We start from the raw sequence: 72089 nt of genomic DNA on the forward strand, positions 1-72089 counted from the left end.
GAGCCATGGCCGACGACGAACCGGCGACTCCTGCCCATGTCCTGTACCAGCACGCCGCATCCGGAGTCCTGCCACCATTCAGCGAGGTTGAGGATCCCTCAACCGCATCCCCCAGATGGAAGCTCTGGCTGGAGCGCCTAGAGAATTACTTCATGGCATCTAGGGAGACGGATGGAGCGATCAAGAGGTCGCTTTTACTCCACTATGCAGGGGAGGAAATTTTCAAACTCTTCAAGCACTTACCTAATACGGGCACGGTGAACGACTATGATGCGGCTGTCCAGGCCATTAATGGTTACTTTGACCCTCAGCTGAATCTGGATTTTGAAGTATTTAAACTGGGGCAGGCACGGCAGCGGGAAGGTGAATCTATGGACCGATTCTACGCGCGGGTGAGGGAACTCGCAAGCACGTGCACCAATGAAGACCAACCCAGAGCTATACGAAGACAGATTATCCAAGGCTGCAGGGATAAGACGCTAAGGGGTTTAATCCTAAGAAAACCAGGCATCTCGCTTGAGGACATACTCATATTAGCCCGGTCGCACGACCTGTCAGCGGTAAGGGCAACTGCCATGGACCAAGCCCTGAACAAACAATCGGGAAAGTGCGACAACATCAAGATGGAAAAGGTGGATGCAGTAAAGACGACAGCCAGGAACAAGAATCACAGGGGCACCCGGAAGGAAGGTTCACGAGCAAAATGCGGATACTGCGGATACGAGCCACATGCAGCCAAAGAATGCCCCGCACAGGGAAAAACATGCACGAATCGTGGGGTCCCGAACCACTTCGCATCCGTCTGTCGACGGCGAAACCACACAAAAGGACAGTGGAAACCCAAGTCGTTACCGAAAGCGGTGCGACAACTATCTCTAGACAACCCGATGCCCCCGGAAGGAGCCAGGGTTGCCCAAGAAAGATACCTGCCTACGGTGGACGACTACTCCGACTCCGAGGACGAAGAGGTGCACATCATATCTTTCGCACAGGAGCTGAAGCGCAGGAGGAGGCCACAACCGACGTGCACTGTTCAGTTGGGAGGGAATGAGATAAAGGCCATAATCGACACCGGGGCCACAGTGAATGTGATGGGACTGCAGCAGTTCAATCAACTACGACCCAGGCCACAGATAATACCATCCAGGACAAGGATTTTTGCGTATGGGGCCCACACCCCTCTCCCACTGAAAGGGAAGATGATTGTACCCATCAAGGCTGATGAAGTCGAAGTAACAGCAACAGTCCACATCATTGACAGGGAGGCAGAAACACTGCTGAGCAGCCACACGGCGGAGGATCTGAAGCTGATAGCCTTCGCACACCGAGTCCGAACACATCAGGTGGATGAACTACTGGCTCAATTTCCAGAACTCTTCAAGGGCCTGGGATGCATCAAGTGTGACCCGATACGATTGCACATCGACAAGACGATCAAGCCGACGGCGTTGAGGCATCGCCGAATCCCGTTTCATTTGAGGCCCGTGGTGGAAAAGGAACTGGAGAATCTGGAAAACCTGGGAGTCATCGAAAAGGTCTCGGGGCCCACCCCGTGGGTGTCACCCATGGTGATCGTAGAGAAACCGCGCCAGCCTGGAGCCATTAGGCTGTGTATAGACATGAGACTGCCCAATCGTGCCATCAAGAGGGAACGCCACCTGACCCCAACAATGGACGATATCATTGCCGATGTAAACGGATCAAGGTGGTTTTCGAAGATTGACCTGAACGCCGGCTACCACCAGCTGCCCCTGGCTGAGGACAGCAGGTTCATAACCACATTTAGCACTCACATAGGGCTCCGGCGGTATAAAAGACTTAACTTTGGGATATCCTCGGCGGCCGAGGTGTTTCAAAATACCATCCGAGAGCTGCTGTCTGGGTTGCCGGGAGTTATCAATGTCAGAGATGACATCCTCATTCACTCGGCAACGGCGGCCGAACATCACAAACACCTGCGAGACACCCTGGGGAGACTGAGTGCTCATGGCGCGACGTTACACAAAGACAAGTGTCAGTTCTTTCAACCAAAGATCGAATTCTTCGGCTACGTGTTTAGTCAGGAAGGGATTCAGGTGGATCCTCGGAAGTCAAAAGCCATCAAGGACGCCCCAGCCCCAACGTCACCCACGGAAGTCAGGAGTTTTCTTGGCATGGCCACTTATTGCAGACGTTTCATCCCGGGGTTGGCAACGTGGAGCGAACCGCTTCGCGCCTTGACGAGAACAGACACCCCGTGGAGGTGGGGACCGAAGGAGGAGGAAGCTTTCCAGGGGATCAAGACGGCACTACTGGAAAAAGCCACGCTGGCCTACTTCGACCCCAAGAAGCGGACAGAAGTACTGGTTGATGCGAGCCCCGTAGGGCTGGGTGCGGTACTCACCCAAGAACAAGGGCCGGGCCAGTGGACGGCACTGAGTTTTGCCAGCAAAGCCCTCACCCCAACCGAGGCGAGGTACGCCCAAATCGAACGTGAGGCACTCGCCATAAAATGGGCTTGCAACCACTTCCATCTATACCTACAAGGGCATCCGTTTGTAATGGTCACCGACCACCAGCCACTAGTGCCCCTATTCAAAGGAACCTCACCCCATCCGCCCCCGCGGATAGAGAGATGGGCGGTCCAACTGCAGCCGTACGAGATGGAAGTAGTGTATCGCCCGGGGGCCAAAAACCCGGCGGATTTTCTATCCCGTCACCCACCAGCCCCGGACCAGATGGGGACAGATGAAGCATGCGATGAATTTGCCCAGTGGGTTGCTCTCACAGCATGCCCCCAGAACATGACGCTGGATGACATCAAAGAGGGGGCTGAGCTGGATTCAGTATACATGCAGACCTTGAAAGCAGTCCAAGAAGGGTCATGGACGGGATACCTACACCAAGCAAATGCATGGGCGCAAGAAGACAGAGAATCACTCACCCAGATGTGGCGCATCCGGCATGAACTTAGTGCTACAGAAGATGGCATACTGCTACGCGGCCCCCGGCTAATTATACCGTCGACCCTGAGGCAGCGGGCGATCCAACTTGCCCACGGGGGGCATCAAGGGACCACCAAAATGAAGGCCAGAATCCGAGAGAAAATGTGGTTCCCGGGGCTGGAGCAGATGGTCGAGGAACATGTCTGGAGCTGCCTGGCCTGCCAGCTCACGGGCGAGCCGGACCGACCCCAACCAATCATCACGGAGGACGCCAGCCTAGTACCTTGGGAAAAGGTTAGTGTGGACTTTGGGAGCTTCCCCGGTGAGGGGCACACTCTGGTGGTGGTAGATGCATACTCCAAATACCCCGTGGCAGAGAAGGTGAGGTCCACGGCGTTTGGACAGGTGGGGCCCGCCCTTGAAAAGATATTCTCCATGTTTGGTTACCCCAAAGAACTCCGCAGTGACAACGGGCCACCGTTTCAGGGCGCGGAATTTGCCACCTACCTCAGCCAAAGAGGGATCCGGCACAGGCGCATCACACCCCAATGGCCTCAAGCCAACGGAGAGGTGGAACGTTTTATGCGCACCTTAAACAAGACATTTCGCATAGCCATGGTGGAGCAGGCTGACCCAGAGCAACGACTTCATGAATTCCTGAGGGAATATAGGAGCACGCCCCATTGCACCACCCAAAGGAGCCCGTGGAGCCTCATGTTCCAAGGGGCCAGGAGGGACCTCCTCCCCAGTAGCCGGGAGTGGACACCGGCGCACGTCGACCAGGAGGGAACCCAGGAGAGACGCGAACAAAGCAATAGACGAGCCAATCACCGCCGGAGGGCCGCATCCAAGATACCCTCGCTGGGAACACAGGTGATCATTAAAAACAGGCGGCCCGGGGGTAAATTTCAAACCCGTTTCGAACCCGGCCTCTGGACTGTCGAGGCCGTAAAAGGGACCATGGTCACCGCCAGGAAGGGAGGTGAGACAGTGACAAACGCTTCCTGGTTCAGAGCGACGTCACCGGCGGACGGAGGAAGGGGCACTGAAGACGGGTTGCCCCTAGAGAACACTGTGCTGGAAGAGGAAGAGCAGGCCACCGTAGAACGTACGCCAGCCACACCAGGGGGGACTGTGGCAGTTCCCATGCCCGTGGCAGCCACTGGTAGCCCTCGGGCCATGACGCCGAACGAGGGGCCCCGATCGGGGAGGTATGGATTGAGGCCAAACCCCCAGCCCAGCCAAAGACTGAGAGACTTTGCATGCCGGCTGAGACCCAACCTCCGACATCAGGGGAAACCGCAAGTATCACAACCAAAATGTGTAAAGTGACTATCATACATGGTTCAGAGTAATGTTGTGGGGGGGGGGAAAAGAAAGAGGAAAAGACCCCGGAGTTTGGTAGGGATGTAATGACTGCGGTCTAGTTGTTGTAGCGACATCGAACACACACCCCTACATCCGCAGGCCAGGCGTGGCCTGCGGGGAGCCAATAAAGGGAGGCAGCCCGCTCGGGGGCAGGGCTTCCGACCAGAGTACTGAGTGTGGGTGGTTATTGTACTCTCCCCAGTCCCCGAACCCCCTCACCCCGGCCCTCCCATGCCCGCAGCCCGTAGAGATACGGAGAACAGGACACCTCTGCTCCGGGACCGAGCCCGCCTAGGAGGCCGAGCGCCTTACTTCAATGCGCTCCCGGACCGGGTTCCAATGCAGGTGCCATTTTCAGCAGTTGCGCCCTTGGCCAGACGGCAACGCCACCCAATGCAGGGTAGATCCAGACAGCACAGCTTCAGTGTGTTCGTTCAACAGGTACCGGACCTCTTTAGTGGGTGATTGTGTGTATCGAGACTAAGGAAAACGCAGGATTATAGGCCGTATCGGATTTGGGCAGCCAGAGCTCCGGCTTTTGCGGCTAGTCCGCCATGTCGCTGGCCACGCCCCCCGATGATTGAATGGTTGATATCCCTCCAGTAAAAAAAAAGTGTGCTCGTTGATTCGTTAGACCACCACCGATCCATAAGAATGATTTGCAGGCTCTCTAAATTTGATCACATTATGATGTTTCACTTCAACTGTATCTACGACATGTATTAAATCATCAAGGGGCATGACAGAGGGAGGAGGGTGGGCCTCGTGGGGGAGGTATATACACGTTTTCTACTAACTGTTATGTTTCTGGTCGCATGCATAAAAAGGAGACTATTATCTTTACTGCAACACTTAAACACTAACTAATGATGAAAACCAATAAAATGTGTTTAAGAAACAAATTAATGCTGCTCAAAAAGAACTATGTAAGCAGAAGCGAGTGCTATTGAACCATTTAATTTTCTATAGGCTAACCAGGCAGGTATTGCTCTGGTCACCAAGTGTCATGGACTAGTGACTCATCCACTAAACACTGCTTTGTTTTTAGACTTATCCCTATCCTACTCTTTTATGCCATTAAAGATTCACCACTGTCAACATCCAGACAGTCTCCCTCCTTGTAGAGGTTTTGATGTCACTTGTAGAACGGGACATTCAAATGATAAGATCCGATGATGATTCTATCCACAGAATCACACTAAGTGGAGATTATATACACCGCAGTCTGTGCATGTGTGGTCGAGGGTTTCCGAGACTATAGTGGTATGTCACTGAAGGTTAGTAGCTGCCTACATAGGATAGGATTGTGTTTTTAACTGATAGCATTGCATACATGTTAGCTCTTGAGTTTAGATCATTAAATGTTTTATTCATTTACTAAAGAACTAGCGGTCTGGACATTTCTATTTATTGTGTACCTTTCAAATGTGTATAAGATTCACCACTGCAATCAAACTGCAGGAATGAGCCTTAACCATTCAACCTCACTATCCAGTGAAAGTCACAGCTTACTACAGAGATACTTACCAGTTCAGTGAGCTTGCAGTTTTGCCTGTCTCCTGTGGTTCCAAGGACAACAGCCACACTTGTTACAAGAACTACCATTGTTCTATGGGTGCATGGGAGAACTGGCCATAAAGCTTTGTGACCTGATATATGATTGTATTTCCGGGATATCTGATGGTGTCTGTGCATTCGAGGCTGCATCTCAGCGTTTGTTGCATCTTCTAGGAATGTAGCACTACATCTGGATTTCTGACAATTGCAATTGGGTATTTACGGCATTAATTCAATATTCACCCTATCATTACAGCACCCATTGAATCCTAGCAGAACATGAGATAATACATGGTGGTTACTAAAATTAACTTGGTTTAATTGTAGTAACAATTTTTTGCTATTTTATTTATCATGCATTCTGTGTCAAATCAAATCGAAATAATCTTTATTCGGTTTCGGATATTAAAACAATAAAAGCACATGTTAAAATATTCTGTGTCATATTTTTTCTTCATTGATATCACTTTCTGCAAAGTCATTGGGATAAAAGGTTATACAGTATCATTCCAGTAAGGTCACTGCAGTCAAACGGCTAATGGGGTCAGTTTTACTACCTGTGCAAATTGGCGACCTGATGCCGACCATTACTTTGACCATGCCCTTCTTGGTCCAGGTTTACATCATAAGGAAATCAAGAACAGAGGGAGCTCCTGGTCCGAACAGCTTTCCTACTAAGATCTTCAAGATGAACAGGAGGAGCTATTGGTTATCTTGGTTAACCCCACTATTTATTAGAACATTGTAATGTTATCTCCACTGAAGACAGTGGAGTAGCTCTGAGCTTATAATGGCTGTTACAAGCCCGGAGCTCCAACATTCCAATGTTTGTCTTCATGTTTCTCCCTTTTTAATTTAGAACCTTCTACCCGTAGTGGGTGGAATGTTCTAATAGCCTTATAGTACTTCTGCCTCAGGCTATACCGGTTGTTAAAGGCCCTCTCTATCGTTTAAGGTGGCCCCTGCATTTGAGGCCTATAACTCATGATCAGGGACTTTAACAACCAACATAGACCTTAGCAGCAAGCTATAAGGCTGTAATGGATACTTTCGTACAGGCGCCATTCCATCCTCCTGGCACGGTTCTATGTTTAACCCGGTGCATAAGAAGGGTTCAATGGCTGTTGCAGCTAATTCCAGAAAAATAACCTTTCTAGACGTGGAAGCCGAGTTTTATGCATTTTTTGCTGCTAAATTACTTAAAAGAATGGTACGACAAAATTAATCGTGCAAAAACGAAATGTATGAAACTTTATGCCTGTTTTATTGATTTTAAAAGAGCGTTTGATTGAAGGGTCTAGCATAAGTTGAACGCCTTGGGCTTTGACCCATAGTTGTTTAAAACGATAGAGGGTATCTGAACTGATACCTGGATTCAAGTAAAGCTAGGTGACAACAAGTCTTCATCTACACAACTATTCACATACATGGGCCATAAACAAGGCTGTGTTGTAGTTCCCATTTTATTTAATATATATATATCAATCAATCAATCAGGATTTGTAAAGCGTGGCTAATCACCCGATAGGGTATCCAGGAGCTTGCAGGTCCCGGAGGCTTATTCGAACAGCCAGGTCTTGAGGGCCATACGGAATCGCGGAAGAGAGGTGATGGTCCAGAGGTATGCGAGGAGGCTGTTCCAGGTTATATCTCAGTTATTATATCACCTCTCACTAACGACAGAGCCTGCCCTCAGATATTAGGAGTTGTAGTGATGCTCTGGCCCTTGTATGTAGATGACACTGCCATGCTGGATAGAACTAGCATGGCCAACAACCCACTTTGATTACCTTGCAAACTACTGCAGAGACAAGAGTGTGAGGATGAAGTATGATAATTCAAATATCTTAGTCTGAGGGCCAAGCTCGATAAGTATCTAGGAATTTGACTTCAAGAGTCTGGAAGTTTAGCATATCACCAGCAATATTAAAGTTAAAATCTAAGGCATTAATCTTTGCCATGATAAAGCTGTCCAACAACTGGTCCATCGATTAAGCCACTGTCGAATATAATTAAAATGGAATTCAGGCCTGCTTTAAAGCATGGCTGTGAAATATTTCAACTTCCCCAAGCGACCGAATCTCAGTCCTTACCAATTTCGTTATCACAGGCTCAGACGTCTAAAAGTTTGCCTGATTGAACAGAAACCCCTGCAAGAATAAAGCATTTCTGATTACAAATCTTGTGAAACAAGGATTCGCTATGGAGTGTTACTAACACCTTATACCAAAGATAGGTTGCAGCCCAACTTACTTGGTAAAGAGCTCTGCGATGAAATTTACACAAGCGTAGGCTCGAAACCATTTTGCTCTATTGGAAAATGGGGAAACAGATCAACCTTGGAAGATCCCAAGACCCTCAGATGTCTGTAAGGAAAGTTTGTCTCAAGTCCTCTGCTGCTGTCATATCTCGCCTGGTGAAGAAAGGTTTTATTATTTCCAGCGTTCAGAGGATTGGGGAGTCGAGTATGCTCGGCTGCAGTAAAGAAATGTTTCAACACTGCTGATATACAGTTGGCCTACAGCCTGACAGCACTTCTAAAAATAGTGTATTGGCTCAGGACTTAACACCTTCTTGAATATTTTGATAAATGCTAACATTTTGTCTATGCTTGGGAACTAAATATTGCGAACTGACTGTTTTTCTAAAGGCTTACTATGGACACTGATTTCAGTGGTCTTAGGGCTTCTCGCTATTATCAAAAGTTATCTTAATATTTCTATCAGCCTAATGTCATTGAATACTCTGACAATACTACAGCGTTCCCTTGCCTGGGACTCAACATCGTCCTCTTGCTTGGGACTGTAACAATGTGAATCTATTGATGCATAATGAATAATTGGCCACAGTGACAGTATAATGAGTTTCCATTTTTCTATCTGTTTTAATGTATGGCTATTTTAAAGTTTTAATGCCACTGAACACTTTGACATTTGTTATAATGCTCCCTCGCTTGGGAACAATGGGCCACATGTATCAAAATTGGAAATTGTGATTGCTTGAGAATCGCAATTAGGTAATCGCAATGTCCAATGTATGAAACTACATGAGTTTCACATACCGATTCATAGTTGGTCGCAAGCCTACCTACCTCATTAATATAAATGAGGTAGATTGCAATTTGCGAGCCCCTAGGAATCGCAAAAATCACAAAGATGGTGGCCTGCTGAGGTCAGCAGACCACCATGTCTGTGATTGTTTTTAAATAAAGCAATCTTTTCTTTGTAAAGCAAAACGGTTTGCGTTTAGAAAAAAAAATGAAAAGTTTTCCTTTCATTTTTTAAGAGCATTTTTTATTCTGTGAATCGACCCATTTGCAAACTCAAAAAGGCTTCATACATGTGGCCCCATGTACTGTGAATTGACTGATTTGCCGGGCATTTAATCACGGACACTGATTTTGAATGGCTATTGCACTTCCAATAAGTATGTTATGTTATGTGTGTTTGTAAAGCACACTATCACCTGCAAGGGCAACCTAGCGCTGAGCAAGTGTGTGTGCCTAGGCCTGCCTGTAGTACAACCGGTTAATTGAAAAGCCAGGTCTTTAACTTCTTGGGAATTCAAGAAGAGAGGAGGAGGCTCTGACTTGGAGTGGGAGGCCATTCCATGCTTAGTAGCGATGTAAGAGAATGCTTGTCCTCCTGAACTAGTTCTATGTATGTGTGGGATGCGTGCGAGTGGGAGTCCTGCAGATCGTCCAGATGGTTGGGGTGGAAGGATATGTGAATGTCCAGGTAGGTGGGGCCTGAGTTGTGTAGTACATTGAATGTGTGTGTGAGGAGTTTAAATTGAGTGCATTTGTGTATCTGGAGCCAGTGTAGTACCCTGAGGTGTGGCGTGATGTGCGTTTTGTGTGGAAGGTTGAGGGTGAGTCTGGCTCCGGATTACTGGATAGTTTGTAGTTTTCTAGTGAGTTGCTTGTTGATCCCGGCGTAGAGATCGTTCACATAGTCCAATTTGCTGATGACTAGGACGTGAGTAACAGTATTTCTGTTGTTGCCTGGGAGCCATTTGAAGATCTTTTTCAGCATCCTCAGGGTGTGAAAGCTGGATGCTTTGATGGCGTTGACTTGTGCGGTCATGTTTTATTTGCTTATTGATGATTATTCGGTAGTTCTTGGTATAGGTTTTGGGTGTGGATACAGAGTTTGGCCGGCCACGAGATGGAGTCCTATGATGAGGTGTTCTTGCGAAGATCACTACTTCTGTCTTGTTGATGTTGAGCTTGAGAGAGTTAATTTTCATCCAGTTGGTGATGTTGTCCATGCAGGCGGTAAACTTTTTTTATGTACTGGGGGTCTTTTCCGAGAGGGACAGTATGAGTTGTGTGTCAATTACGTAGGAAGGAGTGTTGTGCGTGGATGACGTTGGCCTGAGAGAACATGTATGCCTTGACGATGATGGACCTTGAGGCACACCTCAATGAGTTTGCAGACTTCGAGGAGTAAGATGCCAAGCTGACACCTTATGTTCTATCCGTTAAAAAAGAGCAGATCCAGCTGGGAGTGGGCCGTTGGATGCCAATCTCGTGTAGACAGTATGCTGATGGCAAGCAATTAGTGATCATGATCCATACATGTGTGTGCAAACATTACTTAACCACTTTCTGAGGTTCTTACTAGTTCCTTTGCACCTCTACTATGATCTCATTATTATTATCACCTTTGAGGCAAGGGGTTAGAGGGATTGAGAGATTTGAGGTTCAGGTTGTGGTGTGCTGATAACAAACACTGGTGTGCTGGCATATGGATATATTTTGCAGGAGGTGAGCAGGCATTACAACATCTGAGTCTCTATTACAGTAAGTTTATTGGCAGTGCAATAGTCAATTGTGCCTGCTTCTTGTCCCCCCTGAGGTACTGCGGTATTATAGAAAGTGCCACAGATTCTTCTGTGGGCCTTTGTATAAAATGGATTGTACCAATGCCGTTTTGCGCTAGAGTGATCACAGGGAAATAAGGGACACTTTGCCTTTGCTTTCATGCTGTATTACAGAAATAGATGAATAGGCAAAGAGGCTGCTAGAAGCTGAATTGATTCTGTGCATATAATGTGGAGCACAGTCAGTACCGTCTGTCTCCCATAGTCACAGTTAGGGAGAGGGTGAGAGGGGTCAGAAGGACCTCTTTAGGCAGGTTCAGTGAAGCACTGCTCCTGCCTCCAGGTGGTTGCCTTTCCCTCTCCTCAGAGGCTGATCTGCCTCCAACAAAAAACAGAGCCATGGTTACAAACCATAAAGTCATCTTTCACTAATGTGTTCTCCTACCTCAGGTGCAAACCGTTAGAGTCTGCCCCCACGCTGAGGACAGCACATCTTTTAGTGAACAGAAAACAAAACTTGCTGCTAATTTTGGTTTAATACCGCTTACGCTGCTAAGTAGGGCATTATTTGCACGGGCTTACCGGGTGGCTGGGGTTCGAGCCGCTTGCTCTTCCGGATTCCCCCGGTGACGCCGAGTGAGAGGCGGCTCATTGGTGGAAGAGGGAGGCGGGAACGGGGTTCTGATTGGGCGCGGAAGCTGGCAGGACATTTAAATCCCAGCTGTCTCAACGAGCGGAGCTGATCCCTGGAGATCGGGTTGTGTTCAATACCCGCCAGGTTACGCTCCTTATATTTTATGCCGCTTTTAATTGAATTTTAAAAAAGAAAACAAAACTTGCTGCTAATTTCTGGTTTAATACCGCTTACGCTGCTAAGTAGGGCATTATTTGCACGGGCTTACCGAGTGGCTGGGGTTTGAGCTGCTCGCTCTTCCGGATTCCCCCGGTGACGCTGAGTGAGAGGCGGCTCATTGGTGGAAGAGAGAGGCGGGAACGGGGCTCTGATTGGGCGCGGGAGCTGGCAGGTCATTTAAATTCCAGTATGCTGCGGCCGCGCAGTGGCCGCGCGCAGCGGCCGCGCGCAGCGGGCGCGACGATGGCGCGCCGAAGACAAGCCCGTCTGCGCCCGTCCGCACTCGGTCCGGGCTTAGGGCTAGTCCCCCTGGTTCTGGCACAGCAGAGGTGCTGAGGTACTCATTTGACCAGCTCAGAAGTATGGACCCAGAGGGTGGGAAGGCGGGTTGTCCTAGGCTCCTTGCCGGTATGACTCCTAAAGATTCATTTACTGATTGTAGCATCTGTCAGTACCCATTGCAAGATATCTTTGCATGTCAGGGTAGATTAGGGGTCAGAGAGGGGAAGGGCTCACAGAACCGAGGGATTAAATCTCCACCATGGAAATGTTTACTAGTGAACGCTGGGTCACTGGTCAAGCATAGCCTGGAATGTAGTTTGTTCATGGAACAGCACCAGATTAAAATGGCTTTTATCACAGAGGCATGGACAAATAGTGCCTCAGGCCCCGATATTGTGAAGGCCCTCCCACCAAACTTTGTCTGTTTCACGCTGGACCGACCTTCGGGAAGGGGGGGTGGGCTTGCCGTGATTTATCACAACAGCTTGGAGCCTTTATTCTCCACAGCCTCCAACCAAGCGTGCAAGGCTTTATCTACCAGTGTCCGCCTTTCCCCCCACAACACGTTTAAAGCACTTTTGATCTACCGTCCCCCTGGGCCCAGAGGCACGTTCCTGGAGTCGCTCAGCACCTTGGTAGAGGATGGACTTTGTGCCCACTCGTTTACTGTTCTAGGTGATTTTAATTTCTATCTGGATGATAAATTAGACCCAGACAGTAAGCAACTTATGGACCTTATGTCTGCAGGAGGGCTGGAACAAAGGGTGGTGGGACCATCGCATATTGCAGGGCACTTCCTTGATGGCATTTTTACGAACAAATCGGATCTAGACATTGTGGAAATTTTGCCACTCCCTTGGTCTGATCATGCTGCAATAATTTTCACACTTTCCTTAGGGACCCAGATACAGCCGAATCCCAAGCCAAGGGATAAGATTGTTATCCGGGCGTGGAAAAAGATAGTTGGGTCAGAAATGGGTAATTACCTAAAGTCTAATGCCCCCTGTATCCCATTGGACGTGAACAAAGCTGTAGACTTGTACTCTAAGTGGATCGAGGGGGCCTGCGACAATTTTGCGCCAGTAAAATCTTTTACGCCCAGAAGGGCCCAGCCCTCGGCCCCGTGGTTCTCAGACTCTCTGCAGACCTTTAAAACTGACTGTAAGAGATTGGAGAGAGTATGGCGGAATGGGTATAGTCCAACTAATAAAGAAAGATATAAAAAGAGCCTCACTATTTAGAAAAACCTAATAAATGAGGCTAAAAAACATATTTCACGGAGCAAATAGAGATGGCCAGTTCGTCCTCCAGAGAATTGTTCAAGACCATAACTAAGCTTACGATTCCAGCTGAACCTATTACATCGACTAGTTCTGATCTTTGTGAAGCATTGGCCACCTTTTTTCAGAATAAAGTGGCGGGGATTTTCTCCTCCTTTTCTAAAGTCTACGGAGAGGTGGGAGATGCAGCACTGAGCTTGGAAGTTGGGTCAGCGTGGTCGCAGGACAGATTAAGGGGCTTTAGTCCGCTACATTCGGAGGAGGGCACTTGTCTTCTGTTGGCTGCTCGTTCGGGAGCCCCCAGTGATCCGTGTCCGGTGGCGGTTCTTAAAAGTTGCCCCGAAGTCATTACCACCACGCTTACCCCATTGTTCAACTCTATTATTGAGTCAGGTATTTATCCGAAGAGGTGGAAAGTTGCTTCTATCCTACCATTAATAAAAAAATCCACTCTAGATAAAAATGACCCAAATAGTTATAGACCAATTTCGCGTCTCCCACTTCCGGCGAAATTATTCGAGAAGGCTATAAACAGGCAACTAAGCTCCTTCTTGGGGAGAACTAAGGCCCTGGATCCCACCCAGTTTGGGTTTCGCGCAGGACATACCACGGAACTAGCCCTGATTAAGGCGACGGAGGAGATTAGAGTGGCGGTGGATCAGGGGGGTGAGGCGGTTCTGATTTTGTTGGATCTGTCGGCGTCCTTTAACACGGTCCATCATGGAGTGATGATGGACCGGTTGTCAAGGGCAGGGGTGGAAGGCACGGCCTGGAGCCTCCTGAAGTCTTTTCTGGCCGACAGAATCCAGACAGTTGATTTGGGAGCTGAGGGGTCCAAACCCTTTGCCCTCCCTTGCGGGGTCCCGCAAGGTTCATCTCTGAGCCCCACTCTTTTTAACGTTTATGTGAGTCCGCTGGGAGCCTTGATCAGATCTTTTGGCCTTCAACTCACCTCATACGCAGATGACACGCAAATCGTGCTATCCATACAAAGAGAGTCCCAAGTGGATATGACAGCGAGGTGTCATGATTGTCTCAAAGACATCGCGAGTTGAATGGCCGCAAACTGCCTTAAACTAAATGCGGGGAAGACCGAGGTCATGATATTCGGGAATAATCCGAATATCTGGATTCCAGATATGTGGCCCGAGGCTCTGGGGAAGCCGCCAGTGCCTACACCAAAAGCAAGGAATCTGGGCATCATCATGGACCAGAAACTGGACTTTGGAGGACAGGTCAGTGGAGTGGTCTCTTCGTGTTTCCATATCCTCAGGATATTGAGGAAAGTAAAAATATTTCTTCCCTCGGATGGTTTCCGGTTAGCAGTCTCAGCTCTTTTTCTGTCGCGTCTAGACTACTGTAATAGTCTGTACCTTAATTTGAAAAAAAAACATCTGTACAGACTGCAGATGGTACAAAACGCGGCAGCGAGACTGCTGACAGGCACTCCTAGGTATGCCTCAGTTCGAGAAGGAATAAGGAAACTACACTGGCTGCCGATACACTGACGTTCTCAATTTAAGGCCCTGTGTATGGTATTCAAAGCATTGAAAGGCATTGGCCCAGAGTTTCTGAGGGATTGCTTCAAGCGGTATGTGCCAGGGAAAGCCTTGCGCTCCACGGAGAACAACCTAGTGGTTGTGCCCAGGACAAAAAAGGCCAGCTGGGGAGGAAAGATGTTTTCCTATGGTGCGGCCACCGCGTGGAATTGCCTTCCAGCACATATTAGGAAAGCGGATGAACTTCTCTCTTTCAAGAGGGGGCTGAAGACCTGGTTATTCAGGGACTAGACCCTCGTTCTCCAGGGATGCTCAGTATTCTAGCGCCAGGACACCCTCGGGTATAAGTGCGCTTTATAAGCTCCTAATAATAATAATAATAGTGTAATTGGGCACACTATCCCAGTCCTCAAAAAACGATGGATGCATCCTGGCACAAACTGAGACAGTGAGCCCCGATATGTTATTTGTAATTTTTGGACTTGGCATGGTCACCCTCAAACATTTTACCTTTACCACTCCTATTTTTTCTGAAGTTGTTTCTGTTGGCCGTAGGACTTTGTGCACTTTACCACTGTTAACCAGTACTAAAGTGCTTGTACTCACTTCCTCAGACATGATAAAATTGTCTTACACCTGATTGGCATATTTTATTTACTAAAAAGTCCCTCATAGAGTGGTACACATATACCGAGAGCCTGTAAATTGAATGTTATTAGTGGGACTGAAGCACTTATTGTCCCACACCCTAAATTAGCCCCCTAAAACATGGCCCAGGCCTGCCATTGCAACCTGAATGCAGTTTTAAACTGCCAATTCGACTTGGCAATATAGCCCCCTTGCCAAGCCTTAAACACCCCTGTTATTGCATATAAGTAGCCCCTAAGTTAGACCCTTGGCAGCTCCTAGGGCAGGGTGCATTGTAATGACAAGTTTGGAAATGTACTTTTAAGTTTTACATGTCCTGGTACTGAAAAACTCTTAATCAGTTTTTCACTACAGTGAGGCCTACCTCTCCCATCACTGCAGAAACAAAAGTTGAGGGGGCCCCTCTGCAAAGTACATGGAGAGGCTCCCCCCAGACTCAGTCAGGAGTTCTCAGGCAGGGGCCCGCCGAATATGCACAGTGCTGGAGGGGACCCCCTGGAGCTCCCCCCGCACCACAGGGCTGCAGGGGCTAATGTTACACCACTGCCTGTCATAAGAAAAACATTGGGTTGCCCTATTTCATTTAAAAGATGCAAACTTGTGATTGGGAACAGGTAAACATTTCATGTTTTGTGTCTGGGAAATTGTAAGTAAAAATCCTCTTTAATGATAACATCGGATTTTGAGTTACAATTTTGAAAATGCCAGAAATGTTTTATTTTCCTGCACTACTTATTTGGTGCCTATGGCCTATTATTGGGTCACAAGACTGGGTGTAGTTGGACTTTGTTTAATCCTCCCAGACACCCACATAATAGAGATTTTAGGTGTTTTCTTTGATGGGCCATCAACTGGCAGAATGGGGAGAGGAGCTGGGCACATCCCTACGTGCAACTGAATAGGCTGTGCTCTGCCTTCACACAAAGGAATTGTCACCCCTGCACTGTTCATGCAGCCAGTTTGGATCCAGGGGAGTCAGGAAACTTCAAGCACTTCAAATTGAATTCTCTAGAAACTTTTCCTTCTTCAAGGAAGGCATCAGGTCTAGAAATGGGACCTTCAGACCTACTCTTCAGGTCACTTTTTTGTATCTCATGGGACTGCTTGCTGCTGTGGCCTTCTGTGTACTCTACAAGAATGCTTTGCTATCTGGAGCCTGCCTTGAACCCTTAGAGGCCTGCCATGTTTCATCCCTTGAACCCAGAAATACCAGAGTGACTCCATGGGCTAGTTGGTTGCCCTCCTGAACAGAGCCTCAGGGACAGAAAAGGCTCCAACCATCATGAACCCACACCTGGACTCAGCCTCAGTAAGTCCTAATCCCCCCAAGTGGTGCCCCTCCAGTGCTGAACCCTTGGTGGTATTGCTAAAGGTGCCCAGTTAGCCAAAATTTGGGACTTGGAACATTTTTGGCTAAAAACTGCTTTGAGAACCGAGGGAAGACCAGAACCAACCTACTTGTCTATCTGACCAAGGTGCATTGCCGGTCAGCCTGACTTCGGGTAAGCTCCCAATACATTCTTCTGTGCAGCAGTAGATCCTGTTCAGCAGTCCTTCACCCAAGGGGTATCTGGTAACCGTAGGCAGAGAACTCCGCTCCGTCCGCTAAACTCTGCAACCCTTACAATCTTGCCCCGCTGATATTTACCTTCTCAGAACATTTTCTTCAAAATTTCTTCTAAGTACAAACTTAAGAGCCGACTCGGCCCAATACACTTCTTTATTTGACTTGCGTCAGCCATATTTTTTACTTTGACCCTGTCTCGTACGACTAGATGTAAGCGGTAGGCACTTTGATATTTTAGGCCCCATTTTTACCTTAAACTTTAAAAATTCATAAACCCAGTTCTACTGATTGGATTTTTGTCATTTGGGTCAAATTATTTATTAAAATGTACTCTATTATTCTACGTTGTTGTGGGATTTTTCTTGAATTGTGTTTTCACTTTCTTACTGTTGTGTGCTGCATAAATACTTTACACATTGCCTCTAGGGTAAACGTGGCTGATTTTGTGCAAGCTACCAGGCAGAGGTTAATTTAGTGACTTTCGTGGTTCACCCTGACAGAGATTGTGGTTGCTGTTTGAGTGGCGTTAAACTCCCTCCCTCCCCCCAACCAGTAACCCAATTTCTCACAGCAATGTACTGATTCCACGGGTGTCATTTTAGATTGGGCCACACTGGTGGGGCCAGGAGGTCAGACCAGGAGTGTGTGCCACCACCTGCCCACACAACACGTCAGGAATTAATATAGCCCATGCCTGGAGGATGTTGTGGTTGTTTAATGCATCCACAGTTACATCATCTTCTAATCCCTACTTGCCAATGGATATATATTTGTCTATTTTTGTCTAAGACACTTTAATAGCATCATCAACTTTATTTCGGTTCAAAGAACCATAAAAGTACACGATAACATCTCAGTAAAATACATGAAAGTGTACAATTCATTAAGATACATCTCTGCAGTAAGTTAATATCATAAGTTATCTATATAACAAAGTTAGAGCACGATCTCTACAGTAGGATGATTCCATAGCGACTAATACACGATTCATTAGAGAGTAACTCCATGCTAAACAGAGTCCAATAAGGCAAAAACCACAAAAAGGGACTATAAATAGGCTCTGGAAGGGTCCCCTTTACCAACTTTAGTGTACAGAAGTATGCACTAGTACACGGGTACTTGAACGTTAACTACAAAAAGTGTGTGGTGCATAAGTTTTAAAAAATTGGAGCATAATTTAATAAAAGATTTTTTTGTTGCAATCTTCCTAAAAGAACATGTTAGCATAGAATACAGGATAACATTATTCACAATTATTTGCAGTCTTTTACAGTTCGTCGTCGGGCAGTATGCACTGGATATGGGGTACTCACTCATTTAAATACATAAAGCTGGTAGTGACTTCTCGCTCTGCCTTATCAGTGCGTGTACTGTACTGGCTCATTCACATTTCAGGGATCTTTATTCAGTTACACAAGTAGCCGTAAAAGTACATACATACATTATCTTTCTTTCTTTATTTCGATAAAAATTCATCATAAAAGAAGAACAGTTTACAATACAATATAAATATAATGCAAGATGCATATATATTCACATGCATTAAAAATGTTTGGGATAAACTATGAAAATGTAAACTTTTTTACATGCCGGAAGCACGGACCCAGCGACCAAGAGGGCTTGCAGACTGTAGTAAATACTGCTCCATTACAAATCTGACCTTCTGACATTTATGACAGGGGTGCAACCACCCCAGCTGACTCAACAACTGAAAAACGACTGAAGAGAAACCGTACAGCTAAAGTTCAAAAAACAACCACAGCTTCAAAATAAGTAAGTAAGGATGACACATTTATTCGGAGATTAAATTCCACAATTTGCCCACTTTATGAACTGAAATCTGATGCGCTCGTCTGGCGCTGCTGTCAATCCCCCACCTTAATGGAAAACACACTTGAAAGGCCTGGGCGAACATGATACTGCCCTTTTAAGCGCGTGAACTATGGGGGGAAGAAACACAGAGTGGCGCAGCGCAGTGCTAATTGAGAAACGGCTGTGAAAGGCTTTCTCTGCATCTCAGCACTAAGCTGATTTTGCTAATTGAGAAGGATTTTCGAAAAGTTACTTCTAGTATCAGAAACATTTTTTATTGTAAATGAATAAGAGACGCAGCAATTAACAGCATCTGACCGAAACGCGCAAACAAGCAGCAGTGTTTCCATGGGTAGACTGAGCTCCGGGCCCGGGGCTTCCAGGGTATTGGTCTGGGCTCGGACAGCCTTTCATCCTTGCCAGATCGATATAAAGGTCCATATCAGTTTTTCTAGCCATCTGCACACAGTGAACACAAATCACCAAATGTTCCAAAGGAAAGTCAGACCCTACATGTGATTTTAATACATTGCTGACTTTAAAGAAATTCTCACGAGTGTGCGAGTATATCTATACTCGTACACTCGTGAATCCGCTGCAGCTTCAGCTTCCCAGGACGTGTAAATATTTTCGCACACAGGAATGGTAGTGGTGTAGATTGGTCAGAGAAAATGTAGGGGGAAGTGGGGGGGGGGGGAGGGGGGGGTGGTGGTGGGGGGGAGGGGTGTAAGGGCTGGGGAGAGGGAGCAGGGCCGGTTGAGTCTGAGATTTCCCAACAGTCACCCTGGTGTCCCCCAAGTCAGGCCCTGGTTTACTATTATTTAGCGCAAGCAACGCCAAGCAGCAAGTCGCGAGGCAAACAACCGCGGCTCATAACATCTATTTTGTGCTGACAACTTTACTCGAGCACTGCGCAAAGTGGCTTTTTAGCTGTTATCTATTTAGGTGGAGCACAACTGGGCAAGAATGGCACAAATGCTCATGCGATGTCACGGAAAGCTATATTTACTAAAGTACCGTGATATGGCTTTGCGCCACATTAAACCACCAGGCGCTTGGAAGGGGATGCGGAATATTGCATGTTATTCCCAGTTTTATCACATATAATTTCCACAAATCTACACGTTTTGTGCAACTTACTTTAGAATGGTTGCCATCGTGTAGCCTTTACAGGAAGGTGCCCCTAGAGTACACATTCCACACAGAAACACAAGGGTTTGGCTTGTATGCTGGTCGTGGCTCTTTGTAAATGTGGCGCTGTCCTATTTTTCTGTTTGCACAATGTAGCGCTCCCTGAAGGTTAGTTTAGCAAATCTAACTCAGATGGTGTGGTGGCAAAGTAGACCCCAGATTAACTACTGTGAGTGAGGGTCAATGGCTGGTTAAGAGTCTTGTGGCGTGGCCCGGTTGAGTGATGGTACTGGTTATGTAGTCGCCAGGAGTGGGAACAGCCAGTGGCCCATAGGACAGGTTTTAGATATGTCTGGTGTGGTGGAAGCAGCGTTACGTGACATCGGGCAAGCGTGAGCCTAGACCTGCTCAGTCCATGTAGGTGCTTAGAGTCCTGGATGCATCTGATCTAGAAGGGTTCTTAGTGCAGTCTAAGTTCCCTGTTGGATTAGGTGGCCACATGGTCGAGTTAGGTGGGTGGTCTTAGCGTTGGAATGCCAGTGGAAGTTCTCAGTGGTAGCAGACAACTGGTGAAGGGTGTGTTTGTTCTGAACCTATTGCCACTTTTTACCACTGAGTAGGTAAGAGTACGTATGAGTGACAGCTATCCCTTCACCACTTTCAGCTGGCGGAGGCATGTGTTGCACTTGGGCTCCATCCATTCAGTATGCCAAGATTTGTTTCTTTTTCAGTCACCCCAAAAACTCCACCGCTCAGCCCTTCACTCATTGTAGGAGGGCCTAATCTGTTTGACAATGTTTCAGCCTTATTAATCACTTTGTAGGTCATCATCTGGATAAAAGAAAGTGTGGAAAACAATGCAAATGTGAGGTAATCAGTTTTTATTTTAAAGCAAAACACTGGTCAATGGCAGGTAGGCTCTTGTGGAGGACCGTGAATGCAATTACAAAACAGGTGCACTGGTAAGCCACAGTAATGCTTCATTTAAAATGATGTAGCACGTAGGCCCAGTAGTGTAGCTCTCGCAAATCGCCAGGGTGGTTGAATAGGGCTGCCACAAAAGCATGGTCCAAGTGTTTGTCCTGCATGAGGACCAGCAGTGCATCCATCACTGTCCAGCACAGACGAGCTTCTCAAAGGACCAGCAGCTTCTCTAAGCTCTTCTCCGCAGACAGTGATGATTGCAGAGAGGGGCCAGTTTGGTGTACATATTTTTGACTCTCTACTGTAAAGATACAGCTAAGAAAGATTTAAATAACGGAACGTGCTTCCACAGGGGTTTGAACATAGGGATCATAACTCTAATAAGTGCCAGAGTGGGTTTCTCTTTTTCATGCATGGCAGAAAATTCAAACCGAAGGCTGGTAAGCACCTCATAAGCACCTCATAACGCAAGCACCACTCATGAGCAAACCAGCAACAATAACAAGATCACCCAAAAAATCAACACAGACACTTTTAATATTTACTGAAAGAATAACAGGGCTAGACCTGGCTACAATCAGCCACAATGTCCCTTTTTAGGGTCAAGCCTGCAAGAACATACAATAGCATGTGTCTCACTTGTGATACACTATTGTTTGCAAAAAAGGCTTGGAGCCTGCCCACTGCTTACCATTATTTGACTTCAGTGTCACTTCTTCTTTGCTGCCTCCTAATTGGACTGCGTAGGCCAGATGTCACTTCCTGTATTTTTTCTACCACATGGGCCAAGCACCGATAGATTCATCTTAATTTATGTCTCTCCGCTGCTCGCACTGTGATTTTTTGCTTTTTAGCTACTGATGATCACGGGCGACGTGATTGCACACGTCGTCCGACAGCCCAACCGCAACATAATCTCCTACGCTGAAAACACCCAGCTGATCCTCTCCCTCACCAAGGACCTAATCATTGCCAAAGCCAACCTCCACGAAGGAATGAGGGCCGTCGCTGACTGGATTAGGGCCAGTCGCCTGAAGCTGAACTCGGACAAGACGGAGGTCCTCATCCTCGGCTCCAACCCTTCAGCCTGGGACGACTCCTGGTGGTCGACGGCACTAAGGACAGCCCCGACACCCACAGATCACGCAAGTACCTGGGTATCATCCTCGACTCAATGCTCACAATGACCAAGCAAGTCAACGCCGTCTCCTTCTCCTGCTTCAACACCCTCCGCATGCTCCGCAAAATCTACAAATGGATCCCAACGGACACAAGAAAGACAGTCACCCAAGCCCTCGTCAGCAGCAGACTCGACTACGGAAACGCCCTCTACGCTGGAGCCCCGACCAAACTCATCAAACAACTGCAACGCATCCAAAACGCCTCGGCACGACTGATCCTCGACATACCATGCCACAGCCACAGCCACATCACCCCCCCCACCTGAGAAGCCTACACTGGCTCCCCGTCAGCAAGAGGATATCCTTCACGCTCCTCATCCACACACACAAGACACTCCACAAGACCGGCCCTGCTTACCTCAACAGTCGGCTCTCCTTTTACATCCCCAATCGCCAGCTACGATCCGCCAACCTCGCACTTGCCACCGTTCCACTCATCCAAAGAACTACCACCGGCGGGAGATCCTTCTCCCACCTCGCCGCCAAAACATGGAACACCCTACCGCTGAGCCTACGACAGACCCAAGACCTGCTGACCTTCAGGAGCACACTCAAGACCTGGCTCTTCGATCAGTAGCAGCCCCCCCCCCAGTGCCTTGAGACCCTTGCGGGTATGTAGTGCGCTTCACAAATGTTTGATTGATTGATTGATGCTTCTTCTTCTCCCCCACCACTTCTCTATGTTGCTGCCACTCATTATCTTTCCGCTGCTCACACTTTGATTGAGGTTTTTAAAAATAGTTTTTACTGTTTTGCATGTGTTATTTTGCCCATTTTGTTTTGCCCATGTTGCTTCTTTTACGTTGCTTGCTGATAGATCTATCAGTAGCCTATGAACACTGCCAAGTGTGCTGAAACATGTGACAACCCCCTCTGATGCTGTGCCTTAACTCCCACTTTATGGGGTTCCAAAGTATTTATTTTATTATTCCAACACACCTTGGCAGCTATGGCAGTATGAAAGTTCGATGATGGTGCCTATGGTCGGTTGTCTGGACTTCGCCTCTTTTAGCAACATCTGTTGCCCCATCTGCTGACTAGAGCCATCTGGTTTGTACTTGTTTCAGAAGCGCGTCACTACGTGTGCCTCTGTCACCTCCCCCCCTTTTATTATTGTCATCTCCTCCTCTCCCCGATCATTGCTTGTTTGTCCAGACTAATCTCTTCTGCCCCTCCCAACAAAGGGGAAAAAGAGATAAGAAGCACCTAGCGCTAGCCGCTACATAGCGCCTTTCTGAACCATCTTTCCTCAGCAAACTGATAGAAAGAGCAGCATTTGCCCAGATGTCACAATTTATTACAGATAATTCCATACTTTCAGACTTCCAAACAGGATTCCGTCCAGGAAGAGGCCCAGAATCTGCACTCATTGCCATCTGGTATGACCTTAAGAACAAAGTTCACCGGAACAGGGTTGCTGCACTACTTCTCTTGGACCTCTCAGCTGCAGTGGCGTAACGATAATTGAGGGGGCCCCCTGGAGCTTGGGGCCCCCCGCACTGCAGGGGATGCGGGGGCCTGTGTTATGCCCCTGCTCAGCTGTCTTTGATACAGTTGACCATGGCACTCTAATATAAAGACTTTATGAAGCCGTCATAGAGGGGACTGCTCTCAACTACATCACATCCTAACCTCAAAACAGAACAAATGTCATCCATACCCCCTTCCTCATCCAAACTGTACTTCACAAAAGTGGTGGTCCCTCATGGTTCTATAATCTCGCCCATGCCTTTCAACATCTACATGAAGTCATTACCGGCAATCATCAATGAATTTCACCTCACATGCTATAACTATGCAGATGACACACAAATACTCCTTAAACTGGAAAGTACCAAAGATATTGGAAACTCACATATTTTCAGTTACCTCTGAACTGTGGATTAGTGGATGGCATAGTGCCATCTCAAATTGAATGCCTCCAAAACAGAAATACTCACATGTGGCGATTGGAAAAATGATGACTTACTTGCTGCCAGGCCTGACGATCTGGAAACACCACCTAAAGTATCTAAGGAAGAAAGAAACCTCAGAATTACCATGGGCGCTGAGCTATCAATGGATGCCCAAGTGGACAAACTAGCAAGACCAAGCTACATTACTATAAAAACTCTACGATGCATCTTCCCCCACCTGGGAGTCTACTATCTCTCTAGTACTGTCTAAACTCGACTACGCCAATAGCCTCTATCATGGATCATCTTTAACAACTATGAAAAGACTACAACGGATTCAGAACTCTTCTACCAGACTACTCCTACATGTAAAGCCAGAAGCCCACATCTCCCCTGCCCTGAAGGCCCTACATTGGTTACTGGTTGCCAGAAGATCCACATTCAAGCAGCTTTGTATCACCCGCAAAGCGATACATACAATAGCGCCTCTCATCATCAGGAATAAATTCATAAAATACATTCACCAAAGGAACCTCCACTCTAGATTGGCACCTCGTCCCAAAATCCCACCATACAAGAAAAACACCATAGGTGGCACATCCTTTTCTGATCAAGCAGCCAAACTATGGAACACTTTACACCCAAACATAAGATCCACGGATAGCTACCTTATCTTCGGAAGACTACTCAAGAGTTGGCTGTTCCGCACATAACCACTGTACTCAAACATAAATGTACAGAAAATCCCTGTGTATAGAAGCATTTATTTGGATTATATGCATGTGTCAGGGTATGTATATATCTTTGTATAAATCTGGATAGTAATTATGTTCATAAACATATAGATATTCATTAGGTCTGCTTAACAAATGTACATATTACTTATGATTATATCATTCTATGTTTAACATGTATATAGGTCACTGCATAAATAAGTAAATTCTTTATCATAACTATCTACAATTGCTTAACTGTTGAATTATTAAAAGGAAGGGAACAACATATAAATTGGCTTCAAGTACAGCAAAACATGGAAGTATGAGTTTATTAAATACAACTTAAATCTAGATATATTACTTTCCTTATGCATATATACCTTCCATGTACTTGTGTATCTTTATATTTATTACTTCACTTCTGAATCAGCCTCTCCAATGCACTAACCTATTTAGCATCCTATACCTCTCTCAATATATCCTCTACCTCCACTCTCTGACTCATCGCAAATCCCATTCTACTACTATGATCTCCTAAATACCACTTTCTAGACTCTTCCCTCCTCTACTACTCCTTGCATCATCTCAAACCTTGTTTACTATTCAGATCTCTAAAACAAGCCTTTCTAAACCCTTCCCTCATGTATCCCTCCTTGACTCTTCCGGTACCTCATCTCTCTCCCTAATCCACTTCCAGAGACTCTTCCCTCCTCCATCTCTCCTTTACTGATCCCAATCCTCCTCCTACTGCTATGATCTCCAAATAATTTTTTTCTAGATCCTTCCCTCTTCTATCCCTCCTCTATCTTTTTCAAATCAACCAATGACTCACATATCCACTGCTCAAATGAATGTAATATTTCCCTATAGTAATTCACCACTAATCATTTTTGGGTTCCGGAGTAGTGTGTTTCTCACTGACAAGCGCTTTGATGCCTCGCCAGAGGTAGTAAGTGCTATATAAATGCAATTACAATTACAAATATCCACCCCGGCTACCCTACCTTATTGCCATGGCCACTAGCTGTCCCACAGACAAGACCTATTGGCTTTGCCAATGCTTGTTTCATAGTATTGTCATGAGGAGTGTTGTTCACATAAACAGTTTCTAGACAGTCTCAATGGCTAGGAGGCAACCTCAGTTTGTAGGTGTTACTGTCTATCAGTGCACTTGGATAGACATGGTCCACAGAGAACCTTCTGCTGTGCTGTACTCACTGTGAAACAGAGGTGGTAGAGATGTGGGAGGTGAGGACCCGCTTCTGGGCGGAAGGATACATAGAGATGACGAGGAAGAGGATCTCTCACTGATGGGACCGTAGTCCTAGCGCAGTAGCTATTCAGGAGTCGTGGTCTGCAGACAGTATGAATATAATTTTCAGTGGGCCCGACTCCAATACTGCAGAGAACGCTGACGCTGGATTGGCCCATACTGATAACAGCTTTGTTAAGGAGAACTGTAAAATTTAATTATAAGGATAATGCAATACTCTCTGGAGGACATCGTCGGAATTTACCAGAGTGAAAATTAAATTTGGCTCTCAACAAGCCTCGTTCTCCTGGCTTGGACCGCTCTCAAACACTGGTTGTATTGAAATATGTCTCTACACTGTGGCTCATCAAACACATTTCGAACTTGGAAATAGGCCATTCGCTACTTCCCTCATACTAGATGCCAACCCTGCGCCCCGCCCACCCGATATCTAATCTCCACCCCATCGTTTCAGCTGTGATGAACAATATTTGAGCACATTCAAGCTTTGTAAGGAGCCTCCAGACAGCGGTTTTAATAATCCCTGAGCAGCGGGCTTGAGGCGTGCATGAAGGCATGACTGCTGTCAACAAAGCTGATGTGCACTGGAGACGACTCCCCTGCCCTAGACACGCCACCCCAGAAGTCGCCGAAACCGTGCATACCTGCAAATCCTATTCATTAATTAAACGCTTATTATAAATTAACGATCAGACAAAATGTATTAATACCAATAAAGCAATCAACATAATAAATGTAACCTTTGGGCTCAGCAACGCTTGTTATTTAAGGAATGAAAGCAAATATGTTATCGATGCATGTAATCTGTATTGATATTGAGTGACCCCTGTCCTCTCTTGCATTTGATTAATGTCACTAATACCATCTATAAAGTTGTCTGTCTGTAATGGGATCATATCTTGAGATTATATGACCAGGCTGCTACTCTTAAACATGTTTCTAAATTCAGAAAACATGTATTTAAAATTGTTCATTGGTTAATAAATAATTTGCACCCTTATTAGTTTAATCTTTGAAATACTTCCTTCAAGTAGTAACACTCACAAACATGTAAACATACGACAAAGTACAGGTGTACTTGTATGTGACACAATGCCTCGTTTAATGTTGTGATAACTGTGTATGGTATAGTATGGTGTGGTGTTGTCTAGCATGACCAGCTCACACTGTGCTCATTGGTGTCACCTCTTCTGGAGCTGTTGACGGAAGACTCACGAGTAAGGTTGCGATGCAGGTACTGGGAGCGCGTTGGTGGGAGATGTGCAGTAAAGAGCTGGTGGTCTGACCTGACTCATGAATGTATGTACTCACCTAAACTGGTGTAGAGTGACCGTGAAGGTGGAACATAATGCTATACCTCAACGCGATGGCAGTGGAGCTATGAGGATAGCTGGAGTACTGAGCTTGAGGTACTGGCGTAACGAAAAGTGAGGGGGCCTCCCTGCATGGTATGCAGAGGGCCCCCTCCGGGCTCAATCAGGAGCTCTCCGGCCAGAGTGCAGGGCCGAGGGGGCCCCTTGGAGCTTGGGGGCCCCCCGCACCGCGGCGGCTGCGGGGGCCTGTGTTACGCCCCTGGCTTGAGATGTACTGGGCATTGGCCATTGCTTTGCCCCTAGTGTGAAGAGGGGAAGTGTGTGGCCCATGGCAAGTAGTTCAATAGTTTGCGGTGGATTCGTACAAACCAAGAAGCAACCAAGAACATAGCAAAGGTATACCCTTTGAAAGCGGTGGTGAAGAGGTCATCAATCACACCAGGTGATGGAGAAGCGGCCTTTCCTGGTGGAACACTTTCTGTGGATTGCTGTGTGCCGGTTCTTGGAAGACCGTCTTTGAGGCAGATGAATATGTACAACATAGCCTTGTCGACCCTGTATTGTCTTCTTTAAGTGAGTGATGCTCTGCCTTGTGGAATGCACAACAGCCAGGCTGTTGTGAAGGTCTGCAAGTGTCGCGTTTCAGTGTGGAGCTGCTTCTGTCTTGTGGAGGATGGAAGAATTATTCCTCCTGTCCGTCTCTGCTCAGAATGTTATGCAAATGAGTGACTTGCCTGGTAGAAAGTGCTTCTTTTTGGTTCAGATTCTATTTGCAGAAGGCAATCTTACGTTTATTGATTGATAAGAATAACAGTGACTAGTTAACACTACATTGTGGATTGTAGGGAGCTGCTTCTGTACCACACTGACTGATGGAATAGTAATATTTTAATTGTACTGTAACTTTTACTTTGTTGCTTGTGGAGTGCATGGTGGATTTTGGTGATGGGCACACCTGTACCTCTAGACTCCAGTTTCACCCTTCTATCAAAGTTGTGCAGTGGTGCCAACACTGCATGCCTGGTGAACACAGGAGAAAGGCACACTGTGATATTCCTGCTCCCCCACCACCTTAATCGAATTGCCTGGAAATGGGAGGAGTCCGATAGAAACAAAAGGACTGCAATAGGCCTCGTGAATAGATTAAAAGCGATCCTAGAGGAAAATAACAACACTATGCTGTCACTTGGTCAGGATAGGCCTAGAGGCCTTGTAAGGAACACAACCATATACATGCTCATGTTTCTTAAGTTGCCTTCTCTTTACACACAATGGCTTTGACATATATTTGCATGCTTGACAATGCAGGATAACATTCTCTAAATTGGCATTGCTTACTGTTAGAAATGGGGTCTCTAGTTGGCAATGGTATGCACCTTTGTCCAAATAGGGACCCTTGCTTCTAGTCAGGGAAAGGGGGATACACATCTGAATAACCCCTGCTCACCCCCTTGGTAGCTTGGCATGAGCAGACAGGCTTATCTCAGAGGCTGTGTGTAAAGCACCTGGTAGGGACACTGATTACAGTTGTCTTTCCCTGCAGGTCAGGCAACATCTGAACCTGGCTTCCCAACGCAGGGACCAACCCCTATGGTTGAGCACCTGCTTGGTGCACCAGGACTTCCTGCGGAGCACACAGGCCTCCCAGAGGGTAACACATAACTCATGTGTTGTGTGACAGTCTGCCTGGCGCAGATCTCCCGACCCTGTCCATCTGACAGTGCGTGAAGATACCCCCGGACAGAAGTGGTGTAACCATGGTCACTCCTAGGAGACTCAGCCCTTCTGGCTGGCCCCTGACCCACTGGTTCTTCCACTGGGGACTCTCTCCCCTTCTCACCCCTCAATCTGGACTTCTGCACCCTCCACTTAGGAGTGGCACTGACAGACACCAGAACTGATGGAGGTCCACTTACAGACACTCCCAGTTCTCCTAACACTAGGTGATCCCCATCTGGACTACTAGTGCAGCCTAGGCTACTTACCTGGTGTTTCCGTAAGGAACCATCCTGGTCCTTAGACTGAGGTTGGGGCACTTCGGGACACATCCCAGTCTCACTCTTTCTCCTTGGAGCCGGGACGTGAGGCCCTACAACCCTCCCACTATACCAGGACCTAACCGGGCTACTCTGAACCTCCCCCACCACTCTGGGCTGGAAGATACCTGAGCCACTCCTCTTAGGGTTACTCCCCAATGCCTCTTCAGACCCTCTGGAATCAACCAAAAGGTCTGCCTCCCTGGTGAGCTCCCTGGGGTCAGAGAACTCACACTCCAACAGGTTTTGGCATAGCTCTGGAAAACAGAGACTTACATTATGCTCTCCCACAATTGGATCACATAGCCCGCCACAGGTGTTAACCAAATTATCCTTCACCTCACCATCCAGTGCTTCGCACAAATACTCCACACCCCTCTCCTGAGATTGGCAAGACAGTATCTGACTGTCTCTGTCCCTCAACCCACACTCTTCTGGGCGGTCTCCACACTCATACACCAGGATTTCAACCATGGGGGAACCCCTCTCCCTGTACCTCTCATCTAGAGTCAGTAGAGTGTCCCGCCCACCACTAGGACCATGAACCCCTGCGTCAGTTTCCCAATTTACCTCAGGGACACTGCGCACCACTGGAGCTACCTCATATCCTTGAACCCCTTGGTGTATGTTAACCCCCTCCTTCAAGTCAGGCGCCACATCTCTGGGTGTATGTACTGCTCCCTCAGCATTAGATAACTCAATTTTGCTGCCACCATCTGAGCTGGACTCCACCTCCAACCCAGCAAAGCTCACTTCCTGAGCTACACAAATTTCTTCTTCTTCGGTTAAGGCCCTCTTAACCTCATCCCCCTCGAGCTCCTCATCAAGCTCTCTCAGCCTCTGCTCAAAAGCCAGAAGCCCTTCATCTTCTTCTGTTTCTTCTTCACTTTCAGAGAATTCCTCCTCCTCAGACTCAGTTGGTAGGGTTAGCATCCAGCGTGGTAGTTCATACTGAAATAGGGCTGTCTCTAGATCCTCCCTGGACCTTCTCTTCACAGGCAGCGCCCTTTCATTCCAGAACACACGTAGCTTCCTCATTGTATACATGAACATGTGCCAGAAGTCAAGTCCCATCTTGTCAAGACTTCACAGGTGCAACAACTAACCAGAGTCTTAGTAAAAAAATACTTCCCTTAGGACACCAGAGAACAGATAAGCAGTATGTGGTTCCATTATGGTCTTCACTCACTAGTAGTGTACACCAATCACCGTATATGAATCACAAATGAAAGTCCAAATCCTCTCCGCTGACCACCAATGTTAGAAATGGGGGTCTCTAGCTGGCAATGGTATACACCTTTGTCCAAATAGGGACCCTTGCTTCTAGTCAGGGAAAGGGGGCTACACTCCTGATTAACCCCTGCGCACCCCCTTGGTAGCTTGGCACGAGCAGACAGGCTTATCTCAGAGGCAGTGTGTAAAGCATTTGTGAACACATACAGTAATACAGTGAAAACACTACAAATGGACACCACACCATTTTAGAAAAATAAGTAATCTTTACTAGACTTAACACAAGACCAAACGACAAAAATCCACAATATTGTAATAAAAATATGACTTTAAAATGGTAGAAATAGGTTAGTTCAATGTAGATGGTAAATGCAACACTTTACTCTCAAAGTACCTTGGATACGTCACGCAATAAAAACAAAAGGGTCACAGCGAAGGTGATGCGTCGGTTCCTTGCTTCAGGGGAGGTGATGCGTCAGTTCCTTACTGCAGCGCAGGGGAGGTGATGCGTCGGTTCCTTACCGGAGAGGAGGTGATGCATCGGTTTCTTACTGTGATACGGGGCGATGCGACAAGATGGCACCTAGATGTGATGCAACGATCCGGTGCGCTGCGACAAAATGGCATCTTTGATGCGATGCGACAACGGGGATACGATGCGTGCACACCCTGATGGCTGTGCGGCGAAATCGATGATCTTTGGATGAAAGTCCAAGAGGTTCTCGATCTGTTACCATGATTTCCTTGGGGTAATCAGGGTTGTCATGTTATAAGGTTGCACACACATTCATCACCCTGTAAAGTTAGGGTTGCGAATGGTGCACTGTGGGCTAGCAGAACTATAGGCCAACATATCCTGAGGATGTGCATGGAATCAGTCTGGCACAATCCTGACATTTATGTTGTCCAACAAATGCACAGTTTTACCAGTGAGGTACAAGCTGTATGACAATGCAAGGGTGGGAAAGAATGATAACATTCTTACAAGGAGAATCAAAGAGTCTCAGCAGTGGAGAAAATGTCCACAAGCCAAATGCAGCTCATATATGGGGCTGAATGACAGGAAATTAAGGAAAGAATTAAAATAAGCCTTACAAAATTATAGTAAGAAAATGTCAGCTAATGAGTTGACAGATAAGCAGGGGTGGACGAAAAATTCTGCTCTGCCGGCGGAGTTCGTGGATTGTTGCCCACTCTGCAAGGAGTGCGAAGTTCCCAAAAACTCTGCAAAGTGACGCGGAGCGGAGTTTTTTTCTCTCAAGCGGCTCACTAACGTTAAGTTGGTGAGCGCTGGCAAGAAAAAAAATTAACGTGCTAGACCTCCTCCAAGTGAGGTTTCTCAATGTGGGTGGTCATGGCTGTTCTTGACAGATTGCGTTAGGTCACGGCCGCTCGGTTGAGAAATCTGCAGCATCCTCTTGCTCTGCGCGTAGTGCTGTTCATTATGATTTTACAGTGTGGGACAATCTCAGGCGCTAAAAATTAGTGCAGGCAGTGCTACTTGCCAAACTCCATCGCTCGTCAAACTACGTGGAGTACGGTGAAGTTTTTGCGTCACTTCATGGAGTTTCGCAGAGCAGAACTCTGCAAACTCTGCCCTGGCCTACAAATATGTTCACATTTTTGAGGCGATCTTTCAGAAAGTAAACATGGACTATGAAAACAAAGAACGATGAACGAAACTGAGCTAGACTCCAGGCAGCTATTGAATGAAAAATTCTAGGACATTTTGGGTCCTTGTTAATGAACTTACCTGAGGTAAAAAACAAATTGCAACATCTTGCCAAAACAGTGGACAGACGAAATTATAATATTTTTTTAAAATTCTTTTTATTGAAACCAAAACACAGGCTTCGCACATCATATAATAGTAACATAATGAAATGCAGTCCATGCACTGTAGGCCTTAGCAGTTATCAAAACAGTTCCCCTACAATAGCGAAACTCCCGGTTGTGGCACCTTCAGTCAATCAACTGAGTATATATATCTTGCCCTGCCTTACTCCCAACCCCAAGAGCCCTTCCACAATCTCCGGTCAACCCTGTCCTCTGTACGCCTTCCATGCCCCACACCTTCTCCCATACCTGGGGTAGCCTCTCGCTGTATACACCGCATGTTATGCACTTTGGCACCAGTCTAAGTCGGCCTCTCATTCAGAGTCCACTGGCACGGCAGTGGCCGCCCACACTCTCGCAAAAGTTTGTGTAGCCACTCTGGATGCCAATTTCAACCATATTTCGACATACTTGGACCAATCCTGCTCCCCTTAATCACCAGGAGTAACCATTTAGCGTCAAGGGGAACCTTCATCTCCACCACTCTTGCCATTATTGTCGTTACCTTCTCCCAGTAGCCCCGCACCAACTGGCAGTCCCAGAGGATATGAAAAAAGGACCCTTCACTCCCAGAGCCGTCATCCTCAAGCGACCAAAGATCCCCTTCCCATGCCGACCTCCAGAGACCCTGTAGGTCAGGGGAGTTATTTATTAAGCACAGACTAAAATCAACACTCAATTTAACTGGACCACCAAGCCCTTGACAAAAAGGTCCACACCAGCAAGAGTGGGGGAGAGAAAGTATTGTCAGGTAGACCCTTAGAGTGGAGGGAGAAGAATCACCAATTAACCATTACATCAAAGGGCTGTCCAAAATGACTGGATTGTGTGCCCCATGAAAATTCCCTATTGAAAGGGAGGAGCCTCCTGTACGAGATGAAAGAGATCCTAAAGTAAGCATCCAGTGGCCCAGCACAGGAAAAGAAACTAAGAGGGACTGGCGCCCCAGGTCCAAATGGAGTGCCTGATGCCTTTGCTAAATCAGATAACTCCTTTTTAGGACCAATTTTAACCTCTGTTTATGCTGACTGCTATTGTACAAGCTCGTGTGGGTCTTTTTGGTGCCAATCCATGAGAAGGGAAGCGGGCAACCACTGTGTAATTATGGTATGATAGCAATATTTTGCAGGAGACTGGTTAAAAAAGGATCTTGGCATGTTAAGGGTTCATATCTGGAGAAATTGAAATGTTTGAGATACCTGGTTGCACACCTGGGTGAAAGGGTTTGTAAAAGGGCACAAGAAGCAGCCTTAAAGATTTCAGCTAGGCATTTACTGTGTGCTAAGGGACATCTAAAACAATAAACTTTGCCAGCTCGAATCTACAAGCCCTTCTAACAGTTGTGGGCAGCAAAGTGATGCCTGAGTCATAATGTTTAAAGAGCAATTATTTGAATTATTGGACAACAGCAATGCACAGATTACAGACGACTGTTTGCTCTCCCAGATTGCATCAGCCAAGCACAAATTAGAAAAGAATGTCATCTCTCCAAGCAAAATCTGGTATTGCGTGCTCAATGGATATTATATTGTGGAGAGGTGTGGCTCACTGGTTAGAGGCGGCAGATCCGCAAGCAGAGAATCGGCCAGGGACAAGGGTTCAATTCCCGACGCGGCAGGGTTGTGGACCAGGGTCAAAACGGACTCGATAATTCTCGCCTCGGTACCTACTCTAACCAGGAACACACTCGGCAACTCTGGGCATTAGCTTGCCTCATCTCCACAACGGCCCCCCACATTCGCCGGGGATGCCTGGTTTCACCTTGGAGATACCCAGGAGGGACCATCTCACAGGGATAGCCAGGACGGGTTCCCCAGCGGTCTACAGCGCCACGACGCCTCAGGGCAGCAGTGCGCTTTACAAGACACATACATTTACATTTATTGCTTAAAATTAAAAACAGCGGGGGGGGGCGTGGCTTCGGCGCTAACGAGCATGGCCGCTCTGCCGTGAGGCTCCGTGACGGCATGAGGGAGCGAGGTCTCCCCTGGCGGTGTTTCCCGTTCCTTGGACCCCGTAGCCGCATATAAGCACTTATGAAGCCCAGCGGCGCATTTTGGACTGTTTTTCAAGATGCAGGGTGAGCGCTAAATACCTTTTTTCTTTACTGGTTGGCTCCGCATCGATACTCGTGGCCGCCATTTTGTTTTCAAGTCGACCGGACTCTCTCCTCATGTCGCATTTTCCGGCCAGCCTTGCACCTTGTGCCACGTGAACTCTTTTAGGGCTATTTTTACTGTTTTTTGCCCCACATGCCTTCTGCCTTCTGCCTTCTGGTGAATAGTGACCTTGAGCATTTCTTCAGAATATCATTTAGCATTTCTTTTTTCCCTCATGTATTGCCTCTAACACATATCATCTATTGGGGAAATCCCTGTCACAGAGTTATTTTTCTTTTCTCGGCTCCTGACGTGTCTGAACTATATTAATTACTTCAATAAGCCTCTGAGGTATGAACAGCTCCTGCTTGGTTTATATCCTATGGCAAAAGCGCGTTCTTTCCGTGATAGTGTTATTTCCTCTAACTCTACTTCATTAGAGGATTACAATCCATTCAACATACTACAAGAAAATAAGGAAGAATTGTATTCTGGTCCTGCTGCCATTGGGGGTATGATGCCCACTGTGCCTCGCAATGCATCTAAACAATCCTCTAAAATACCTGCTGCCTCATCGTCTGTTCCAGGCAAACACGAAAAAAAAGACCCACCTTCTCCTTCTAATTCTTCGACATCTCTATCTATGGAATTGCTTTTGGAGGAAATTCGTGCTCTCAAGCCTTACATGGAAGACACAAATACTCGTCTCCAAAGTCTTGAGAACAAATGGTCTAATATGGAACAAAAAGTTACTCACCTGGAACAACGTGTAGACTCTATTCAAGGTGTTACCAATCAAGTTCCTTCCTTACATTTGGAGATTTCACACCTTAAACAGCAAGTGGAAAATTTGGAAAACCGTAATAGGGGTAATGACCTGTGCATTTATGGCCTTGCGGAGGGTCTTGAGGGTGCGGATCCTCTCTCCTTTTTTCAATCCTTTCTTCCGCATCTTCTGGGTCGTCCAGAGACTCCAAAATTGAATATTCAAAGAGCTCATCGTCTGGGAAAAATCACAAGATCATCACCTTCCTCAGTCAAACCAAGAGGCATTATTTTATATTATTTGGAGTACACTGATTTACTTAAAATATTACAAGCTGCTAGACTTAAAGGGAAAATATCAGGGCAGGGATCCAATCTGTTCTTCGCTCAAGACTATGCCAAAACAACTGCAGACCGATGGAAGAAATTTCTGGACATGAGACCTGCTCTTCGCAGTCTGAATGTTAAATATGGTCTGTTCCATCCTTGCCTTATGAAAGTAACTTATAACAATATAACCACTGCCCATGAAGATCCGGCTCGCCTACAACATTTCTTGGATACCTGCAGAGAAAAGAACATGGAGATTCCTCGTTCATAGTTGTTTTGATTGTTTTCTTGTAGTTTGTTATGTGTCTGCATTTTATGCATTTTATTCACATTGATGTTTTGTTCTTATTGTCGTTTGTTGTATTTCTTATAACCAGTTTCTTTTCTTTAAACTGTCAGATGCACTTTATCGTGGTCCTCTATTATTTGATCCCCTTTTCCCACCTGGGGATGTCTCCCTTCCTCGTCTTCGTCCTGGGGTTTGCCACTTGATTGTGCCGTCTTCCTTATGTGGCTCCACCACCCCCTTGTGCATTGTATGTACATGGTATTTCTTTTTGTTTTTCTTTTTGTTTTTCTATTAGTATTGCTTTTTTCCAACGTATTTCTTCTATCCCTTTTTCATTATTTGCTTTGTTTCCTCCTTTGTTTTCTCCTCTTTTCATACAGATTCTAATTTTTTCTTCTCATCCATTTCTTCCTCTTTCTTCCTCTCAATGGCCTTTTTCCTTTCTTCCCATGATTGCTTATTTTCTGTTCTGCTGTAATAAACTTTCCTACTTCATATTTCTCTTACCTATGCATAATGCTTTTCTTCTTGGGTTCTTCTTATTGGAGAACTTATTTCTGTTGCATTATTGTATTTTACTATTTGCAGTTCATACTAAGCTTTTGTAAACGCTTTGCTTGTATAGATGTCGTTAAAAGTTATATCTTGGAATGTCAAAGGATTAAGTTCTCCCATAAAACGTCAACGGGTTTTATCGCATATCACTGGATTAAAAGGACATATTGTTTTATTACAAGAAATTCATGTAACAAGTAAAGAAATTGGCAAACTTCAACGCCAATGGGTGGGTCATGTCTACGCATCACCGGGTTCAGGCAAATGTAATGGTGTAGCTATTCTGAGCCGTAAGCGTTTAGATATCCAAATTATACATCAAGATGCAGATTCTGAAGGTAGATGGGTTTCAGTTTCTTTGCTAGGTAATAAAATTCCTCTGACCATTTTTAATTTATATCCACCCACCACTCCAGATAAACTCTTTTGGCCTCAGATTCTAATCTAAATTGATGTTATACACTGGTGATTTTTTTAATATTGGGTGGTGATTGTAATATGGTTATAGATCCTTTCATAGATAGATGCTCTAAATCTGAATGTATCCCCTCCTCCATGCACACTCAATTTAAATCTGAGACTATGTCACCCGACTCTTCCGGAATATACGTATTTCTCATCAGTTCACTCCTCGCAATCCCGTATAGACTATTTATTTATTTCAAAAGCCCTTACTCAACATATTTCCCATTCAGACATAGGATCTAAATTATTTGTTACCACGCTCCTGTATCCTTGGATTTAGACCTACACCCTCCCATTAAAAGAACTAGGAGGTGGAGATTTAAAAATTGCCCTTCTATTAGACACTAAATTTACACCCGCTTTTCAGAAATTTGCAGACACTTTCTTTATAGAAAATGAATCTCCTCATATCTCTCCTCCACTTATTTGGGACACTTTTAAAGCTGCTTCTAGAGACTTCATTATTTTATTTGTAGCTCAGAAACGAAGAGCATCCGCCCAAACCATACAATTGCTTAATTCACGTATAAAGCAATTGGAGCATTTCTATCACTCCACAAAAGCCCCTTCTCACTTGAATGAACTTATTAAAGCCAAATTTACTTTTAATAAACTTTCAACTGAATCTGCTAATTTATATTTACTTAAATCTGGTACTAAATATTATAGTGCACAAAATAAAGCCGGCAATAATCTTGCTAATTATCTCAAGATTAAAAAAGAGCGCACTAAAATTGAATCTATTTTAACTTCAACTAATACTAGAGTTCATAAAAATTAGGATATTCTTTTAGAATTTACAAACTTTTATCAACAGCTCTATACTCCTGAGTCTCCTATTCAGCAGTCTGATATTACTCAATATGTATCCTCCATTTCTCCACCTTCATCTCTTAATGTAGATTTCTCTTCCTTGGAGGAAGTTATCCACATTAGTGACATTCTTACTGCTATTCAAGCTATTAAAAAAGGAAAAGCACCTGGTCCTGAAGGTTTTACCATTGAATTCTACTCACATTTTTCCATACTCCTTCTTCCCAAATTACATCACTTATATGCATATTTTATTTCTACTCAAAAATTGGAAGGATCCTTTCAGGAAGCGTTTATTTGTCGGCTCCCAAAGAAAAACAAAGACCACACACTCTGTAAAAATTACAGACCTATTTCTTTAATTAATTTAGATTATAAAATATTTGCAAAAATCGTTGCCCTTCGTATAGATTCTTTTTTACCCCACTTGATTGGAAAGGAACAATGTGGTTTCATTAAGGGACATCACTTATCTGATAATACTAGATTGTTTTTTAATGTCCTAAGCACATCTAAGTTATATAAAAAATCATTAGCAGCAATTTCATGAGACATCAAAAAAAGCTTTCAATAGAGTTAGTTGGTCTTTCATTTTCTCAACCCTAGCTTGGTTTGGTTTTAGCCCAATATTCATTAATTATGCTTTACTCTAGTCCTCCCCCAGGTCCTTTATTCTAGCTAATGGCCCTGTAGCCCTTCTTTTTCCTTTTCATCGAGGAGTTAGGCAAGGTTGCCCATTATCTATTTATTTATCCTCTCCCTAGAGCCTTTTTTAATAAAAAATCAAACACAAACATTACAGGTTTCTATTATGGAATTAATCAGTTATAGCTCTCAGTATATGCGGATGACATGTTATTATTTTTTCAAACCCACAATCCTCCCTACCAGCATTTTTATCAGAGGTATCTGACTTTGCTCTCATTTCAGGTTATAAACTCAACACCGACAAATGTGAGATCCTCCCACTGAACAAACTCTGTTTTCATGCTGATTTTTTATCTTCTTCTTTTCATTGGAAACCAGTCAAGATTAAATATCTTGGAATATGGTTTACTTCCTCTATTAAAAATACCGTTGCTTTAAATCTAAAAGAACTACAAACATCTTTAACCACTTCCACATCACATTGGCATCCCTCATTTTTATCCTGGTGGGGCAGATTAGATTCTATGAAAATGATGCTTGTTCCAGTGATATTGTTCTATCTATCCAATATTCCCATTAATATTCCTAAATCGTTCTATAAAACTATATATAATATTCTTTCAAAATTTTTATGGCATAATAAACAACCTAGAATGTCTCTCTGTAAACTTAAAAAGCCTAAATACCTGGGTGGCTTTAATATTCCGGATTTTTATTCTTACCACACTTCATTTTTTCTCAAACAGTCCTCCTTCTTATTGTCTGAAAGTGGAACTGACTCTACTCTATACCCATTATGGGTAGACTTTGAAAGATCCTTTTTTCATCCTTTTTCCTTTGAAGAATATATTTCTCTTTTCCATGTACCCTTATCATTATCTCTCCCTTTCCTTAAAAATGCTCATAAGATTTTTCAACCACTTTTCTCATCTGTTCTAGATGAGTGTATACAATTTTTAAACTCATCAATTTGGTATAAACATATTAAACTTAACAATAGGTATATTTTCTGGCAGATTGGTTAACTTATGGTCTCAAATGGATTCATCAGCTTTTTCAAGAGGGTATCTGTATACTCTTCTCAGTATTGGAATCCCATCTTTCCCTTCCCTCTTCATATCATTCTAATTATATATCTTTAACAGCAGCTGACCAAGTTTCTTACAATTCTTTAATCTCCTCTCATCCCCCTACCCCCTCAACTCCTAATACAACATTATCTTTAAGTAATTCTCCTTCTGCTTCTCTAATATACAAAAAAATTATGGATATTCCTATTTCTCGTGATAAATCTGTCGTGGAATGTAGTTGGGAATCTGATTTGGGTGAATCTTTTCCTATTACAATATGGAATAAAGTCTGGACTAAAATAAGAAAGTCTTCTAGCGCAGCGAACACTACTCAAACTTTATTTTTTATTTATATTAGACTCCTAATCACTCCTCCTAAATTATATAAGATTGATCCTAAAATCCCTCCTATCTGTTGGTCATGTACCTCCCCATAAGCAAACCTCAAACATATGTTTTTTGATTGCCCAGCAATTCATACTGTTTGGACCCAAGTCTGGCGACACACCAATACTATTTGTCACTCCCATATCCCTTTCTCTTTTTCACACATTTTTCTAGGTACCGTCTCTGAAGTTTGGTCCTCTTTTACTGCCATCTTCGTATTATCGATTTACTCATAGCTGTTGCATTTCAACAGATCACTAAGCCATAGAAAGATGCCTCTGCGGTATCCTTTCAGGCATGGTGGTATGGAATTTTGCTACAATCATACATTGTATAGAGCCTATGTACACCCAACCACGCTTGCTTTTAAGTGAGAAATACTTTGGTTGCCTGTTACTGAGTTCTTAAATGTTTTGGCTAAAAAGCTACCTTCACATAACCCATGCATTGAAGACGTACCTAAACCCCCCTGATTTTACAAATACTGCTGTTTTATTTAATATTTACCTTTTAGTTATAGAATAATTCAATATAGTAGGAATTTGTATGCATAACGGTTGTTTTTCGAATATATAGCCTAGTATGGATGTTATACCCCTCCACCTTCTTTTCTTTCTTTCTAGCCCCATATTTTTTCTTTCTTTTGCTCCCTCCCCTTTTCCCAATTATTTTAGCTGTATTATTCTGTACTTATCTATTACTCTTTGATTACTGTATTATGTCTTATTTTTCTTCACAAATAAACTTCTTTCAAACTTAAAAAACTAAAAACAGCGAATGGCAGTATATTGAAACAGCTGTTATGAGGTAAAGTACAGGTACCAAACTCTGCATTGGGATCTTTCTTAAGAAAGTTCATCCAAATGCGGAATGCGGAAAAACTTGTGAGCACACATCTGTTGATAAAAGCTATAGCATAATTATTAATGAAGAATGCAAAAGCACTATTGGTGGCCCAAGACCCAAGGGACTTAAGTAACAAAGTGGATGGCCGTTGAGCTACTGATCCTTATACCCAGGACTCCATTACCTGAGCCTACCTCTTTCCAACAAGACAAAAAATAAACTCATGAGACTGCGTTGTGGTTTGATACCCCTAAAATGCTACTGGTACGGATGCCAAAATGGAGATATGAGGAACTAATGTACACTGTGCAGTAAATCGGAGGAATCGTGGCTGTACCAGATTTGCATCTGCGAGTGCCTAAAATCCTTGAGGCAGTTTTGGCTATGGCCAATGTTTCACGCCCTGAACATTTGATCTTGTAGGTAACCAATACTTTGCTGCCGTTGAGGTGAATTGTGTCAACCATCAGGCCGCTTCTTACGATACATGAAAGTGGTGGCAGACCTACAGCAACAGGCAGTTGCTACAGACACATAATCACAAAGAAGAATAAATGAACAACATACGGTCTATAACTTGTGGTGCATCAAGTTTTTGCTGGTCGATTATGTAGGAATGTCATTATTTTATCTGATATGCACTTTAGCATGATGATTTGGGTGTAGGAATGGGAAATGTGCAATCTTACTAAAGGACAAATTCAGGATTTTAGATTTCTTAAGAAGTTTTAGCTGAGTACCTTACCAGGGTGGGCTGTGTGCAATAAGGGGAATTGTGCAAACCTTTTATTGAAGGAGAATTAGGACTTATAGGAGCTGAATGCAATAATGGGAATTTAGAATTTTCTACTGAAAGTTAACCAGGATGAGGAGTTTATTAGGTAGGCTTGTGTGCAATAATGGAATATGGGAATTGTGAAATTTCTGATGAAGGATAACCGGGGCAGGGATCTCCATAGGAGGGCTTGTGTGCAATAATGGGAAGTGTGCCATTTTAATTATAGATTTTGAGCTGCCAATTTAGATGCATGTTGGGCAAGAATCCTAATGGGAGCAGAACAACTTCGATTAAAGGTTTTATTAGAGGATTCTATTGTGGTGGGCTGTGTGCAATTAGGGGAATTGTTCAATTTTTACTAAAGGAAAAGTATTGCAAGTGAAATTATTTTTATAAGATCTGATTTAGCTGAATTTGTCTCATAGAGGAAATAAGTAAATAATTAGTTTAAGACTGTGTACGTTTTTTTAATTTAAGGTTAAGGTTATTGGGTGGGAGGGTGTGGGGGTGCGTGGGGATTGCATATTTTTGCTGCAATGATTTTAATTAATCGAACAGTTTAATAAATACTTGACTTGAGGGCAGAGATGTGCAAATTTGGCGAAGAAGACATATTTAATTTGGTGTAAACAGTTTCCAGTAAAGATCTAAAACCAAAGAAAGAGCTTGTGGATGCCATTTACGACATGGAGGTTCCTGAAAAAAGATAGGAGTTCTTTTTTAGGAATGGTGGAATTTTATAGTTGTTTCATTCCTAATCTTTCAGATAAGTTCCTTGTGCTTAGCGAATTGTGCAAAAAAGAACTTGATTTTGTCTGGAGCAAGAAATGTAATGTAGAATTCAAGTCATTCAAAAAAATTTGGTTAGGGCACTGAATTTGCAAGCCTTTGTGGAAGAGATCACTGATGGCAGCTGCAAGCATCTTGTCACAGTTTTGACTCAAATGAAAAAGTGTGAGGAGAGTTTTGAGAGGTGCTGCATAAAACTATTCTGGTATTGAGAAAGAAGCTTGGCTGTCAGGTTGACAGTTAAAGAGCTGAGGAATTTTATCTGGGGTAGTGTATTCCTGGTTACTTCTGACCACAAAACCTTAAAAGAGGTTGTGATAAAGAACAGGTTGGATTCTGTGTCAGCAAGAACCAGGAAATGGGTTGTGGAGTTGCAGTATAATGCAATTTCTGTTGAGTACATTCCAGGTCCTAAGAACAGTGTAGCTGATTGTCTCTCATGATCAGTATTGTCATCTTCTATGGAAGAAGACAGGATGGAAGATGATGTCTGGTTAGATGAAAGTATGTGTGTTATGACTCAAGCAGCCATAAGAGAGGAGTGGAGGGGAAAGGGAAGTGGAGCTGAATGAATATTTGTCTTCATGTCATAGGTATATTGAGGTCAAATAGCCCAAGAAGGATGATGCTGATTATAAACTGCAGAGTTTGTGCAACATGATGAATTAACTGTGTGAGAGTGAAGGCTATCAAACATATATTCAAAATGTCAATGTGCTGTGCATTCGGACCACAAACTGTAAATAAATGCATGTGAAGTGAACCTCGGTGAGCAGGAAGCAAAAGTGGGCATGGGACAGTTTTTTTTATTCACATTTATTATGTGAGATTAAAGTTGAATTATGTGCAGAAAAAGTACCATAGCCAACCTGTCCTTCTCTTGCCACCCATCTCCTCCCACTTCCTAATTATCTCTTCACATTTCATAGCACCTTTGCTTGAAAAACCATGCCATTCCATGCATATCTGGGCCCACTCTGTGCATACGGAAGATAATATACCTTACCAAAAATCGGTATTATATTAGAAGTTACTTAAATAAAAGGTGAAGAAATGGTTATCACACAGGTAACTCCACCAACCATTATATATTGGGACATGAGAATGTAGGCTAGTGAAGTTGGCATATATGATTAAACATACGAACAGTAAAATATATGTCTTTGTGATACAGAAAGTAGTAGGGGCTGCAAGTGCAGAAGAGGTATTAAAGCCAAAGTACATGCCTGTATAAAGCAACCACTAAGCATTACTTGAGTGAAATGTGTTCTAGCTAACAACTAATCCTGCTAGATATAACAGGGATAATTAGTGTGAACCAAACACTATTTCATCATGGAGAGGCACACTCTAGAACACTAGAAAATATTTTCAAGATTTTTAAGGTTTAAAATCAAAATACTATCCTAGTGCATAAAATGTGAATAGTAATTATTATAGAAACAAGCAAAATTGTGGTAACAATACTTATCAGGAGGGTGAACAATAACAAATGTTGCAACATTATGATGATTTCATAAAACTTCTCTATAACAATATCGCCAAAACCAACCTATTCTCCGTTAAGCTAAATGAAGCCTAAAAAGTGAGTTCCTTTGAGTTTCAGTGATGGTTTAAACCGGCATACCTCTTCTGAACAATAGAACCAATGTTCAGCAGAGAATTTTCTCTGCTCTTTTAATTTACATCTGCAGGCAGGCAGATAAGCTTGCTGGGTGAAGACTGGATAGGCCTTCCCCAAAGTCTTTAGCGAAGGGAGCAGATTACAGCTCCAACACCCACCGACCACGCACGCAACCTAGGGTTCATCCTCGACTCCACTCTCTCCATGACAAAGCAGGTCAACGCCGTCTCGTCCTCCTGCTTCAACACCCTCTGCATGCTCGACAAGATCTACAGGTGGATTCCCACCGAAATAAGAAGAACGGTCACCCAGGCCCTCGTTAGCAGCAGGCTGGGCTACGGAAACGCCCTCTACTTAGGAGCCTCGGCCAAACTCCTGAAACGAGTTCAACGCATTCAAAACGCCTCTGCACGCCTGATCCTCGACATCCCTCGCTTCAGCCACATCACACCCCACCTGAGAGACCTGCACTGACTCCCCGTCAACGAGAGGATCACCTTCAAGCTCCTCACCCATGCACACAAGGCACTCCACAACACCGGACCAGCATACCTCAACAGACGACTCAGCTTCTACACCCCCAACCACCAGCTCCGCTTCGCCGACCTCGCCACAGTCCCCCGTATCCGAAGAGCAACCTCTGGCAGCAGATCGTTCTCCCACCTCGCCGCCAAACCTGGAACACCCTCACCATCCTCCTACGGCAGACCCAGGACCTGCTAACCTTCAGAAGATTCCTCAAGACCTGGCGATTCGAGCAGTAGCAGCACCCCCGCCCCCCATCGGCCTTAAGACCCTCATGGGTAAGTAGTGCGCTTTACAAATGTTCTGATTGATTGATTGATATATGACCCTCTGTTTTGAGTCGCTGCTTCAAAGGTCTTCTCTACCTTATTTCCCTCTGTTGTTAGTTTATATGTTGCATCTGAACATTATTGTGCATTTTCAGATAAACAATTAGGGCCCGATTCACAGAACTAACTTAAGACAAAATCCTAAACTTACTACCATTTTGGTATTCACAGAATGCACTTACTCATTTTGGTATTCACAGAAGGCACTTACTCATTTCGGTATTCACAGAAGTTAGGAGTCCTAACTTTAGGACTCCTAAATGCCTTCTGTGAATACCGAAAGTCTTAAAATTAGGATTTTTCTCAGTTTAGGAGTGCTAAAGTTAGGAGTCCTAACTATACTACTACTAAACTGAGAAAAATCCTAACTTTAAGGCTTTCGGTATTCATAGAAGGCATTTAGGAGTCCTAAAGTTAGGAGTCCTAACTTAACTACTACTAAATTGAGAAAAATCCTAATTTTAAGACTTTCGTTATTCACAGAAGGCATTTAGGGGTCCTAAAGTTAGGAGTCCTAACTATACTACTACTAAACTGAGAAAAATCCTAATTTTAAAGCTTTCGGTATTCACAGAAGGCATTTAGGAGTCCTAAAGTTAGGACTCCTAACTTCTGTGAATACCAAAATGAATAAGTGCCTTCTGTGAATACCAAAATGGTAGTAAGTTTAGGATTTTGTCTTAAGTTAGTTCTGTGAATCGGGCCCTTAGGTTCCGATTCCGATCCGGGTTGGAAAGCACTCCGACCGAGCCGGATCCGGAGTGTTTTCCGACCGAGCCGGAGTCCTGCAGTCTGACCGAGCGAGTACGATGCGGCCGTATGCTGCCAGACTCAGTTCGGTCAGACTCCCATAGAAGCCAATGGGAGCTGGTCGTACGACGCGTACATGGGGTCCCATTGACTGAATGGGTACGTCTCGCGCAAGGGCGCCCCCTACAGTGGGTACGCGTAGGTGCCATCGGCACCGTACATGCCTTTGTTGGGGGGACTCTTGGGTCTCCCCCTGTGTCCGAGTCATAGGGCTGCGGGTGACAGGGGGTCCGACGCGGACCCCCATAGGCAACCACCCGGACGTTTTGCGAGCCGGACACTCCAGCTCGCACAGGCTGTCTGACGCGTGCATCGTACTGGCTCAGTCGTAAATCGCATCCATTGCACGCCACGGTTAGCTTCCGACCGAGACGAACGGAGCGGTTCGGGCCCGGGAACGACTCGGTCGGTGAATTTCACGTAGCTCGCATCGTACTTGCTCGCTCGTACAGCTGTACGAGTCGGGCGGAAAACACGTGTATGGCTCGTAGTTTATCCGGCAGGATCGTGTTCTGTGCCCTTTCGACCCAGCTCGGAATCGGCCCCTTAGTGGTAAAGTCCTGCCATCCTTTCACTTACTTACATTTGTGAAAGTCTGTAAATGCATTTTCTAAGAGCAGGCAATTATCCCAGGGACCACTGCCTGCTCTTAGAAAATGAAAGGAAACGTTTTCATTTTCTCTTTTGTAAAGCAGCCCGTTTTCCTTTAAGTAAAACAGGCTGCTTTACAAAAAAATGATTGCTTTATTAAAAAGCAATCACGGACCTGGTGGTCTGCTGAACCCAGCAGGCCACCATACCCATGATTTATGCGCTTCCTAAGGGGTTGCAAATTGCGACCTACCTCATTAATATTCATGAGGTAGGTCATTTGCGATCCCCTAGGAATCGCAGAAAGTGTTAAACACACTTTCATGCATTCAATCATAAGGATTCGCAATTAGGAAATCGCAAAATGGTTTGTCGATGCATCTGGCCCAAAGATCCTTGGAGCACATATTCCTATCATTTGATAAGCCTACTCAATGCTGATTACAAGTTATTTGCAAAGATCTGGGCATCTCATATAGTTACCATTGGGCAGACATTGGTCCATAAGGAGCAGAATGGGTTTTTGCCAAAGTAAACAATGGCAGCAAATATGTGGTATTTGGTTCAGGCTATAGACTTTTTTTCCAGTGGTCAAGATAGAGCTGCAATTATAATGATCGATGCCGAAAAGGTATTCAACTTTGTCAACTGGGATGCCTTGTTCTTTTCACTTGAGAGTTTTGGGTTTCCAGAGAGAATGCTGACAATGCAAGGTGCGGAAGCACAGGTGATAACACGAAAGTAGCAGGTAATGTCCAAATGTGCAAATCAAACATGGCATACTTTTAGCTCTATTCATTGAACAACTAGCAGAAAGAATACGTAGTGCCACTAGTACTGATGCTCCACTGCAAGGGATGTCCAAGCTCAAGAAGTATGCAGATGATATGGTCATGTATTTAAGAGCCGACCAGGTCAATATAAAGGGTACTCTGAATGTTATTCAAGAATATACAAACCTTGGGGGATATAAGTTTAATCAAGATAAGACTAAAACTTTGCTTTTTAACGTCCAGCCATTGTATCTGCCTGTGGAGATAATCAAGAATGATGAAAGCAGTCACCCTATTCATTATCTAGGGATCTATGGGACCAATAAATAGATGGACTTGTTAAAGTTAAGCTATGATAAGATGCTGGAGAAGATGAAAAGCCTTCAGAATAGATGATCTCTGTTGCCTCTCACACTAATAGGAAGAGTGTCATTGATAAAAAATGCCTATCTTGCCTTTGTTTTTATTTCTATTTACAAACCTCCCAACTGATGTTAATAAGGCATTATTTAAAGAGCTGGATTCCCTCAGAATAAAATTTCTATGAAAATTTTTTCGAGAGTGAGATACTTGATCCTCCAGCTGGATAAAGAACAAGGTGGGCTGGCTCTTACTGATTTCTTTTTGTATTACCAGCCTGCAAGACTGGATATTATGGTTAGAATGGGCACAGTCAAGGGAGGTCTTGATGTCTTTTCTATTGAGGTGGTGTAAGAGAGTGGAGGCAACCTGACGGTTTTCCTAAAGATGGCAAGATTGCCGAAAAGAACTAGATATAAGGTGCTAGGAGAAATTTCTTATTTGATAGTGAAAAGCTTTTTTAAAGCTAGACAAGTCCTGGTGTTTCATCTTATGGTAATGCAGCAGGAATGTCAGGAGGTAGGACTGGTGTTATCAAAAAGGATTTCTGGAATATGGAACTCTCAAGGGTATTGAATGCTGGGTGATTTTTATCTAGGAACCCGGATTGCAAACTGGGAAGTAGTACAGCAAAGAGTAGGGCCGGAGCATGAGAAGTTATGGCACAGCTTTGTTCAGACTAAAGGTTTGATGAGCAGCTTCTTGCAAGAAATGAGCCACTCTACCGATCCCTTCATAAAATTATGGTGTAAAACCCAACTGATGAGGTTAGGGAATTGGTATAGGTCCCTTTGGAAATACACAGATTCCTTGTTGGTTGAAAACCACTTGAGAAAGATAGAACAGGAGACCGGATGTCAGCTGTCAGTGGGAGAAGAGGAACATATTTCGCTATTAGGGTATAAATCCCTTATGGCAGCTAATTTTTAGAGAATTATTTTTTTATTGCGGTGGATAGCATACTATACTCCGAGAGCAATCCATTAAATGTATCCATCTATTCCCAACAAACCTTTTAGATGTGCCCAAGAGGGAAGAGGGGATTGTTTACATATTTTCTTCCAGTGTCACAATCAGTCACAATTGTGGGATGCGATCTTTCAAGCATTAAGTGTGGGTGTCCATGCGACAATACCGCCAGAAGCAAAGTTGGCACTTTTTGGGGCATCTAGCTAAACTTGGTGCTGGACATTTATGCTTAGAATTTTATTGCAGCATCTTTTGCAGTGGCCACATCACTGATATTACAATGCTGGCTAACAATTGTTATTCCGACTTTAAAGATGTGGCTAGAGAAGCTAAAAAGGACAGGGTTGTTTGAAGAAGCATAATCCAGGAGGATGGGCACTCAGTTTAGGGGTATTTGGCGTGAAGGAGGCATAGGAGGCATGGTGAAGGTGTTGCCTGACGTCAAAAGGCAGCATGGGAGGGGGCACAGGAGACACAGTGCAGCACTAAAAGAGAGTCAAATATGATATGGGACATTATAAGAGAAATACAGCACTTCAGAATGTTGCGGTGAGAAAATGTAGTTAAAACAAAAAAATTTAGAGTCGAACGGACAGCAAGTATTCTGTCGATAAAGTCTTTGTTGTCTCTGTTGATGGAATAATTTCTGTGAGGGACCAGCAGAGTAAGGGAAGTCAGAGGAGAGGCTTTACACTGTTGGCCCAATTTAAATGGACGGTGTAAAGGCTTCTTTACTGTCTGTTACCACCATAAAAACCTGGTGGTAACAGATAGGAAACAAGCCAGAATGCCCCCCCTCACCTTGGGAGAAACTCCCACTTTGGGTGTTTGTTTTTGAAAAATAAAAAACTTTTGAAAAGTTAAGCTTTTCTTGCATTGACAGAATATCCCATGTTGGAGGTTACTGTCAATGCACAGAATTGGCCAAAGGGCCTCAGACACTTCAAAATTAGGTGGTTGGAATTTCCTCCAGGGCGACGGAGAAAACAACTTTATCACCCTGATGGACATTAACCCATTCAAGAAAAAATCATGGCCCTAAGTTTGTGGCTTTATTTGTGATTGAACTGATTGTGAATATGAGATGCAAAATATGAGATGTTGATACATTGGTAACAGTAAATGAACTTGAACATGATCCAGAAATTGAGGATGGGAATGTGAAGAAATTCTTACACAATTTGCTGATTGTATAACAACACATCAAGCAATTTAAAACCCAAATCATAATTTATACCCCAATCTACGTATGACATCATTGATGCATTTCAGGAAAATGCCACTCGAGAACTCAAGAGTCTTAGGAATACTAAGCAGAAACAGAAGAGGGGAGACAATGTGACCTCGGCTGAGAGAGCAGCCTTTAAAACTCTAAAAACATAATAATATAGCCAGCAGCTAAGGGTGGAAACGTTGTAATTTTACTTAATGATATGCAGAAGGAAGAAACTTTGTGACATCTCTCAGGTGAATGTTACGAGAAAGTAGAAAAAGAAGCACATTACAGAACTGTTGAGGGTTTCTGAGATAAGCTTAATAACTGGAAGGAACAGGGATTGCTTGAACTAAAAGAATATAGCTATTTGAGATGTATTTGTCCATACATTCCTGTATTCCACCTGCTTCTCAAAATACATAAAAATCTAACTAACCTCCCCCCAGAGGGACCAATTGTTTACACCAGGAACAGTGTTCTGGAGACTACTTCCAAATTTCTAAACCATTTTATCAGACCCTTTGTAACAAAATTACCTCTGTATATGAGAAATACAAAAGATTTCCTCACCAAGATTGAAGGGATGAATTGGGAATTATGGCAATAGATGATGCTTTGCTATATCCTTACCGTGGATATATTTAACAGCCTTGCTCAAAGTGTATCCTCAGGCTCCCCTCTGGACCCTCTTCCACATGGGATATGGAAAGAGTTTCGGCTAGAATTATTTCCCTGGCTGCGGCAGATTTGCTGTCAGTCACTGGAAAAAGGAATAGTTCCAGACGTTTGGAAGCAGGCAGTGGTGACCCCGCTGCTTAAGAAACCATCTATTGATCCTAAAAGTTCAACGAGTTTCAGACCAATCTCCCTCCTGCCATACCCAGTAAAATTCCTGGAGAGGGCAGTTAGTAAATCTTTGTCCTTATATCTAGAAGAAAACCATCTGCTAGACCAATTTGGGTTCCGACCAGGTCATGGAACTGAAACAGCCCTAGTGACCGTACTGGAGAACCTGAGAATGCGAGCCGACAATGGTAATCCATCTGTACTAGTGTTACTAGACATGTCGGCCGCATTCGACACAGTGAATCACATAATACTGGCGAAAAGACTAGAGAATATAGGAGTGAAAGTACGGGCACTGAAGTGGCTGCAATCATATTTGACGGGTAGACAACAGGTAGTGACCATTTCACCGTTCACATCCACAAAGACCCCGGTGCGCCACGGAGTGCCACAGGGCTCTGCAATTAGCCCCATTCTATTCAACATCTACTTGTGCCCTTTGATCCCTATTATCAAGTCCTTTGGAATTGATCCAGTCAACTATGCGGATGATACACAATTGTTGTTTTCCTGGAAGGAAATCAAGCAATATCCATAGACACATTTCAGGAGTGTATCAAGGACAGTACGTAACCTGGGGGTTTTAATGGATGATAATATTCAAATGGAGTCACAAGTCAATAAAACGGTTAGTACTTGCTTCTCTTTGTCAAGAGCGCTACGCCAAATTCTCCCACTACTGCCTAGTGCCACCAGACCTCTAGTAGTAAGGAGTATAATTTTAAGTTGACTGGACTACTGCAACTCTCTGTACTTGGGAGCACCACAATCAGTATTACAGAAGCTGGAGAGAATCCAGTCCATAGCAGCCAAACTGGCGTTAAACAGGCAGCGCAGGTCTTCAACGACGGCAGCTCTAAAGGACCTACATTGGTTACCCATCAAGGAGAGAATCCAATTCAAATCTCTTTGTATTGTGTTTAGAGCAGTACATGGTCTGGGCCCACTGCCCATGCAGGAGAAACTCACCTGGTATAATCCTGGGAGAAATCTTTGTTCTTCCAGTGCAAGTTTGGTAACCACCACCAGATTTAAGAAGACCAGGATGGGTGGCAGAGCATTTGGTGAAGCAGCCTCACGTCTTTGGAATGATTTGCCCCCGAATATTAGACAAATTAATTATTTACTTCCATTCATAAAAAGCTTAAAGACTTGGCTCTTCCCTAGAGATGAGTAACATGAGCTCTTTAAATCAGCGAATAGGCTATCTGTTTTGCCTGGTGCCATCTTGGTAAGTCACAGCGCCAAGATACCCGCAGAGTGACAGTTGTTTTGCGCTATATAAGTCTATGATACAATACAATACAATATACTCGCATGACGCAAGAGGACAGTTTAGCATCATCTAATCATTTTATGAAAGCAAGACCAGTGTGCCATATGTCCCATGCTAATATGATTATGGACATCACAACATTTTATCTGGAAAATAAAATTTCTTGCTCAATGGTGACTTGTACAGACAATCCAAGGCACTGCGATGGGCACCTGTTTTACCTACAGTTATGCCAACTTGATGATTAGTTGGTGGGAGGAGCAGTTGTCTATGGCAAACAACACTAAACAATGGTTCGAAGATGTTGTCTTATGGTTGCACTACATCAATGATTTGTTTATTATTTGGCTAAGAACTGAAGAACTGGAAAGCCATTTTTGTGACAGAGCATAACAATATTTAATAAAATTTGAGGATTACATGTGAGATAAGCAATGAAAAGATTGGATGTTCAAGTGGAGATAGAGAACAACATATTCATCACTAGTCTGTGTTGTAAACTGACCTGACAGCAGGTAGTAGTGTTCTACATGCCTTCAGTTGCCATCCAGAACATCTCAAATAGATGATCCTACTGAGAACAAAAAGGAATTACAGTACAGAGGAATTCTGTATTCCTACAAGATTTAGGGATATAGGTTACCCTGAATTAGTAATCAAAAAAGTAGTACAGAGTGTCAAAGAAAAAAATTTAGAAAACATTCTATTCAGTTTTCAGAGAACAGCAAGAGAAGACCAGTGAAGGGGAAATCATATTTTTCACCTCATATGAGAGAACATCAGAAAAAGTGAATTCTAGCATGAGAAACAAACAGGGAACTGTAAAAAAAAAGCAGATGTTAATTCAAGCAATATATTAGATGATGCCCCTAAGATCACACGTAGGAGAGGTATTTCCCTAAGAGACTGTCTGATGCACAGTGAATGTAATAAGAAACAGATTTTCAATCTGATTGTCTCAAAAGATTTTTCCCTGTCTCAAATGCAAAGCATGCAAAAACATTAATGCCACCAAAAATATCCAGTTTTATGTGGCGATTGTAAAAAAGCCATAACACAATGTTTGACCTGCATATCAGACTTTGTTATCTTTGCCATTGTTTGCCCCTGCCAATTAAGATATGTAGGCAGCATGATACACCTGGTCAAGAAAATAATTTTGGAGCATAGGAAGGCCATGGACAACAAAATAACAAAGATAAACACTATCTGGTGGACAGACACATTGCAGAATTACATTCTGAAGACAGGAATCTGTTAAAATATTATGTGATTAAATGGATAACAACGGGCACATAGGTGGGCAACAGAGAGTTCATCTTGAGATGGAAGGAATCAAGATACATAATTGATTTGGCTTAAATGGCAAACAGGAACTGAAAGTACAATAGAGGAGATTAGAACTACTTACGTCATTACTGTGATCTTCGTTGTCTTGTTCTTTTAGGTCTTATTCAAAGCCTTCAGAATTGTAATCTTTTATTTTCATTGTTTTTCCCACACACAGGAAGAGAGGAAGTTACTCACATTACTCTCAATATTAAATAGAGAGACCCCCTTCCCTTTCCTTTATTATCCAGAACACAGAAATGTTTCTACTACGTGCAGATAAGAACACTCTTTTTAAAAAATGATACATATATAAGTCAGGTTTTGGTGGCTTGTACACAGGGAAGAATTATGCATAGTTTCCCTTAAAAGGTTTTGGAGGGCACTTCTATAAAATGAACTAACTTAGGCAGTATGGTTTAACTTTTAGAGGAGTTATGTAGGCCTTGATACAAATTGTAACAGCCTAGTTTAGGCCAATTATGGTATGTTTTCCAGATATTTGTGTTTAAATGTATGAAAATAGTACATTGATATAAATTAAATAAAATGACACACTGAGAAGCGCCTTTGAAAATGTGTAGTTACCAACTTATCCTGTTGATTAACACTGATTGATTGTTTCCTGCACACCGAATACCTCTAAATCCAAGTTGTAAGAGAATCAGTTAAGACAACATGATCTGTGTTTTATGTGAGAAACTATGTTCCAAGAAAGCACTTAAGGTGTAAAAACACTTGTTGGTGCATTGTTTATGTTACTGCAAATGTTACCTATGCACTGGTGGTCACCATGCATGTGATCAAGGCTGCAGCCTGAGCCAAAATGCATTTTGGGTTGTTTTTATAAATAAACTTACACTTGAGGACATCTTGAGTGCGCACTTTTTCTCCTGCTTGAACGTTATTAATGATGTCATTTGAGATGTCATCAGTGATGTAATAAATTATGACATAGAACATGATATGAGTGATGTAATATATGTGGCCATATGCGGTGCATGGCGGGGGAGCAAATTATAGTTAGCTCTGTTTCTTCACATAAAGTAATATTTTATCACCATACGTTTAGTCAACCCCCTTCAATACCCTTCGGACCTGCGCGATGGGGGGTTGTCAGCAAACCCCCCACAGGCAGCTAAGCCCACACTGCACGTTTGACCGTGCAAAGCTGGGTGTTGGCAAAAGGATCTGGCATGCGGCAACCCTCCTGGACCCAGGCCCGTTGCTTACTACTAATTTGGAAGAGGCGGGCCAACTGGCGGAGCTTGTAGGTGATTTGGTGCCTTTGCATACTCAGAAGCAATTAAAAGGGAGAACCGTGGACTCTGCCCTCAGACCAGGAGACAACAAGAAAGAACACATTTGTCTTGGACACTCACTACATAAAAGATAACACTCCAATAAATCAACAATGCATTCACCTCCATCAAGGATTTCTGATCGTTTTTTTAACATGCAATTGTAGGGAAAACACACTGTCCTCAGCCAGCAAAATGGCTGGAATGCCTTGTTTTGTTTTCTAAAGGGGAGGTGAGGGCTCTGAGGACCCCATCCCTCAAGGCTGTGTTTTTTTATGGGAGGGGGGCATGCAGCCCTCCCCCACCTCAAGCCTATTCTGGCCATGGTGACCCCATTCCCTGGGGCCTAAGTTTGATGTAGGCGGGTGCCCTGGTGCTCACCCAGGGCACCCACCATGCACCTTGCTGGGGCCAGCGGGGGATCCCCATGGCCTCCACAGCTGACTCCCCGCATGCTTCCGAAGCCCGCATTGCTCCCGTCAGCAGGGAGCAGCTATTTATGCTGCTCCCTCCGGGTGGGAGCGAACTGTTGATATGTTTGCCTGCTCGCATCAGTGCAGGAAAGGAACAGATCAAAAGTGTGCATCCAGCTGGCGGCAGCATTTTTAAAGCTTCTGCCCACTGGGAGCAGACTTAGTGTTTGTTCCTGTTTGACAGGAGTTTTAAAAATGATCCTGCCAGGCAGAAGCAACCACAAGTTTCTCTGCCAGTGTGGGCAGGGAAACTGATGTGTCCTGGGGTTGGGCTCCCATCAAATAAATTGGTAGCTGGTTTTATTTAATCTACTGTATTAGAGGTACTGGCTGGTTCACATGACAATATAGGGTTAGTAGGGATCTCAATCTTGCCAGGGACACATGTAGGAGAACATCCTATGCTCTTACAGCTTTCTGGGTACATCAAAAAACAATCAGTCTTTTTTTTCCTATATTATCAGCTGTAATCGCCTCCATTTGGTTAAACGGTTTCACGCTGGTGTGTGTGAAATATAATCAATCAGGATTTATAAAGCGCTGCTAATCACCCGATAGGGTAACCATTTGTGTGAAATGTAATGTATTCAAGAATACTCAAAATCAGTAGAAACAATTGTAGTTAGTTCTTCCGCTATACGTACACTTCAGGTTACCTATGGGAGTCCCTAAGACATATTAAGTTATATTAATTATTCAAGATTGATGTGTAACGATCCAGGAGCATCAAATGACAGGCTACATACTAAAAACACAAAAACTATTTTTTTATTTCTCTTCCCATTCTTAACATGTAGATTCATATCAGAATTATATACACCAAAAGATTTGGTAAGCGTCCTGTGGATGGAACCACACAGTGACTTTCCCAATTTTGATGCAACACTGTAGAATATCCGACCTGGAAGGTCTTCTTAGTAGTTAAAACATGTTAACACATAGGCACACTAAAGCCAAGGGTGTACAAGAAATTGAGACATGGCAAGGATACAATGAAATGCAGGCATAGAACAATTAGTTGGAGGCATGTGTGACAAAGCTCACAAAAGAAAGTAGGTTGGAAATGTGTGCAAGCTCTATTGTTGGGCTTCTGTGCCAACGGTCTTCAGGATACTGTTCAAGTTTGAACCACCATTCTGAAGCTCACATTCTACACAGGTCAATTGAGAGATCAAGATCAACAAAAAATGGGGGAGGTAGAGGGATATGCTAGGTCCACCCTCCAGTTCCAATAGTAGACCTACAAAATCAGAAATCTCGGATAGGGACCTAGCAGAAAAAGGGGAAGGATTTTCTCTCAGTCTGAGTTGGAAAATCTGCTATGAAAGGAAAAATGTCCTTTCTTGGGTCCCCTCACTGACCAGGGTTTCCCCACGGTGACATGCTTCATCATAGGGGCCATCTCAGCCCGTTGCGGGTTGAGGCATGCTGCGACTTGCGAAGTTACGTAGGAGCACTCTATGGTGAGGAACTATATGTAGTGCAGTGGTGTTGTGGAGTGGAGTGAGTTAAAAGTACCTAACTAGTGGGCAAAGTAACTTTATTCTGGCTCCTAGTTGGTAAATTAAAAACGGGGTGGGTCTCTAGGGTGCCTAGCTTTAATGAGTCAGGGATCCATAGTGAACGTCAACAAGTTTCGAGCTTACCCAATGCTCTTCTTCAGGACAAACACAGGGTCCAGCCCTGTGTGTACCACTCCTAAAGTGACCTAAAGTGAGGTAAAGTGAATTCAATTACGCTGTACCTAATAAGCATGCGTTATTAATACATACGATAATTTTAGTCATGTAGTATGATAGTTTTAGTCACGTAGTATTCATTAGAAAACAGCACTGGGCTTCATGGTCTTGAGGGGCTGAGAGGGTTCGTACTCGACCGTTGTGAGAAACTCCTCTCAGGCGAATTGCCTATTTGTGTCCCTCGAGACCGCATACTCAGTATAATGAGCGAAAATCCTTCCCCTTTTTGTGCTAGGTCCCTATCCGAGATTTCCAATTGAGAGATCATACATATTTCTTTTATATCATAGAACAACCACCATCTCAAAACAGAAACAAAGCTGGAAAATCGACATACAAAATTAGAGAACAATACCCAAGGGCAGGAACAACGAGCAGAGACAGAAAAAATAAATGAAACAACAATGGTGATTTTTTTCCCATACAGAATCCATAAGCCCGCAACAAAATCATCCAATCGTCTGGTCTTCTTCTAGACTGCTTCTGCCAACAGCCCCCATTCCAGCTCTCCAACCTCACACTTGAGCCTTCCCTCTTTAGACGCTGTTGGCGTAGAACAGATCTCCAAACTTCTTTACCACCTATCGCACACTAATGTGATTCGAATTGCACATACTCCCTCCACTGGTTCTGGCTACTATGTAGATCATCTTGACAACTTGAAGAGGCTTGGTGACCCCAACAACATAGCCAGTGGAAGCCCTCATATCCAACTAATCTCTAACCTTCACACTTCTTGTCTTCACCCTATGGAGCATTTTATATTTAATATGTATTTACAGTATTTATATCGCGCAAACACTCATCCCCTAGGGCATATCACGGCGCGGAATTGCTGAGAACTCTAATGTCAGGGGTAAGGGTGTTCTGATCAAGGCTAATTCATTCAAACACGAGAAAGGGCCCCACCCAACAATGGGACGATGCACCGTTTTGAACAATAGAGTCAAATCTTCCCTTGGGAAATCACCACATGAATATGTTATACACACTATTTCAGACACCCTTCAGGCTAATATCACACCAAGGGGTTTACAAGCAAATCTAGTACCACAACAAGTTGTGCTTCTTTATTTTGTTGTGGTAGTAGATTTGCTTGTAAAACTCTTGGTGTGACATTAGCCAGAAGGGTATCTGACGTAGTGTGTGTATCATATGCATGTTAAATCAATGAGGACATTGTTCCATGTTGGCGGTGAAACAAAAATAGCGATCACCAGCTCAACACAAGTCGCACAAGCGCAGTCCACCTCTGAGTAGGGCCCTGTGGTTAACTTAGAACGCATGCGCACCCCGTTTGTTTGTCTCTTTTCGTTTGAGCATGCGCGCCCATCGGGACACATTCATCCACGCATGCGTCAGAACCAACGCGCGCACTTTCCCGTGTCTTTCCTCCTGAGCAGGAAGTGATCCACGCCCCTTTTTCACCGTTGTAAATGGAACTTTGGATGCTACCGGCACTATCTACAGGCAGCCGCTGGCAGAGGGTAGGTGCTGACTGAGCCGGCCCCCGACGCAACCGTAAGTACACACTAACGCAGGTTCCGCATGGGAGACGCCTCACGATCCTGGGGACCCCAGTTTTTAATCTATCTAAACTCTGTTTGGTTTCTTCAGCAAATAGGGCGCAGGCAGCCACGGCAATACCTAGGAAGCCCCCGTTTACATACACGAGGGTAAGGATCTTGGTATGCGTTTCAAGTCCCGTATGTGTATGTGTATTTTTGAATGCTATTCTTATATTCACCACTTGGACACGGACAGATTGTTCACGTTTATCTGAGCCATCAGCTTTACCACTACCCGTCACCTACGGGTCTAGTGGGACCGTACCCCTGTCCGGGGGACTCCATATGCCGATTGACCTCTGTGTTATCATCCATATTTTTAACATGATCCCTTTCCATGTTTCTCTAATTGTTCACACCCCGTGCCGTTTTGTTCTGGCATTGAGATTGCCCCTTCACATTGTGTTTCTTTGTTTGGCATTTAATTTTTGATCTACTTTCAACGGGTCTTGTTCATCTCCTACACCGCCCCACAACCCATGGGCGACACTCTACCATCCGGTTAGAAGTGTGTGTCTGACACCGATGCTGTACGACTGACTTGGCACCTGTGTATGTTCCTTTGGACACGATTACTGGTGTGACTGCACAACTACAATGTGGATGGCAATCAGGGGCACAGACAGTCCTTTGCTGTGTTCTCTTGATAAACTGTTATTTATTTTTGTACCAGTTCTGTCTAAACCATCCGTGTGTGTCTGTCACCCCTCCCTTCCCCCTCTTTTACTCTTTCTTTTAACCCCAACTTCTCCCCCCTTCTTTCCCTTCCCCCCCCTCCCCGTTTATTTCCCCTTACAGGTTACACTAGCTTGGTACGCTTTCTCTGTTTCGGCTGACTAGGTCACTGTACCCCGCAGCCCCGTACCTCTCTTTACCTTTCCTAGACGCAGGTTACCTTTCCAATCTCTGGAACCCTCGTCTTCACCGTGCACAACCTCTCACTTTAGTTTGGTCCTGATGAAACGCCACTGACCCGCCTGGGCATATCAGGCGTGAAACATGTCGACCTTTTTATAAGTCACATTAGCACCTTGCGCTTACAAGTGACCCTGTGACCTTTTGGTCTTTTTATTTTGCCAGGGGCCCCACAATATTAAGATAATACTTTTTGGACACCTCTAGGCATTTTTATTCACACACCCTGCACGCACGCAATCACTTACCTCTCGGTTCCACCATTATTGTTTTTTAGCCCACATACCCGCATTCACCTTACGGCTTTTCTCTTTAAAAGACCTCCGACAAAGAGACCCTTCGGGGGACCGTCGGGCATTGCAGCGCCGGCCCGACGAGGAGCAACAACAAGCCCAATGATGAAGCAAGACATCCTTCGGGGTGTGTGAGGGCAAACTAGAGGCTACATTAAGTCCTCCCCTTCGGGATTGGATCCTTGAGACTGGGGAAATTTCTCTCTGCCTCTTTTCACCTCCCTTCTACCTCCCTTCCTCCTTCTACACTTTCTCTTCTCTTTCCACTTGTGTTGAGCTGGTGATCGCTATTTTTGTTTCACCGCCAACATGGAACAATGTCCTCATTGATTTAACTGTCATTGGTGGAGCACGGACATTGGACCACAACCAGCTCCTGGTCCCCCTCTCCCTTTTTTTGACTCACTATCATATGCATGTGGCATGGTGATTACCCCAAGGGGAGATTTGATTTTACTGGAGGCTAATTCATTACATTAAGGTTAGTCTGAGAATAACCAGGTTTTTAGTTTATTTCTGAATTTCTGAAGTTGTCCATGAGGCGGAGGTCGAGAGGCAGTAGGTTCTATTGGGCTGCTGCTAGATGAGAAAAAGAGCAGCCACCAGCTCTACTTTTTTAATGCGTGTAGTCTTGGCTAGTGTGAAGTTCTGCAATCTTAAGTTTCAAGTTGGCTTATAAGTTTAGGACATAGTATTGCTGGGCCTGATTTGTAAAGTGCTTTATGTAAAGTGCTTTATGTGCGTGGCAGAGAAGTTTGAAATGAGCTCTTTTGCATACTGGTAGCTAGTGTAGGGTTTTTAGACATGCTGATGTTGAGCTGAATCTATCTTTGTTGCAGATAAACCTGGCTGCCGCATTTTAAATTAACTGAAGTCGGTGAAAAGATAGTCAGCCATACCTAGATAAAGTGCATTCCTGTAGTCCAATCTACTCGTGATTAGTGCCTGGACTATGATTCTTCGCCAGTCAACAGGAATCCGGCAGAAGAGTTTTCTTAGGAGTTTAAGTAAGGTGCAGCATTTGTCACACGTGACGTTGACTTGCTTCTGCATGGATAAAGAGTCATCAGTTAAAACTCCCAGGTTTTTTGCTACTGTTTTGTGTTTGGGAGCTGTGCCCGGTGAAGTCAGCCATCAAGAGGGTGTCCCAAACCTGCTGCACACCGTCAAAGAGCAGGCTCTCTATTTTATTGGTGTTCAATTTCAGTGTGCTCTCATCCAACATGACACCCCAGTAAGACAGCTGGTAAGGTTTTTTCTAGTTTCATGGTGTTTTTCCCCTATTGAGATTGCCAGTTGGGTGTCAGCAGTGTATGAGCAGATCTCAAGTCCCCATTTTCTGACAAGTTTGGCGATGGATGAAACATACACATTGAAAAGTATTGGGCTCAGGGAGCAGCCTTGAGGAACCACGCATTTGTACAGGAAAGAGAACTGAAAGTATCTAGCTGAATGGGTTGCTTACTTTTACTGAAGAAGGAGCCAAACCATTTTAAGACTTTGGAATGAATCTCAATCTCATTAAGCATTTTTATCAGTAGACTATCGGAAACATTATCAAATGCCGCAGAGAGATCGAGTAGGATCAGGACTGTGGCCTTGCCCTGATCTACTTCTAATCTGTTATTATCTAATGCGGCATGGAGGGTGGGTGTACTGCTGTCGTTGGCTCTAAATCCTGTCTGTGATGGGTCTAACAAGTTGGAATTGCCAAGAATTTAATAGTGAGTTTTATCTTCTTCCGACTAGACTACTCTTTGCATCTCCAGTACTCCGAGACATCCACCCAAACTTTATCCTGCAACATCCATGCAGAATCCAACTAGATAGGAGTTGTTCTACCCCTGAACAGTTCAAAGGTAGTTACCACCATAGTGGTATAAGGAGTCAATATGTAATTTTGATCCAGAGACTGCATCTCTTTCTTTACATAGAGACACTCAGCCTTGCTAGCAGAATCCCTGTCTTTAATGTTCTTTGTTTAATGTTCTACTCAACCTCTTACAGCTTCATTGGATTGGGGGTGGTACAGAGAGGTTGACTTGTGCTGCTTGGCCCTCTCAGCCCAAAACCTTTCCATCTCCCCAGAAACCAACTGTAGCCCATTAGCAGTCAACCAACACCCAGACAGCTCTTCTTGACCAAAGACATTTTTCAAAAAATGGATGACAGACCTCTAGATAACCTCCTTTCGGCAAGCTGCCTCACACCACCTTGAGAATAAGTCTACCAGGACTAGCAGGTAAGACAGACCACCCATGCCTCAAAGTGGACCCCAAAGGGGTCCCTCATCCCTGGGACTCTCAGGGAGAACCAGAATACATTCACATGTTTCAAAACCTTATCACTGACACCACAGTTCATACAATTTCTGACTCTCTTCACCTCCAATTTTACAGCATGCCAACAAATATACCCCTTTTTTTATGTAACCACCCAAAATGTTCCTTATAAGCCAGCTTTATCAAATGAGGAAAACTGCCTCAGGTGGAATACGTTTAGTCCCACTCAACAATCCTCTAACACCAACTCTTGTCTGATCCACCAGAAAGGGAGCACCTCATTGAGGGTGGATCAATAAAGCCATCTTGAGGACACCAATGTCATCACCATCCACAAAATGTCATTGTTGGCCAACTCTTCTCTCCACAAACTCTCAGAAACCAACCCTTCTGTCACCACACAAACACTCTCTTGCAACCATTCCGATTCTTCACCACTCTCTCCCTCTAGTACAACACTTTCTGGAACCAGAAGTGAAAGACAAAAATAAACTATGAAAGCCACACAACTGGACCTACTGAGAATATATTCAACCTCAAAGGAATACTCCTGCAACTATGTCACCCAAGTCCTTATGAAACTGCCCACTGTTTCCAAACTTTTTTTCCATAAAGGCCTCCTTCAAAGGTTTGTGGTCTGCCATTACGGCATGGACACAGTTCCACACAATATGCTTAAGCTTCTCAATCACCCACTCACTATAATGGAGCAGTTCATCTCTACTGCATGAAGGGCCCTACAAGCAAAAGTAATGGGCACGTCCATCCCACCATTACTCATATTAAAAAATTAACCGATCCAAAAACAAAGTAACTCTAGTTTGAAAAGAGAGCTGATGTGCACTTACAGAAACACCAGTGCCTCAAAGAAGCTTTGAGATAGAAAAGTGTTAGGACCGAAATGAAATGCAAGAAGCAGACCGAACCCTAACACCTCATGGTCCCGAAGTCACTTTTAAATGCAGCTTGTGGAACAAAGAAATTAAAAACCTTCTACAAGATTAGTACAATCATAACATTAGGTGCATTGCCCGAACCTGCAAGAACACCATAAGTCACACACCCAGCTCAGTTTCTGACAGCACTGTGCCTTACCACTTGACAAAAGACAGACCTCACCGTTCCTTAAGAAGAGCCGGGACCCGCATATGTCCTGTAAACAGGTAATGAACAGGTTTCAGATGTAGTGCAGCTGATCTCAGCCCGGGTATCCTCCTTCTCCAGCACAATGGGAGCATAACCAACAGGGGAGACTTACAGATGGACACCCTTCTCTTTACCTCTCATCGCCGTGCTTCTGCGACAGCAGCACACCACCTTAATTTCAGAAACTGCGTGCCACAGAAACAGGCTGAATTCCTGCAATCTGTGACATGTGTGCCTGATGCTGTCCTATCCAGCATCTCTGGGTTGCCTGGCCTTTTGACGGCTGAGAGCTCCTAACTGCTCAATTGTCCCAGCTCAACTACACTCCTGTACAGACATCTGAGACAACAAACAGGTAGCGATCTGCTCCCAGCACCAAATGGATGTCCTTCTGCTGCCGCACTGGTCCTAACCAGACAATAGGCATTTCAGCAATTGTAAATGGCACTAGTCCTAAGAATTTGAATACTGTAGCATGCACCACCATCTGTCAGGTCAAATGCCTCTCCCCTGAAATCCAGAGCTCCAGCCCTATGCACCTCTGTGTTGGGCTAAGCTCACTAAGCAAGGTTGTTAGAACTGGCATTCTTGGCATGATTTTCCCCCTAACTTTTTGTCTGCAGCCCTCCTGTTTTGATTACTTAATTTTTGCTTCCTTTAGGACTCTGAACACTTTACCTTTGGTAACCAGTGCTAAACTGCTTGTAATCTCTCCCTAAAACATGGTAGAATTGGTTTATACCCAATTGGCATATTTAATTTACTTGTAAGTCCCTAGTAAAGTGCACTTAAATAGCATTTTAAACATGTCTCAAGCCTGCCAGTGCATACTGAGTGTGCAGTTTTAAACTGCCATGTCGACCTGGCAAAATAAACCTTTTGCTAGGCCCAAACCTTCCTTTTTTTATTAGACATAAGTCACCCCTAGGGTAGACCCCTGGACATCCCAGAGTGCAAAGTGCAGTGTATTTAAAAAGTAGAACATGTACTTTTTTAGTTTTACATGTCCTGGTAGTGAAAACTCTTAAACATTTTTTTCCGTACTGCAAGGCCTACCTCTCTATTAGGATAGTACTGGATTTACCTTATTACATTTTATAAAATTATAATTTCCAAATGGGAGCAGGTAACCCGTTCATGTTTGGTGTCTTTGGAATGGTAATTAAAAATCCTCTCTCGTGGCTAAGTCAGATTTTGAATTGCAATTTTGAAAATGCCTCTTTTAGAAAGTTGGCATTTCCTGCCTTAGTCATTTGAGTACATATAGCCTGTCTCTGGGTCACATGACTGGGTGTTGTTGGCAGTGTGTCTTTGCGTATTCCTCGTAGATGGAAGGGCGGAGTTGGTGTTCAACTTCCACTTCCACAGGTTGTGTCCTGCCTCCATACAAAGGGCTGCATACCCTCTTTAGTTAGTCTGGATCAAGGGCAGGGAAGGCACGATGATTGGGGACTGCAAATGGAAACCTCTAGAAGCTTCTCCCCTCTTCAAAGGAAGGCCCAGGTATAAATATTGAACCCCAAACACCAACTCTTCAGTATACCTCTGGACCTGTGGATACTGTGCCAGGAGAACTGCTGTGCTGCTGAAAGGTATTCTACTCTGCTGGACTGCTGCACTCAAGGACTGTTGCCCTGCTCTGCTGAACTGCTGCCTGCTGCCCCCTTGTCTGGGTGAGAAAGACTGGACCTGCGTCTGTTGAAACCAGGACTCCAAAGTGACTCCAAGGGTTAACTGGCTGGCCTTCTGACTAGAGCCTCAGGGATAGAAGGCTCCAACAACCTTGACGCAAGCACCAGTACTCTGCCATTTGTGAGTCTTACCCTGTGAAGTGGTGCCACCCCAGTCCTTGGAAGTGGGCCTGAAGGTGCTCTGCTAGCCCATCTGAGAATCCAGCAGAACTGACACATTTTCTCTGCTCCACGGTGCAACCCCAAGCAAAACTGATGCATCTCCTCTGTTGTGAAGGTTCTCCCAATGGCAGGCCTCACGCAGACCTCGTGGCCCACATCAGAATCACCTCCTGTGCACAGCTTTCTCAATACAGGCCTTAGCCTCACAAATTTCTCCTCTACATCAGCTTCAGTGACGAAGAAGATTCTCGCATCACAGCCTTGCAGCCATTTAGAATGGACACATCGCCTCGACAGAGTGACGCATCCTTAACACCAGACTTCGCATCACAAGCTCTCATCGTAAGGATCATTGACGACCATACAGGACCTTGCATCTCCGCTCTGCAGCATCTCTGAACTGACGCATCGCCTCGGCTGCAAGACGCATCTTCAGATCGGGACCTTGCAACGCTCTGCAACCTGGACTTAAGGTACTTTTGTTCAGCGGACCTCACTGGGTCTCTGTAGCCAGCCCATGCTCCTTCATGGTCAGCCTGAACTTTGGACTTGGGACTGGACCAGCGCAACCAGATATCCAAAGTTAGAGCTTTGTGTTTTTTTACGCTACTTTTATTGAAATCGTAATATCTACTTATCTCCGGTTCTACTGTTTGGACTTTTGCCGTTTTAGTCTTGTTTTATTAATTAAAATATCTTCTATTTTTCTCATTTGGTGTGAGATGTTTCTTGTGCAGTGTTTTCACCTGAGTGCTATGTGTCAAGCTACCCGAGATTTGAGCACAGGTTATTTTGGGGTTTGCTTGTGCCTCACCCTGCCAAAGATTGTGTTTGCTGCTTAAGTACAGTTTCCTTCCCCTCAACTAGTTACACAATTTCTTACAAAAGTGTAATGGAGTGTTCAAGCTTTCTTCTAGGGACCAATCCACAGACTCCTTTGCCACTAATTACCCCAGAACGCTGTCCAAGCTTGAGCTAAAATTCTGGAGTTCACATTTTTCAGTGGAATGTCCCCACAGGAACAGATGCTGACACAGTTCAGTTGAGACACCACAACATGGACAAGCCACATGAAAACTGAGGTTATGGATTCAGGGATACAACCACATAGAAACAGACAAACATGGCACTGTTATTTTATGTTGTTCTATTAAAAGCATTTATACTCCCAGTGGAGTATCCCAGCGTGACAAAGGACTTCAAAAAGGCTGACAGAAAAAAAGTCAACTTAAAACTACTGCTCAATTGAGAAATATCCAAGTATTGTTTTTTCTGAATTTGCTTAAATCAGCTTTCGGGCGTAATTTGTGTGGGAGCTTGTTCCTGTGCCAGGTGGCAACATAGCAAAATGATCTGGCTCCTGTTCTAGCACCCTAGATGTGAGAAGACTGGACCATGGCAAGGAAGAGAGATCTGAGGGCCCTAGTCGGTTGATAAAACGTAGTGTTGGCACTGAGGTAACAAGGACCTTTATCATGGAGAACCCTCTGGACATGGCACAAGAACTTGAAGCTGGTGGCTACCTTTGGGTGCTGGCCTAGAACTGCTGCTCCCTGAAACTACCACGGTCTTGCATGCCGGTGAGAGATCGCTAAAATGATGGCGCAGCAATGCACAGCACACCGCGCCAGCGTTAACCTCAGATCCATGATTCTTTCAACCACTGGACACTCTAACAATGGCTGCCTGGAGCAGGATAGGGCAATATCAAAGGCTAGCTCTCAGGGGCGGAGGTCGGGGAGTGAGTAATGGATTGTCAATTTATGACCTTCTTACAATGCAAGGATACTTCAAGAATGCTTTTGTGTGGGCTCAGATGAGCTTATCTTGACCGGGCACCATTTTAAATGTATTGTTCACGTGCGTTTTTCACAGTTGCTACATATGTGTAGGCGCTGATGATGGGCATCTCATGTTCACATTCAGCTTTCTGACTGCGAAGGTAATGAACACAGGTAGTCAAATACTTATTGGTCTGAGTTTGAATTGAATGGAAAGTCTATTGATTCTTTGGAAATTCTAAATCCAAAGAAAATCCAAACTAGCAGAATGTTTTCAAGTGTAGGAATAGTTTGCTGGGGGAAATTCAAAGAAAAACGTTTCCTGAGACATTTTCTTCCAGTAATTCGAAGATTTTCCATTGCAACGAAATCAAAATCAGGCTATTTGTCTTGATGCTTGAAATGTACCTGTGCAATTTCCATACTTGCATATGCACCCCTGCCTCTGCCTGCATAACATCCTGATACCATTGAACGTGCAACGGTGAATTGTCTACGCCTGTATAACATCCTGCTAATATGGAACGTGCAACGGTGAAGTATAGGTAGACGTAATGCTTAAACTCCGTTTCCAAGTCTACCTTTGTTAATCTGTCCTAAATGTTCTTTTTATATCCCAGGGACTGCTATTGGATGCCTTTACTGTACTGTGGATGAGGAAACAGACACACGGCTTCTTCTACCTAATGCCTCCTGTCTGCATCTTTCTGCAGCTGACCCCCTTAAACGCAGTGCCTGACGTCTGGTTACAAGTCCGGCTTACATTTCCATCCATCCAGTGATTCCAACGAATCTAGGGACGTAGCTGTCAACAGTGCAGCAGGTGCAGCGGCACCAGGGCTCAAGGGTGTTATGGGGCCATGACACTAAAATGCTGACAGACTTTTACTACCAACCGGTGGATGGGAGCATGTATTTGCTTGCAGCAGGGCCCACATTCCTACAACACTGAATCAAGCCAACGTTTCTAGGCTTGATGATGCCCCAATAACAGAGGCCATCTGTGACCACCTGCCTCCAGTTCCTTCACCCACTGAAATCACCCTAAGTTGACGTTATAGCGCCCGAGTATCGGGAGGGACAAGCTGATATATTTCTCAACTCTTTTTGCAGAATGTTATATCCCCTCATTCCCAATGCGTTAAGTGGGCCAGGTCCTGCCGGAGCTCAGAACCGGCAGTTCTAAAAAGCAGGTGCTGAGACGGGTCCCTGTCAGGGTGATGAAAAAGAAATCTTAACTTAACTCAGCAGCCGTACCAACCTTCACTGCCTTTGAGGTAACTTCAAAGAGAAGCCTTATAGAGCCAGATGTAGGTAAAATCAAATTTGCGAATCCTTAATAGCAAATTTTACCGATTCGCTATTAAGGACTCGCAAAATTGAATGTAGGTAGGAATCGCTAAAATATTAGCGATTCCTTAACATTCCTTAATAACGAATCGCAAATTGAGATTAGCTAATAAGGAATAACTACCCATTCATTCCTATGGGCTAGGAGGACCATAGGAATGAATGGGAAGATATTCACTATTTGCGATTCGCTATTAAAGAATGGCAAATAGCTGGCGCTATTTCAAGAGTGCCAGGGTGTCAAAAGGATACCCTGTTGCACCCCTGAAATGTGCATGTGTGCACATGTGGCGCACATACATGCCCTAAGGGCATGAATGTGTGCCACGTGGCACTTTAAAAAAAGCCAAAAAGTGCTTTTTTAAAGGAAATTGCTAATTACCACCAACTTGAAGTTGGTGGTAATTAGCGATTCCTTGAGGCTAAAGTGCTCTTTCTTTTGTGCTACTTACATTGCATTTAAGGAATCGCAATTTCCGATTCCTTAAATGCAAGAGCAAAATAAGGAATCGCAATTTTGCGATTCCTTATTTTGCTAGTAGGTTTAAACTCACCTACATTGCTCGCAGCCAAATAGCGATCGCACACGCTGAAATTCGTTACCGCTCGCTATTTGGCCACCTACATCTGGCCCATAGTTCTTTCACAGTCTCATCATTTCAGAATGGAACCATTTTCAATATTATATACAACGAAGCCATAGTTGTTGCCTATTTCTCTTATGCAACTAATAACCATTGGCAAAGCCAATAGTCGTTGTTTGTTATAGGTGTACTGTTACTTGCATTAGTTATCTGGATGCAATGATATAAGTAGCAAAACACCAGATGGGCGGCACACTGCGCTAAGCACACGTTTTCACCTTAGGTGTTTTTAAGCCACACCCTTAATGACATCGGCTGCGCCCATTTGAGGGACCCTTCAATTTTTTCATCCCACTTCAATCTCTGCTCATTCCTGCTGTGGCTATATGGGCAATGGTGGCGTACACTTCAAAAACACAAGAACAGCTTACAAAATGATGTCATTTACTCAGAATGTTGTTCTTTCGAACTTCCTCCGTCTCCTTGCTCGTCAGATTTATAGGAAGTGAGGTCGGGCGGCAGGGTGATGGACACGCGGCTGCCACAGCAGGAAATTGCATTATCCCTCATCACATGCTCCGCCGCGCGCCCCGAGCACCCAGCAGCCATAGATCCTGTCTTAGCATCACACCAGGCACAACAGACCCTCCTTCCTGCCTGGTGCATTTTAAAAAAACAATTGAATTGTAGGTACCTCTGCACCGCTACCATCTATAATGCAGAGTTTAACATCTAAGAAGTGTACAACGATTCTCTACAGGGTAATCCTTTGTAATGATGTCCGGGTAAAGCGAGCCCAACCAGTACTTGAAGAATTCAGCTACACATAAAAAAATCAAATTTTGTTGACATCAATTCTTGCGTACATTCGTTCGTGCGGCAGTGTAGCGTAAAATGCCTTTTTGCACTTCATTTACTTTTTGCAGAGTTTTGCATAATAATGAAAAAGCTAATTATTCGTGTGGCTGGAGAAATCTGTGGAACGCATTCATGGCTAAAATAGTGTCACGCAGTTGCAGCAGATTTATTTGAAGATTTCCACGCAAGTTTCAAGGTGGAACGGCAACATGTTCTCTCATTGCTTAAAAATGTAAATTCTACTTTATAAATAAATGCAGCATTTGAAATCGCTGGCAGTAATAATTAAGTCTAAAGAGTCAAATTTCAATTTAACTATGTGAATTGTAGTCAATGAGAGGGCTGTATAGTAATGGCTGAGTTGACTAGTTCATAGCAAAAACAATGTTTTGATTTTTGGTTGCTTTTTGATTGCCCAATATAAAAAAATCATAGACCTTGGTCTTCTTGGGGGGTTTAGGGTTATCCCCTCCGCCTGTGGCACCATTTGTAATCCTACATTGCCTCAAACGTACGTACACGCGAGTGGGCGCCATCGCATACCGCATCACTACAAACCCTTTTTTATAGTTTATATTCCTTTTCGTAATGATACTTAAAAAGTTCATATATTATGGGTTAACATCCGACTCCACCTCAATTCTGTGACTAGGCATAAGTATTTGTATCCTCCTTTGAAGTAATTGTGAATTAGAATTAAATGTAACAGCTGTAGTGGGGATGTTTCATTAACACTCTTCATGCAGTCACTTGATGTACCCCATGTGCTTGCCTTTGGTTATCCTGAATGTGTGGTGTGTAGTTAGCCTTCCAATACCATCGTTGTACACGCCCTGATTAAATAAATGTGACAGGGTAAGCCTCTCTAAAAAATAGATTTAACTCCGATTACCCTCTCAGCAGTGACATAACACAAAATACCCCCTGCAGAATGTGATGAGGGGCCCGAGACTCCCAGATCTCACACTCATCTGTGGTCTTTAGACTGAACTGCACCCCCTACACGGTGGGGGCTTTTATCTGGCATTCCTCTATCATCTCTGAACACCCCCTTGATTAAAACATGTTACAGGGTAAGACTTTTACTAAAAAACATTTTCCTTAAATAAGATATATATTTTATTGGCTCAGGAGTGGTGTAAAGCAAAATGGTGTGGTCCCTTGGGGAATATGATGAGGGACCCCCAGATGTCCATATCTCAAAGAAATGTATAACCTTTAAATTGAATTTGCGCCCCTGAAATGTGGGGGGGTTCCCTGCACCAGAAGGACTTCAGGGACCTATATTATGCCGGATTCTCAGTCCTAACTCTGCAATTATAAGGTAGAACAGATGTTACAAGTATTACATAATTGTGTAATTCAGATACACACCACAGCTACAGCAAACAAGAGCCATCACTTTACGTCGGAAGCCGTGGGACAGTCCACGATTTACATTTAAAAGCACAAAAATTGGGACTTTTAGGCTTTGACTTATTATAGGAAAAGTATGAAACTACATGTCCAAAAATAAGAAGCACTGCTTTCACGACAGTCGCATTGGTCAAGTGACACTGGAGTGCTCCTTGGCTGCATTGCTGTACATAATAGTAATAATGCAAATCAAATGTGTTGGACTTGGCCCTTCTGGCAGGTTCACCCCTGAACTTTTTGCTTTTTATTGGTGACTTGGTGTGGTGATTTTTTTTGTTTCTGCGCACTTTCCCTGTGTCCCAGGGTAAAGTGCGTGCGTGCTCTGAGTGCATGTGGTGAGATAGGCCTGCCCTCCCATAGGAATGCATGGGGAATGTATGTGTCCCTAGTAGTTCCTGATGCGTGGGGTGTGCAGGCCCGAGTTTGGTATGTGCGGACTCGTGGGAGTGAATGCTGCGCGATGATGTGTGCGGCGTGCATGTACCTAGTATGGAAGTGCCACTTCTAGAGGTGGGCACTTCTGTGTGCAGTGTGTCTGTCGCGTGATTGGCTGGTCATGTCATGTGACGGGCTAGGGATTCCCCAGAGTCAGGATGAGTCACCCAGTGGTGAATGGGGAGATCAGCAGCTAGATGGGTGGGAGGAGTACACCTGGGTCCTGAATAGGACAGGGTTTTCCACACACAATGCTGGCCCCGCCCCCTGCGGTGCGACTGACGACCCTAGCCCTGCCAATGAATAGAGTGAGGGGCTGAGCACATCAAGGGTGCTCCCCAACCAGCTGCGACTGGTTTTCCCCCTCACCCTGAACCTAGAACAAAGGGGTTTGCTGTATAAAAATGGGGCTGTGTCCCCACAGAAGGGGTTCTCTTGTTGGATCCTGACAGAGGGGGGCTTGCTGCTGGTGGGGGCCCAGGAGGGACCGCCATGGGGGCTACCTCCCTGCTGGAGGGCCCTGTGTGCTGGCCCCTGGGCCCTACCTTGTCCCCCTGGATGCTGCCCAAAAAGGACTTGCTGTTGATGGCCCTGGCACCCTGTGGGCCCCGTGTTTTATATTTTCAGGTGCGCTTGGGGGGCCCTGAGGAGAGCTCCTGTTTTTGCCTGGCAGCGCTGGGCTGCAATCACCGCCGGAGGGAATCCCGACATGGGGATTCCCCCATACTGTCCGATGTGAGGCGGGTGCCCACCCCGCGTTTGGAGTGCTGATTGCAATTTGTCAGGAGCGGGTGCCCACCCCGCTCCCCTGCTATTTTGAATGGTGGGTGCCTACCCCACATGGCCGCTTCCCAATTGTGTTGAGTGCGGGTGCCCACCCCGCATACTGCGTTGGGAGGATCGCCGCTGCAGCCCGCTTTGAAGTGAGCCGGCCGGAGGCTGCCGATCGCAGCGCGGCTGAGGCGGAAGTCAGGCAGAGATTGCCTGGGACATGGGCGGGGCCTCCCTGGAGTCCGGAAGCCCCGCCCGCCGAAGAGAGGATGGCCCGGAAGACTGCGAGGCCTCGAGGGGCTCCCATGAGTGGGGAGAGCCCCGCACCTGTACCTGAAGCCCCGGGTCCCAGGAGGGGGCCCGGGTGTAGAGGAGGCCTGCCTGTCCGAGCGGGGCGCCCGTGAGCTGGTGGGAGCCCCGGTAGCAAAGAAGAGAGTTTCACCCATCGAGGAGAAGCGAAGGAGTCGGCCTGCAACAGCCCGGTGAGTGGGGCTGTGTTGAGTGTCCGGGGAGGGGTGAGACCGCGTCCCCCCCCCAGGCCGCCGAAGCCCCGAGAGTGCCAGTGAAGGCACAGTGTCCCGGTTTCCTGGGCGGCCCCGTCGGGCAGCGGGTCGCCCCCACGAGGGGGCATGGTCATTCTAGAGCCAGAGAAGGCTCCAACGGTTGGGCCAGTGTTTGTTTTTAGAGCGC

This window comes from Triturus cristatus, chromosome 8 (genome assembly GCF_964204655.1).
Source record: "Triturus cristatus chromosome 8, aTriCri1.1, whole genome shotgun sequence".
Lineage (NCBI taxonomy): Eukaryota > Metazoa > Chordata > Amphibia > Caudata > Salamandridae > Triturus > Triturus cristatus.